This window comes from Micrasema longulum, unplaced genomic scaffold (assembly GCF_059751315.1).
Source record: "Micrasema longulum isolate JH-2025_06_02 unplaced genomic scaffold, ASM5975131v1 h1tg002763l, whole genome shotgun sequence".
Classification (NCBI taxonomy): Eukaryota; Metazoa; Arthropoda; class Insecta; order Trichoptera; family Brachycentridae; genus Micrasema; species Micrasema longulum.
The window spans coordinates 2,305-73,154 of NW_028279889.1; the positions used below are offsets into that span (position 1 = coordinate 2,305).

The window sequence follows — 70,850 nt, forward strand, 5'->3', positions numbered from 1 at the left end:
TTGAGTAATATAAAAATTAATTATATAACCTATTCCTAAAGTAGGAATATTTCTCTCGGAAGACATTGATTGTCTCTAAATCAATTTTTATATCTACGGTATAGCGGAAATGAATGATTTATTATTTTTTTTCTCATAATAAACATTACTAATAATTAAAATACTGCGTGTAATTCATTCGATTATTTAATTCATTCAAGTACTAACCATTCGATCGGTAAATTTAGTCGATCATTTTCATCAGAAGAGAAAATATCAAAATTTGAAATCAAATATAAGAAAAAAAATAAACACATATATAAATAGTGTGTGCTCATAAATGTAATCAAAACAAGATAAAAAATATAACAAAGTAAATTGAAAATTTAAATTCATACTTTAGAAAAGGTTATAAAAATAAATTATGTAAATAATTGCGCTTTTATATTGTAGAAAATTTGTTAAATCAAATAAATAAATGAAAATAATATTTTTATTCCAGATCAAGTAGCGCAATACCAAACTAGCTATATAACCAGTACCAGAATCGGGTTGTAGTCCTGTGGCTATAATCGTGGACTCACGGATCAGAGGTCCCGAGTTCGACCGCCACTCTACCCTAACTTAATTCCCCCTTCGTAATAGTTTATTATTTAAGTCGTTAAAAATGGCCCCGAAAATGGAAATGTTTCGATAAATTATAAGATCGAAAATATTTTTTTTTAAAAAGCAGTAATTAATTTAAATAAATAGAAAGATGATTCATTTAAAAATAATAAAACAAATAAAAATTATTTATTACATATAAAATCAAAAATTTTAATTGGTCAACTATTTTATGAAAATCCCTTTCCTCCACTACTCCACTCTATTTGCTCATTCCTTAACCTTCGAGCTCTTTTTTTTTTTTAATATATTATTTTTCTCTTTACCGTGTAACATGGTCTTTCATTATATTTGTGAAAAACTTTAACTGGATGTATATACTATTTTTTATATTTTGTATTCTTAAATAACAACTATTGTTTTTCCTTAATAAATAAAAAAAATAAAAAAAATCTGAATTAAGACGTATCAAGCTCCAGTGTTGGTTTCTGATTACCCATGTTCGACCAGTCAGGCTGATGATAGCATAAATAATTAAAATAAAGTTTTTTTTTTAAATCACACAGCATTGCATTACTCACAGATCTTACATTAAAAATCTTTTCAGAATAAACTACTGTCCGGAAGCTATGTTTGAACAGGTAGCAAACCGGAAACGGTTATTTTTTCAGAAGCTTATTTCTCCAACCAAGGCGACGCATCAGTTTTGAGCTTTTTGTGCCAAGAACCTTTTGGCAAACCCCGAAATGTCCCGAAACACCACAAAACCATTGAAGGCTGCGTGACGTGTTACTGAAACATCGGACATTTATTCTAAATTCGTTTTTTTTTCTGTATTCAAGAGACCGAATGTTTCCGGTTTACTAAAAGAAAATCGGTGTTTTTCTTATACCTTTTATTTATTTCTCAATGGTAGACATTTAAACTAAGATACGGAACATTTTTTATAAATATGGATGTCTAAGTACGGGTGAACTATTGCAGTGTTAAATCAACTTTTTAACTAATATTTCTCGACGATCCAGCTAAGAATTGAACGTAGTTATACAGAAAGCAGCCGGCCATAGAAAAGTGAAACTGAGATCATAGCACTTTTGTGAAAAGGGTGAATAATCGAATCTACACAACAGTTGGAATGTTTTCGGCTTTTGACAAATGATAAAAAATGAACACATTAGTTTTTTGATGTTACGAACAAGAATCTAATTACGTATTTGACCAGTTTTTCTGATTTTTAAAATACCGTAAGATTATTCTAGTGCAGTGGGTGCTTTCTGCAAATTGAAAAATGCTGATTTTGTGATCGACACTATTTTCAGATTATAGCAGTTTTTTGTACGAAAGCAACCTGGCAGTTTTTAGCAAAACATAAAATAGGCCTTACTGCATTTGAAATCACCAAAATATCATTTTTTTAAAGTCGTGGACTGGCTGCTTTCTGCATTTCTACGTTCAATTAAAGCTGGGACTTCAAGCATGGTAGACAAATGCGCCAACTACTACATAACGAAACCGACTTAATCTTACTCGAATTTGGTTTTTAGGATTATTACCTGAGGGTAGCCATCTAGTGAAAAACACTTGTCCAGGGTTCTGGTTCAATTTCAGTGAAATAAGTATATTCTTCATCTTCAATGGTTTATCAACAATATTTTGAGTTTGTCCAAATTTTTGTAGACAAAGACTGGATTGAACTCCTTGGGGAGCTGTTTATATTAACATATTACAACAGAGATAAAGTTCTTTATCTCTGTTCAATGGTTTAATTTGTAGATTTTAAACCAGTAAATACCGAAAACTATTAGAGACTTGAAATTTTTTTTGTAATTTTTTCATAAAAAAACGTTTAAAAAAAAAAAAAGTAAAGTACATGTTTAAGTTTGTAAGTGAAAATCCTTGATGTAGTTTCATTGTAATTTATTATGGAAATAAAGACGAGTGATACTTTTATCCACACATTTGGAATATCCAGTGACCGGTTTCATTGCTTTCGCGACGTCTTCGAGACTGGTATCTTTATAAAGGAGTTCAGTGTATTTATACAAAACCGAGGTAAGGATAGAGAATATAGAGGATAGAGAATTCAAAGTTATATGAAAGTAAATTAAATAAAATTATTTTTATCTTAAAGATCATTAATAATTTTTTTTCGGGTGAACCAATGAGTTGATATAATGCTATGTTAACGAGTTTAAGTATTGTAAATATAAGCGATGAAAACCATTTAAGACAATGATGTATTTTGTTTCTCCATAGTAAATGTTTTGGATAAAAATATCTGGTGAATAGTGTAAATAGATTTACCTTTGCGTTTTAAAAATAGATTTCATGATAGCAGACAATCAAATGAATTTCTGCAAACTGACAATATGAGCTGAAAATGGATAATGCAGCCAACAATTTATTAAAGATCTACTCGGACCAGAGATTACCAGCATGTAATAACACTGACTAATCTGGTGTTGAGACTTCCTTCTTGTCGGCAATCAGCTCACGCAATCAGGGACATCTATGATCAGGAACACTGCAGGCACATACATTTCGTCTGGAGGCTGTGGATGATGATGAACGGGGATGGATGATAAAATGTTTGCGGCGTTGTGCGAGTTTAGGCAAAATTATAATTACTTTCACGGCAAAAATAGCTAAATACTTTTGTCGATTCAAAAAAGCGTAGAGAACGGCGCGGGCCAAATTGAGCCAAACCAAAAATGTCCTGTCAGGCGTAGCAACTTCACAAAACCGAAATAGCTAGTATCTAGTTACACATAATTATTCTGACTTAAATATATAGAAACAAATTATCAGATCAACCAATATCAATAACATTTATTTCGTTAAGTTTTACTTTGCCAAATTCGACCAACAAGCGTTTTCGTCTAAGTAGGCATTTTCAGGACTACCTCAAAAGTAGCCATCGAGTCAAAAACACTCGTCCAGGGTTCTGGTTCTATTTCACTCATAAAACTGTATTTTTAATCCGCAAAGATACAGATAATTTTTGTATTTGAATCTGTTTTACTTATATGAACACTTTACATTGGGTTATAATTTAAATGCGTGTTTTTTTGTTTGTTTCAGAAACGTCTTGTTGAAGAAAAGGCTGTCAAAAGGACCAAATAAGATAGTTCTCACTGCGACCGACTTTGTTTTCCCTCAAGTACCTGATAGCAGAAGGGTAACACCTGTTTTTATTTACACCATAGATATATCTTTTGAAACACCTAAGTTTTCATAAATATTTATTTTAGTATCCAACTCCTATTTCGCCTTTCCAAGCCTTTAACAATTTGTATCAGAGATTTCCAAAAACGACCGAACACGCTTACCAAATATAAGTTCAACACAGGTATGTGGAAATATGAGCATTTACAGGGCAATATTTTTACATAATGTGAAAAATACACTATTCTGCCTGATGTTTGTGATTTCTCGTTTCCATAAAATAGCAATAGGAAAAAAGTGTGAATAAAAGGAAAGATTCCAAAAAAATTGCCATAATCAAGGTAAAAGATTCCATGAAAGTAATTCAACAACAATGTTTTGAGTATGTCCAAATGCTTGCAGACTAGCAGGATTTTCTCTATTTGCTGGACAAATTAAAATATGAATAACTCCCTGCCAGTTTGCAAGCATTTGGACGTACACAAAACAATGTTGAATTAACTACCAGGTAAAAGAAGTATAGAAAAAAAATTGTTGCGGCGTTGACTATCACCATAAGAAGAATGGTATTCCTATCCGTATTCTACGGCTATGCCTAAGCGTAACTTTATACCAAGTTTATGAATAAGGACCTCTGTGTAGCTGAAATCCAGCAAGTCTACAAACATTTGAACGCACTCAAACATTGTTGGATTAACTAACCGGTAAAAGAAGTATACAATTTTTAAAAAAATCAGGCGTTTCGTAGTAGGTGATTTGATTCAGCCGGATGAATCTCACCCAAATGATAAAGATTTCAGCTCTTCTACTTCGCAAAAGTCGACATTGAGGGGAGATTTTTAAGCCCACCATCCACCTGCAGCTGTTGTAGAGTCCTGGGGGACTCTCTGTCAGCTGCGCATAGAGGAAAGTTATTATTAATATTCCTAAGGAATACAAACTTCATGCAGATTAGGAAGGGGGGAGGAGGACGTATGGACAGAGGTCAACACGTCGTCTCCACCCCTCAGAATCCCCTCAATGCCTCTTTTTCTTTTTATTAAAAAAAATATGTATGTACACACACAATTTACATAAATAACCGTATCCAAATATGCAAAAACATTTTCTTAAAACTATAGTAACATAACAAACATAACTTACACAACAAACATAAGTAAAAACACGGATATTTATAATAAGAGAACGGCTTTGAATAAAGAAGGACTCCCTGGGTGGTCAGAGGCAGATGATCCAAATACCACCCCCGTAGGAGGAGGATAAAACAAAAGAACGCGTGCGTTCCGCTCACAAAAGTCAACAGATGGATGAGTTGGAAATGAGGGTATTCTAACATAAGCAGAATGTTGAATATTACCCAGTGTGTAAAGTGGCCACTTAAACCAGCCAATGACAGGTCGTAAGGCTTGTAAATGCCTAGACCTCCATATCCTTCTCAAAAATATTTTCCCTCACTGTTGTCACAAATTTAAAAATAAAAAAGTATGTTATATTGCTTGAAAATGAAGGCAATTTGAATACATCCCTGTGTCTGATACCCGTATGCAGAGACAAAACTTAAGGTGAGGAATGTACATTCTAATCTCATATGAAGAGAATAACCCCAAGGTGAAGACAATAGAATGTACTTTCCTCACCTTAAGATTTGTCTCTGCATACGGGTATGAGTGTTCTAAATACAGCATTTATTTATTTATATTTTATTGAAGAGTAGGTATCTACTTTCTAGTTTATTATTTTGTTGAGAAATTAAATAAAAAGCTCATAGTATTAGTTAAGGTATTTTTTTTAATGGGGCAATCGAATTTTAGGACGATCCCCCTTTTTTATAAAAAAAATTTCATTGAGGTTGGATCTTTATTATTAATCTATGAATATCTAATTATTTGTTATTTGAGATGGATTTATTTGTTATTATTTCGACGGCTTACACCTTTAACAAAATATAAAATTATATTAAAAACAATTATAATAAAACAAAACACCTGAACACAGTATTAAAAATATAGATTCATGAAATAAAAACAGCAGAAAATAAGGAAATAATAAAGAAAATTTTAATAAGAAATTATAACAGAGGTATGCAGCAAATTTACAATATATAAAGGGTTTAAATAAAATGTATTGAATTAACGGAGGCGATGTATCATAGCATAAACAGTAAAACAAATATAACACTTAGTACATTTGGTGACGCGAGAGAGAGGCGCAAAAGTTAATTCCTCGATAGCTTAGAGAGCGCATGAACTGAGATGGTCCAACAAGGTCAGCCAACACACACGTTACTAAGGACGTTTGCTGCCACTTAATATGCGTGTTGTTGAAGTGTTCCCTTTCGCTCCACCGGATAATAACACGCGGGAATGATGCGGATGTTAGGTCCTTTCTTTATTCTGCTTTGTGCATCTGTATTTTTAGATATTGGATGCGGTGTTGATAATAATGCTGACACTTTAGCGGTAACTTTATATAGCAAGATAGCGATACGAACATTATTTGTTGTTAGCTTTTCATGCGGATCACAGAAGACTTCATTTGTTTGAAGAAAAAATACGGATGTCATTCTTATTTGAATATGGAATTCGTGAATTGTTGCAATGCAATAGATACTGCCAGGCTGCTCAGGTTCCTACTTCTAAAGGAAAAGCCAACAACCAAAACATATAAATAGCAGTAAACATTCACGCGTAACCAACATTTTTATAATTAAGAAAATAAGTGATTAAAAAGTAATGATTTTAATTGGTACAAAGATAAATTAAATAAATCTAAGTTTCCATGTTTGTTTGCTATTTGCTAACAACATAAAAATGATGAACCTCAGAGTAATAATTCGCTACAGAACATTTAAGCTCTATTGCATATAATGAAATCGATCAAAACTTTTGGTTTGCACTTGCGATTCTCAAAGTGAGTACCAACTTCAAGATAGATAATCTTATAATAGTTTTTGTTCGTATGGACGAATCTATTAGCCAGTGGGGTGTCATTGTTCTGCGTTATGAACGAACGAACTTACGAAACGAAAATGCGACGGAAGCTTTTCGTCTTTCCTCTTTCTTTTTGTACATATTTTAATACTTTTCGGATTGATTAATTATTTGAATATACGCTTCTGTTATTTTTTGGCATTCATGTTCTCCTTATATTATACGTGAATAAATCCACCCCTTTTGCTGCAAATTCTCATTTACATAAACAAAATAGATCGTCGGTTTTCCGTACTAAAAATAAGAAGAAGCGCGTATTTTCTGAAATGAGGCGTAGTCTGGGTTTGACGTTTCACAGCACATTGGCTTCTAAGCGTTGGGTCGTGAGTCGTGAGCCGTGATTACAAAGGGTTCGAAAATTAAACTAAAGAGTATCTGAACTTTGAACATTTATTTAAAAAGGGGTGAGCTGCCTAGGATTCTTAAAAAATACTTTACGCAAAGTGAGAAATAATAGAGAGCGGAAAAATTCGGAAAAAAATAAGAATTAAAACGTTGGCATCTGCTTTGTAATCAAAGGATTTAAACGTTTTCATCTTTGTTATTCGTTTTTTAAAAATCTAATCGGGTTTCTTTTAGATTAATGCGAAATTTCTGAATTGTTTAAAAAAAACAAAAAAAAACTGTTTACTTTTGCATGGTTGTGATGTAACACGAGTCTACATAAGATACAAGACTTAATACATATATTTTTTAAATTTAAACGACAAAGTTGGACTTTTTGTAATCTTCAGATGAGCATTTTTTTTGGCTCAGTTAAATAGCGTGTTTACAAATAATAAAAAACTGAACGATTCTTTGGTGCAACGCAATTCCCGCTTAATTATTTTTTTTTACTTACAAACTATAATTGATAATAAAAATAATGTGACCTCACTGGGGTTTCCCGTGCCGAGGACACTTAACAATAAACTTTTTTTTAAATTACATTTGAGAATAAACAAAGAAGACTAACTTAAAAAAAACGAATATAATTAACAAATATTCAGAAAGTTTTAAAAACAAGGTATTTATGTACATCTATATTATTTATACTACAAAACACACAATGAAAATAACAAAAACCTAACATAAGCTATACACTTGTGGAGCAGTTGATTCAATATTTGAGATAACGTGACAATTTAATACATTTTGATCTGTTTTCAGGCGGATGAGGAATTTATTATAAGCATGTTTGTGTGTGAAACAGTCAGCTTCGTGGTGTAATGGTCAGCGCATTTGACGGCCATGGCCATGCAAGAGGTCTCGGGTTCAATTCCCGACATGGTTGATATGAAATATTGATTTAAAAGGGTGTTTTTACACTACAATATTTCGTAGTTCCTGGACTGGTACCTGAAGCGTAAGACTGATCATTTTAGATACCTTGTAATTGAACGTAGTTATGCGGAAAGCAGACAGCCATAGAAAAGTGAAACTGAGACAATAGCACCTTTGTGAAAAGAGTGAATAATCAAATCCACATGACAGTTGCAATGTTTTTGACTTTGACAAATGATAAACAATGAAAACATTCGTTTTTTTATTGTGTATATTACAAACAAGAATTTAATAATGTATTTGACCAGTTTTAAGGTTTTTTTAAGTACCGTAAGATTTTTCTAGTCCTGTGGGTGTTTTCTGCAAATTGAAAAACGCCGTTGTGATCGTTACAATTTTCAGAAGGTGATAATTATAGTTTTTTGTATGAAAGCGGTCTGGTTGTTTATTAGCAAAACATAGAATTGATCTTACTGCACCCGATAACAACAATATATATTTTTTTCAAAATTGCGAACTTGCTGCTTTCTCCATAGCTACGTTCAATTGGTGTACCAATGCAGTACCCTATGCATCATAAGGTGCGGAAAGATAGTGATGTTGATAATGATGTGTGAAATAGAACCAGAAATCTTCACGAAAGGATATTAATCCGCTTAGTTGTGAAGTAGATAACGTTTGCGCCTACCATTTTTGAGGTCCTGGGTTCGATTTCTCACAGGGCGGAGGTTACATATTAAAGGTTTTTAAACTCTTGTGTGGCTGTGATGTCACTCTACTCGACATAGGATACAAGACTTGATATATTTTGATGTATGTACTATATGTAAGATTAGTTTTTATATATTTTTATTTTCTTTTTCTTATTACTTTATTTTCAATTTTTGCTTATTTTGTGTAAAATATATGTCTGTTCTTTATATATAAATATATGTAAAACATGTAAAAGCCTACAAGGCGTTTAAATAAATAAAAATAAGTCTCACTTTTTTTTTTTTTTTTAAATAATCAATATTAATAAGTATTTTTTGTAATCTTCAAATGGAGATTTTTATACTTGATTTGGGAAGTAAAATTTGTACAACTATGCTAAATGTTAATATAAACAAATATTTATCCTTGATACGTGGAGAATAAATGTCCGCTAATTCAGCAACACATCTATACAAATACCTTATACAAGAGAGAGTACGAAGATAAAAGTCATAACAAAAAAGACAAAGACGCTGTTCTGCGGCGGGTGTTGTCCAAAACAGATTGAGGATTCAGTCGGTTGATGACAGTAATAGGGAACGCACGCGTGTAACGTGAGCGGCGTATTCGTGATTTTTAATTTATTTTGGTAAAACAGGGCTAAATTATAAGTTTACTAGCATAAGTTATGGAAAATGATTTATTAAACAGTATATCTCCATGTTATTTTTTCAAATATCTGAACTTTAGAATATTCCGTCTTTTACTAATGGTAACACAATGTTACACCACCACGCACAAAGGAATTATTTACCACAGTCTTTTTAGAGTAAAACTCCAATATTTTATTATTTTCGAACTGGCACCGTAAGTATAAGATCGATCAGCTTTTATTCATATAACAGGTGGTCGAACTACGCTGCTTTTGGTTCAGCTATGCAGTACGCTAAGCACCAATGGGCATTTAAAGCTTATTAAAAATCACTGATTGCTTTTTTGTTACTTGTTTAAGGTTGATGAGGGGATCGAAGCCATGCTTTGCTGCTGGCTTCAGCAGTTACAGGAGTTCGGGGGGCCTGAGGTGGACAAGCCTGACTTGCTGAAGGGCTCCGTAGGGTCGCTGGGGGTGGTTGGGGCTCCCGGGACACACAAAGGACCCTCCTCCAACGGAAGCCTGGCCAAGAATAACTACATCATGGACCACAGGATACGATACAATGTAAGTTTATTTCAAATGATATAATTTATTTTATAAATAAAACACGAGTGATACTTTAATCCACAAATTTGGAATATCCAGTGACCGGTTTCATCGCTTTCGCGACATCTTCGATACTGGTATCTTTATTAAAAAGTTAAATGTATTTATACAGAACAGAGGTTAGGATAGATAATTCAAAGTTATATGTAAGTAAATTAAATAAAGTTATTTTTATCATAAGGATCATTATCAACAATTTTTTTTTGGGTTAACTAATGAATTGATATAATGCTATTTTAATGAGTTTAAGTATTTTATTTTATTTTTGGTGTCCCATCCTTCGTGAGTGTAGTTTTGTAAATAATGATTTCTGAAAAACAAAGGGTAAAAAGTCATTAGTAAAATTATATTACAATGGGTAAAGTAATGGAGAATGCACATGTGTTATCTGTTCATTAAGTAATTCTACGTCGGGTTTATTTATTAATCTATTAATTTCAAGAATTTCTAATTTGTCAAGTTTATGGCTTATTTTTAATATTTTTAATATGAATTATTTTTACATTATTTTTTAATTTGAAGGAATGTTTATTTTCTATTAAATGATTGGCAAAATTTGAATTATCTAAATGATATAGTTTACCGTTTTAAATAAATTCCTTTGATGGAGTTTAAAATGCTGTAAATGCTATAAAAAATGTAGAGAATCAGCCAAAAGGGAAAATTTAAAGATCTTGTTTCTTGTTTTTGTTAATCTTTAAATTTATTATGTACGTTTTATGTCACCAAACTCCTCCTAAACGGCTTAACCAATTTACGAGCGTTTTTTTTTGCATAATAATGAGCTTTGCGCTGCGGATGTTTAAATTTTTTAATCTTATCTGTATAAAAAAGTTAGGAGCATAAATGTTTTATTCATCGAACCCCCAGGTTTGCATTTGACAGGAATGAATCTACCAAAAAAATGGAAGCATGTTGTTTATTTAAAAATAAAAAAAAAAATTTTTGAATGATTACAAACAACATTAGATTTTTATAGATTTCAACGAGATTCTTTCCTTAAATTCCTTATAATTTCTACCAATTTATGTCTTTTTAATGATTTTCAGTAATTATAAAATAATGTTAACTGACATTTAACACATTTAAAAAAATCACATTTGTACATAAAGTACACCTTTTATGGCAGAAAATTAAAGTTTGATATTTGCAAAAAGAATTCTTTTTTTAAAACTGAATTATTTTATGTTTTGGAATTCAACCATATAAAAGTACCTGGGTACCTACTAAAATTAAAAATATAATTTTTAGTTTTTGAATTGAATCACAAACAAGTACCTGGGTACCTACTTTTTAGGGTAAATCTTTTTTCTTTTATCCGAACAGTTTTTGCACGTTTTCACGACACTCAGGCATTTTTTTCCCACGCCCACTTTCAAAGCCCACGTCGAAACCCGGCTGGCGGTTAAAAAATGATAAAATTCATGTTGAGCATGAGATGAGCGTTATAATTTTAGAGAGCTCATGCGATTATTTTTCATTACCACGTATTCTCGTATTTTATCCTTGGATTACGGCACTGGAGCAGTGATTTTTGCATAATTTTGATTTGAGTATGACGAGAATTCTTAGCCAATCACAAGAGGAGATACAACGAAAAACGAATAAATAATAATGAATAACGTACGTCCTTGTTTCCTTAATAATCTGGTCATTTATATAATTTTTCTGTACGTGTGTATGTCACTGAATTCTTCCTAAACTGCTGGACTGATTTTAATGAAATTATTTGTGCGTGTTTGAGTGAGTCCCTGGATGGTTTAGATTTACAATTGGATCCAGCAGGTGACGCTGCAATTTGTAATGAACGATCAACTCAACGCACGATAGCGACGAAGACTCTTAACCAATCACACAAGGAGATAAAACGAAAAACTTACCCTATTACGAATGTTTAAATAGCTAAAAAAAGGCAAAAATAAATAACGTGTGTCCTTATTTCTGGCAAAAATAAATAACGCGTAAACAAGCAAATAGCAGGCAAGCCAACGTTCGGGCAGGGCAACACCTGTCGGGTCCGCTAGCATCATGTAGATATCTTTTTTTTTATATATGTATTTTGGAACCCTGTATTTAGTAGCCTTACGTGTCATGTACAAGGCTAAGGTACTCGGGAAAAATCGGTTTTGTTTGTCTTGGAAATGGTATGTTTGATCACTGATTTTGGTTTATTACCTTTATGAGTCCAATCACCATTGTTGCAAAGTTCAAGAACAATGGCGCGTAATAACTACTGTTAACTACAGTGTGGATATTTGTTAAGAATATTCCATCTTTCCTGCATTCTGCTTCAAGATTATGGCGTTGTAAACTGAAAAATGGGCACTGAAATAACTGATGTTCGATACTCTGTGAAGAAATATCATCGCATGGACAATAGTCAGGTTTATAGATAACTTCTCATAGCTCCGTGTCTGGTAAAAATTTAAGTTGTTTCGAAAGTACTTTGGTGATGATGACGGAAGTTTGCTGCATCAGCCAGCGTTGGGAAAAACATTTTAGTGATTTTACCTGCAGAAGAAGCGCGGTAATGATCCTCCGAACGCTGCTGCGTATTTTGTTTTATACAGCGTTTAGCAAAGCTAAGGAGAAATTCTGAGAAGAAAGGTGCCGTTCTTTTACAAGGTGCGGTTCTTGCTTATTCATCCGCTCTCTCATTTCCTACGATATCAGCATGTCCTCTTATCCAGCATATTTGAATGATCATCCCTCTTAATTTTAGATGCTTAATTTTACTCTGAATATCTATTATTTTTTGGGAAAAAGTTCAAAATATGTGTTAATTTATTCATTCAGAGAAAGGTTTAGTACTGGATTTTCCTTAAGGAGGGGGGATAAAGTTTCTAACTCCCCGATGATTAAATTATTTGAGTTGGTTGTTTCAAGTAAATAAAATGTTTGTATTTGTTTGTTCTTTCTATTATATATTGATGCGCCATGTGTTATTTTTTATCGGTATTCCCTTTATACGAGTACTTTAATATTATTTTTGTAGGTACTACAAGTATATTCTTGTATTATATTATTCGTCCTAACCTTAAACATAACAAGCCTCATGGGGTTGGGAGTTGTGTCTCAATAAATGTAAATGCATAAATTATTTGTGAATCAATAAATTAATAATTACAATAGTTCTAGCTGCAAACTGAGCAAGGTAGTCAAGTGCTTAAAAAAATGCAGGTACCTGACGCTTTATCTACCGAGATACCTTAATGAAAATGAGAATGTTTATGTTGAGTGACGTTAGCAGGCACAACTCAGGGACAAATTTGTGACGTTATTTTTTCATGGAAATTGTTCATTTATACAATTTATAGAGGTAACGATTACAATATGAGTTCATTAAAACATATTTTTTAAAATAGAAAAAAAGCATTGATACATATAAGGGATATCAAGACAAGATCTGCACTATTTATTTAGTGCTCGTTTGAATCATTGTAAACTCAAACCAAAAAGTCCAGATCTTGTCTTGAGTTAACAATATGACATAGAAGGGTCATTGGAGTATTAAGGCCATAGTTTGTTTTATGCTGATCGATGAACAGTATTTCATTGTTCCTCAACCTACGAATCGAAATATAGAATTTTATTTGTCCCGGTAATGATGCCACATCGATTATACCATATGCCGAACATATTAATATATAGAGTCAATATTCGTTCTACGTTTTTGTAGACTAGAAATATTTAACATTGATTCTATATCAGTATATAAATAGTTACCTCTCTCTCGTCCGATCATCAAGGCTACTTTTTGAAGCAAGCGATGTTGGACTGATTCAGTGTGATTTATTCGATTCACTTAGAATGGAGACCAGACCACGGAGGCATATTCTAGAAGAGAGAGGGAACAGTTGAGATATAAAAAGGTTTGATAGTGCGGACATCGGTTGAATCAGAGGATATTTTGTAAATGAAGCCAGTTACGAGACGTATTTAAAACTGATGTAGAAGCATCCCGAATGAATAACGCGTCGGGTATTTATAAATATGTTATCCGGATAAGGAGTCGTAGGTTAAATGCCGTTTACACGTGGACAAAACAATATGGTTTCGTCCATGAACTCGACCATTGTCCACGTGTAAACAGCAATTTGTAGGACAAAGTTTGTTCCTGGATATTGTCACGAAGATAGACGGGCAGGCTATTTCCGCGGAACAATGATTATCCCGACCACCGCGCGCAGCCGCATTGTCCTCGTGTGAACACGCACGAAAAGAACCTTGTGACAAAAACAATTCGCTCGACTATTATTTCTGCCGAAAATGGAGGCAGAAAAAAAAAAAATGTTTAGTTCGTTTTTTAACACCTCTTGGTATAAAATAAATAGTTTTTTTTTCTAAATTGTTCTTAATAAACGCCGTCGTGTATTCATTTTCGCAGCGCTCACGTGTGAACTGCGGCCGAATTTTCGGATTATCCCAGCGTTGTCCCCCGCGGTCGAGGCTGTTTACAGAGCTGGGACAAGACAATATTGTCAAATTTATTATATTGTCCACATGTAAACGATGCTTTGGCGTGTGTATAAATAAATTTATAAATGGAGTATGAAGTTCGCAATGCCTAATTGGTGTTGATGTATGATATATATTTTTTTATTATAAACGATTAATTTTGATCCTCAAAGGATTAAAAGCATACGAGATGAGTACAAGATTTAAGAAAGCCGACCAGAAAAGGATCTCACGGAATCATCATTATATTTAATCGCTAGTCATATGTCTCAAAGGATCTGATTTAAACTATTTACCTCTGCTCAAAACATAAATGAATTTCGAAATTTAAGTCGGATTACCTTTAAGGGTCGATATCGTTATGTCTAAGCTGACAAAGAAGACCTTTAAGGGACTTTATTTAGACCCGAGAAATGTCAGAGATACCTTAATAAAATGAATAAATGCTTATTTGAAAACTGAAGAATGAAATTTTAAATATGTAAAGGAGGGTAGGTGTGTGTCGTACAATTTATGTAGAATAAATTTTCCTAAAAATTCCCAATATGTAAAACATGGAAATTAATATACTTGCCTGGCACTCCTGAGGTCCGGGTTCGATTCCAACTGGATCTACGTAAAATATTTGTATGATTCAACATCGTTATCAGTCGCGCTACAGTCCGTTATAGGGGGGGCGCTTTCAGTCTCGAGAAGACGACACTCGGAAACCAAGTCTCAAAATTCAGAGACTTTTCGAGACTTGGAGACTATTTGGTACAAACGATTCTTTTAAAAATAGTGCATGGAGTAAATGAATCACATCGTAGCATACTTTTTATTAAAATTGTTATTCAAATGAATACAAAACATGGCAACCAACAATTCCCATATCTGATCATTTATTGAGGAAATCGCACAGTCTTTATATAAATACATCTGTTTGGTGATATTAAACTTAATAATTTTAATTCTTAATTTTAACTTTTACTTTTGAACAATATTTTGAGTTTGTCCAAATTTTTGGAGACAAGGACTGGATCCAACTCCCTGGGGAGCTGATAACATTAACATATAACAACAGAGATGAAGAACATTTCAAAAAAGGTAATATATAAGTCTAGGCATCTACAGGGCTTATGACCTGTCATTGGCTGGTTAAAGTGGCCATTTTACACACTGTGTGACACGCACCATTCTGCCCATATTTGAACATCTTTATTCCTTCAATTATTTCATCTGTTGGTGTTTGTAAAGTTAAAGAGCTCAATTATTAACTTCACAATCATCAACAGATGAACGAATTGAAGGAATAAAGATGTTCAAATATGGGCAGAATGGTGAATGTTACACAGTGTGTAAAGTGGCCACTTAAGCTAGCCAATGAGATGTCATAATCTCTGTAGATGCCTAGACTTCTATATTACCTTTTCTGAAATGTTCTTTATCTCTGTTGTAAAATGTTAATTTTACTTTTGATGTTAATTTTAACACTTAATTTCAACTCTTAATTTATACTTATTCATACCGGTGGTGTCACTTAAGCTGGCGCGTTCAGATCACTCATACTAACGCATTTAAAATCTACAGGGTGTTGATTTAAAAAAAAGTTGTATTAATCTTTAATATAATGTGCTAATTTTAATATATAAAATTCGGTGTTGGATAAGAGGGTTGTGTTTATGAAACAAAATACAATGGGTTAAGAAAATGTAATATTAATTTACTAAAAAACTTTGTTTCATTATTTAATACTTTTCAAATCATTTTTCAGAATGTTGTTTTTTACTAATTATAGTCCTTCCAAGAACAGGCGGCAATTTAAATTTGAAAAAAAAAACTATTTTACCGTCAATTACTCTAGAACTCGTCAAATTATATATCTGGCCGAAGAACCCAGTTGAAACAAATAAGGTAAGCGACTAGGTAAGCAGAGGCAGACAGTATAATATGACCGCACAGGGTGAAAGCCAAGGCGTGCCCTAGTATTGAAAAGTTCCAAACAAGGAAAACAGGCTGGTCAAGCTAGAGGAGCCCTGAGTAGGTATCTTAACCAGAGAGAACCAAGAAGATATGAAAGCAAAATAGTAGAAGACGGCCAGGATTACTTCTATTACTTCTAGAAATAGGAATATGCCTTATAAAGGTTAAAATTAAGGGGGGTTGATAAATTTAGGGGTCACGCAGGGCTTGGGGTAAGCGCGGGTGGCTGACGCAATGTCAGAAGAGTATCGCCGTTAGAATGCGATAGAATATGTAAACCTACTGCACATGTTAGAGTAGTCGCTAATACGAAACTATGTTGTCAGAGTATGGTAGCAATATGCGAATAAATGTATGGGGATTAAGGCGGGTGCTATAAATATAAATATTGATATTTTGAAATCAAAATCTTCTTTTAAAATTAATTTTATCTCCAAAGCCTTTGGGACATTCAAATACTATATTTCATTTCACGAGTTCAAGCGCTATTTTATTACCAACATTGCTGCTCAGATAATTGAATTTCAAATAAAGTTTACCATTTCAAATAAAGTTTACCATTTCAATCCACACAAAATTATACTGGGGTTAATTTGATTAATTGGACAGCACACAAAATCACGTCACTTGGATGTCAAATTATATTAGGATTCAAGCAAACAAAACTCGACTTCTGACATAAGATACTTTGAGGTAAATTAATAAATACGAGGACAGATAAATAATAGGGATCAAGTTAGGTTCACACGAAGACAAAACAATAGATATGACAATATTGTCCTGTCTTAGTTTTGCGAATAGCCTAGATCACCCAGAACAGAATGATTGGCAATATAACAATTTTTCTGTAGTTCACACGCGGAATGCTGAGAATGAATACATGACGACGTGGATTTTGAGCGGATTGATGTATTGGAATTGTTAGAGTTTCATAGCAGCTACAATCGCCTCCGCCGCGTTTTCTCTGCACTGTTAACCCCCATAAGTCGGGCAATTAATGCGCCATAAATTGTAATATGTGCCGTCTTGTAAATTTTAAATATCAATGTATATGTTCCTTATCAAATAGAACTTAATATTCTGTTCATATTGTATTTTATAACATTATTTACCTAGCTGCTTTAAACCTTTAACTGTATTTCTTTAGCTTATTAAAAAAAAGAATTTTAAAAAAAAAATATATATTTATATTGTTATAATTTATTTTTATTTTTAAAACCAACTTAACTTTTAAACACAGTTCTATATTTTATTACTTTATATTGTATTTTTAAAAAAGTTATGTTGTTAATACACTCATCTTTTTATTTATATTTTTATACCAACTATACTTCTTAACACTGTTCCTATATTTTATTTCTTTATATTGTGTTTTTAAAAAAAATATATGTTGTTCATATACTCATCTTCTTTTTTTATATACCAACTTTACTTCTAAACACTGTTCTATCTTTTGTTGCTTTATATATATTTTTTAAATTTAATGTTGTTTATATACTTATATTTTGTATAACTTTCATGTATGTAAAAGCGTGAAAAAATAATAAAATAAATAAAATAAGCAGTCGTATTCACTATATTATCTATAATAGTTAGTTAGTAGTTACCTGTATATTTATTTTTATACTTATAAGTATATGAAAATGTATTTATTTTTTTGTTTGAATTCTGTACAAGTTACTTACAATTTGCTTTTTAATTTAATTACTTTTATTATATCCATATAAAATTATTTTTTTCTTTTTTACTATGTAAAGTTTCACTTTTTATTTTGCATGGCAGTATGCTTCTTATTGTTTCTAAATGTATTGTTATCTTTTAAATTTTTACGCACTATGTTTGTACTTAACTGTATATTTTTTGTAAATGCCCCTTGGGCGTATTGTAAAATTAAATAAATAAATAAATAAAATAATATTAATTGGTTGCGTCTGTCCTTTATATTTGCACGCATAAATTTAAGTCTTATAATCGTGGTATTAATACTAAATCAGGGTCATTTACGTCTGTTAACACTTTGTATCTCGGAGCCGTGTAAACACGTGATTATATAAGCATGCGTTGTGTCCCGGTCCCGTGTTTTTACGTGGTTTACCAGCTGTCTAAAAAAGTGCATTTTATTGACATCGAGTTACTTTCATTAGTACTTTTTTGCTGCTGGTAAACTACGAGAAAACACGGGACCGGGACACAACGCATGTTTATTATAATCACGTGTTTACACGGATCCGGGATACAAAGCACAAAAAAAGGAGTGAGGCCCTGTATATGTGCGAACATTGCAATGCGCAATGTGGCTCTCCAAAAGTATCATACTAAAATAACTTATTTAATTATTCACATAAAACTGAGAAATTTCAATTGATTTAACCCAGTATTTTCATAATTATGACACTTTTAAGAAACCCTTCACAAAGAATGAAATTTCACAAAAATGGGCCGGGCACGGGGTAAATTCTATGTGTATCTGGCCTGTACTCAAAGTGTTAAAATTAAATATTTAAACGGAATAATAAATTATATGTCTTTATTTGCACTACAGAATAATTAAAAGGTAGGGTAAATAAAATGTATAATTAATGCTTCATATAATAGATTGCAGAATATTTGTATTCGTTATATCTTTAATCTTCGCAAATTCGATCACATAACCGAGTATCGCACGCAACTACACTGGCTCAATATCAGGCATAGAAGAAACATTCACATTCTATCACTTCATCACAATATTTTAAATAATCCCACTTCGCCTGTTTATCTGAGAGAGCTCATCCAACCTTTTTCACAACACGGACTATCTCTTCGTTCTAGTAACGAGAGAACCCTTTTAATACCCTGTCATCGCTCTAATTTTTTTGCCTTCTCTTTCACAGTAGTAGCCGCTCGATTGCTCCTTCTTTATTTACATTTAAGTCAAGATTGAAATGTCACTATCTAAATATTTAAATTGTTCCTTTATCCTTCTTCTTTCCTTCCCATCCCCCCTCCTCTCTTCATAGTATAGTTTTATTTATATATATATATATATATATATATTTATTTTTGTTAATCTTTGCTTTAAATTTTTGTATGAAATTGTAAGATTCAATATGTCCATGTATTTATAATTTTCTCAAACTGAACGGTTTGGGTAGGTAGGAAGAAATTGCCTTAAGGCAATATGCCCACCCTTATATGTATATTTATTGTATATGTATATAAAGTGTAAAATAAAATAAATAAATAGAAAGATTGTTAGAAATTATGTTCCGAAAAATGAGCGATGTCGCGTGAACATTGCCGTGGAAAACGCGTAGTAAAGTAAAAATGGCTATCTGTCTATGCCGGTTTACCGTAAATTCAAAACTGCGTGTCGCGCCTTTTTACGCTGCTTCACGTTAACTGACTAGTGTGTATTCTTCGTTCGTTTGGACACAAATAACTAAAAAAAAAACTAAACAACACACACATCTACAATCTACACTTCAAATAAACGAAAACACATCATTACAATGGAATTCCATCAAGAATTGTCAATTAATAGTTTAAATAAAAAAACACTTAAAATTACTCTTCATAGTGTTAATGGGAATTTTATTTACCTTCACCTTGACGGTATAGTTGAAGATAAATTCTCTCGAGTGATTACGAAGATACACTAGCGACCCCCACCTTCAAGTTTTACATAGCGTATGAAACAACGGGAAGCGTACGTCACAGTACACATATCTACGCACTAAAATGACGTAGCTTCAGTATGACGTCATAGTTAAAGATAAAAGTCTCCCGACTGACTACTAAGATACATTACCGATCCCTCCACCATTAAGTTTTGATTTAAGTAAATCGGTTTGTATCGACGCCGACGGGTCTAGTACCCATCGCATATACATATAGAAACATAAAAAGAAACATTTAAAGAGCGTTTTTTTGACTGTCTAACTAGGCTTGTTAACACCGTTCTTGGGTAGTCAAAATATTAAAACAGTTATCAATACACAGAATAAAAATAAATTTTAAAAACAATATATCTTGAAAAGGGTAGTAAACATTGTGATAATTTAGAAAAAATCTTTTAAATAACAACTGTATTTCTATATAAATTACCGTAAATCAATACTATAACTCAATGAGAATAAATATAAAAGAGGAAAGAGGATAGATTAAGGAAGAGAAAGGAGACGTATCTTTAGACGTGATTTAAACAGAGATACTATCGAAACATTTCTGATATTCAATGGGAGATTATCAATCACATCGATCTCAGATTTGGACTCTCGCCTGATTTCATCATTCGTAACCCTGTCATGTATTGATTTCTCACACATTCGTCTGAGTGACAATATTTTGACCCCATTCACTATGTTTTCGTCCTTCTTTTGCCAATGAGGAAGTTCAGTGGTTTTTTTAAATTTTTTATTTGTTAATAGACTGTTAAACTAAGTCAAAATTTTTAATTTTTTTTTTATATATCGTATTATCGGCGCTATGATTTTTCAAAGTTTTGTATTTCTGAAATAACTCCGCGTGTAACGTCAGAGGTTCATTTCCGCTTATTCTCGAATGAGACCAATGGGAAGAACTGAATAGTTCTTCCCATTGGTCCAGAAGCGACAAGCAGACCGGAAATCTTCCATAGCTCTCAGATCATAGGTTGATTCACATGAACCAGTGACGTCATTTAAAGTAGTGCGTTTTTATCAAAATATTTCTTTTTATTTTTTCTGTACATTTTCAAGAAACTTTGCACTACAATTTAATGCTCTAATTTTTATCCCGCGTAAGAAAACATTTTTTGTATCCAATTTCCTGTAGGGCTGAAGTTCCTCATTCCATGTTTCACGTTTATATGAGTGTTGAGTGCTAGGACTGTAATCCTTAGTTGGTTCTAGAATTAGCAAAATGAAAAAGAAGATCTATGGCGGGTATATTGACCGGGTACACAAATACACACCAACTCCAGTAAATCTGGACAGTTAATAAATGAGTTCATTACTTTATAACAATAAAAGGTCTGTTGGAATAATAAGTCCAGCAGAAAGTTTCGAAAAATTTGACAAGGATAATAATTGATTATAATTAAATAAAGCGCCGGGAATATGAAGTTAAAAATCAATACTTAAAAGTCTTTTGCATGTGGATAAATTCAGTTATTTATTTTAATTAACGTCGAAGACATAACAGAGTATCTAATTTATTTTAAATACATTAAAAAATATACATAACGGGAATAGTTTAGAAAAATAAAAATTGCATGTCAATAAAAATGGTTTTCGTTTAGATAATTTAGAACGATTAGAAATTAGTAAAGCCATTAATCAAAAACTTCAAATAATAAATAATCAAATAAATTAAATTCGAGTCCTCTTTTGAAACTATTCCCGTTATGATTTATTTTATCTTCTTTCTCTCTCTTTCTTTCAATTTTCTGTCTCTTTCATACAATATTTTATTATATAAATAGCAACGCGTGTAATTATAAGTTAGTTAAATTCCTGACGATGAGGTAGTTACCTCGAAACCGGTCGAAGTGTAATTAAAAAAATTAAAGTGGTTTATACAAATTTACAAACAAATAAGTGTAAAATATCATACCACAAAGTGAAAAATGTTTTTGATAACAATAATAGAATACATATTCTTAAAAACTATATTGAAAAGTAATAAAACATAAAAAGGCATTAAAAATACAGTGTTGGGACACTTTTATTTAGTTATGGGCCAGTTAAAATCACAGTGATCGGCCACTGGGCGAGAATTGTTTTAATTTAAGCAAATAGCTAAATAACAATATTTAAAAAAATAAAAACAACAACGAACAACAATTTCGTCACTACAACGATATTAAATCGTAATAAACATGGATATAATACAAGAATATCAAAACAATATCACATTCAACATTTCAAAATGAGACAAGGACTATCGAGACTAATAAATCAGGGACTGAACAATAAACTACCAGACAAAACTAAACAAGAGACTCAGACAAACTTTTTAAAAGATGTAAAAAATATTGTTATTGACAAAAGAGTATGAATAAAAAAGATATTGTAAAGTGAATGTAATGTAATGTATTAATCCGCAAGGGTTAAAAAAAAAATTAATTAACAATAAAAATTCCACGGTCATGAAATGTATCGATATCCGAGGCAATGCGATTGAATAACACGATTGCCTACCTACTTTATTTTTATTTTTTCTAAGTGAGTTGCATTATTTTTTTTCTTTGCTTGTAATGTACAAGGCTTATAATTACTTCAAAGAGATAGTTATTTGTTGGATACTTCAAAAAAAAAAATCTATTAAATTTACTTCAATGAAAATTTTTGTTTAGTTATTTAGTTATTTTTTGTAAGGATAGGTGGGATGTTTCGGCTGTGACCTGTTTCAGGAGCTTCTCCGCATTTTCTCTAGTGACGAGGAAACCACAGAAAACTCGTCAAGAGAAGGCATTGCCTACCTACTGGTATAACCACTGGTAGGTTGGTTCTGTATTGTGGTAGATAGAACAACCGGTGTTGCCTAAATCAAAGATAAGTATCTGGAATAATTATCATGAATCATTAGAAACAAATAGACCGAACTCATTCGGAATATCTGAATTATGTATGCGACCAACAATAAGTAGAAAAAAGTTAAATCCTTCATGAATATCCGTTCTCCTCGATGATGATTGGTGGCCCAGCATTCCTAGTAAGCAGCTGATCGGAAAAAGCTACGGATAATATCCATATTGCCTGAGATACAGATAACGCAGACATTTTTTATGTACCCTTATTATCATTAAAACATATGTGGGTTCATTCGGCGACTAAATGATGGAACAAAATTTCAAACAATTTTTTGCCATGGAATATTTGAAAAAAATCTTAGCATTCCCAAGAAAAAATCCAAACATTTAAAGGAGTTACTGAATGATGATATTGTATGTAGATTAAATGATAACTTCGCGTTAACAGAGTGCCGAGATCCCTGGACGTCGACGCTCGTTCAAGCTTTATTTTGTCCATGATATAATGGAAATAAATTGTTTTGAACGCGCTTGTGTTGAAAAACCATTCGTTTCGTTTACTCCATTGTATAATAATTACAACAGTCATATTACAACGGAGTTCGTATTTCACAGAAAACGTTCAAGTCGTCAGAAAATAATAAAAATTCGGATTTTTTTTATTATTGCTTATGTCATTTATGAATATTGCGAATAACATTGTTCCGACGTAAGATTCCTTGGGCACTTCCAAGGAGGTGTGAAAAACTGCAGATTGATAGAGTCAACCTTTAATGACGCTACAAAAAGTATGATGATAGTTAATAACTGGCTTGAAACAAATTTACTTAGTTTCATCAAGAATCAAGAAAAAAACATGTATTTGACTTTTCAAATTTCAAACAAAAGTGGCCCTTCACAGAATTAGTCAATAAAATCCATGATTTAAAATGTCATGTTGATATTTTTAATAAGTGCTACAAAATAAATTAAGGGGAAAGCTATAAATATTTAGGTATATACACAGATTATAGACTAAAATGGGGAAAACATAAAGCTAAACTAACATATAAACTCAGATTTTTATTTTATGTTTTACAAAGAATAATTAAAAATTGTATATTACGCTTTAATTCAGTCATCGATAACATATGGTATAATAGAGTGGGGAGGAGTCTTGGACGCGCATAGTCGCTCAATAGAAATTGCACAGAAAAATATAATTAAAATAATTTACAAAAAACATAGACTATTTCCTAGTAATAAGTTATACGTAGAGAGTGGACTCCTTAGTTTTAGAAAATTATATATATTTCAGTGCATAAAATATGTTTACTTTGATTTTTTTAGTAATAATTTAATCGTATTAGTAATAGATCCGATAGTGTACTGTCAGTTCCAGGATGCAGAACTAAGTTCGCACCGAGGCACTCCTCACATGTTGGTCTAACATCCTTCAATTTTCTAACCAATGAACTACAAAACATCAAATCACTGATACATTTCAAAGTAGGTTTGAGGTCTTGGATCAGCATCGAAGGAACAGATAGACATTCTTTAGAAAAAAAAAAAAAATTAAAAATAAATGCATTCTGCAAATGAATCATGTTTTCGTAATATCAGCATATGTTAATTTAGTTTTTCTTTTTTTTTCATGTTCATGTCATACCATATATATAAGTCCATATGACACATACTGCTTTCGATTTAAAAGATGGCTTGAGAAAAATCTCGGAAGAATGACACCGAAGCCAATCTTATGAAGTTTCTGAAGTAAAAGCTGGCTATTTACTTTATCAAACACTTTTGACAAGTCATTGCACGAGCAATCTATTTGGCAAGTGATTTTGTGACGAAATTCATAAATACCACCAAATTTGTAATGGTTGAGCGTACCGACCGAAATCCATGCTGTTTGATGAAATGGTGTATTAACCACTCAAAAACCTTCGCAGGAGTAGATAACATTACCACAGGTCTATAATTACAATATAAAGGACAATATTGTCTTGTCCCAGCTCCATGAACAGCCTCCACGGCGCAGGACAGAACGCTGGAACAATACTAAAATTTATCGGCAGTTCACACTGAAATGAATAAACGACGGCGTTTGTTAGGTATTAGCGAATTCACGAAAAGTATTGAAAATTTTAAATCAAAATCTAATGAAATTGTTAAAGAACAAACTAAATAAAAAATGAAAAAATTCTGCCGCCAATTTAGGCGGAATTTACGTTTCGGGTGTGTGACGTTCACGTTAAGCAAACCGCTATTGTCACAAGGTGTTTTCCATACGAGTTCACGGCCGCGTTTCGCGACGAAAGCCTGCCTATTTTTTTCCGTGGCGATGTTTCGAGACAATTTTTTACCTTACGAATTGCTGTTTATACGTGGACAATGTTCGAGTCTTAGGACAAAACAATATTGTACTGTTTACGTGTAAACGGCATTTTAAGCCAATTAGTATAAAATATATTTTATGAAGTAACATTAATAAATAAAATAATTATGTATCTACTGGACGAGTATAATATATAAAATAGAATCAATAATACATAAAACGATTAAATGTCTACCTGCCACACACTCGACGAGTAGCATGGGAAGTATCGAGGAAAGGAGGCAAAGACGCAGTGTGGCAACATTACTCGTCATGCCGCACGTCATGCCTCTCGTCGTGCCCACCGCTATCTATTTTGTCGGTTTTTTGAGCGTGAGTCAAAGGACCGGCAATATGAGCGCGAGTGACTGGCCACATAATCGCGCGGTCGCAGTACGCATCGAGCGCTCGCACAAGACACACGCGTCATTTTTTAATTCTGTATATTTCTTTGTATGACATTGATATAATAAGCTATACTAAAAATGCATAGTGCGCACGCTGCCATAGTTTCATCGTCCATTGTATAGCAAAGACAAATGACAAGTGCGGAGCGTCGCGATTAATTGCGCGAGTAGAGCAGTGTGTGGGCGGAGAGGGCAACATCGGGCGAGAGGGCGGCAGCGCGAGGAGCATAGTTTAATGGACCTGGTTCTCCCACCAGTTTTCACATTAAAAAATTATGAAGCAAATATATATTTTTTTTTTTTAACAAAATACCCTTTTTCGAATCTGTTTGTTATTTTGTAAAACACTCGCTCCCAGACTTTTCGCGCTGTTAGATCATTTATTGGTAGCTCGTACCGTCGGCGTCGCCCCGTGATTGTTATCGAACGGTATACTTTAATAAACGTCAGACGATGTTCGGCCTTACGGCGGAGGAGAATTATGCCCTGTGATTGTGGCAGAATTGATATTTTTCTAAAGCAAGCCGCTCGACTTGTTACCGAGTAACGTGGGCTTCATTGTTATTAGACGAAAGACATTTTAATTAAATTGTTGTTTGAGATCAAAGGGTTTTTTGAACAAAGAAAGTAAGTTTTCGGTAAATATCTATTAATTTAATCATTTGATTAGAAAATCTGTTTTAGGCACTAAAGCATACCCACAAACAAGAAAATGAATGCTTTTGTGTAACATTTATTTAAACAGTTATTCTAATTATTGCTGGAAGCAGGTCCTAAAAATTTAATATTGCCTTGAAGGATTTTTTTGTGTTATTAACTTATTCTCCTTCATTTTATTTTCAATTTTATTCTTTAAATTTCAATCTCTAATTATTCTTCTTTCAATCCTAATTAAATTTTTTAAATTTTAATTGAAATATGTATTCTTTATATGAATATTTTTATTTTTAATTACGGGTTTTTTTTTGTTTCTAATTTTAAGTTATCGGAATTTATATTTAAAAAATAAAAAAACTTAATAAATGTACAAAATTTGTTGCGACAAAGGGGACAAAACATTTTTGAGAAAGGAATACGGAAGCCTAGGTATTTACAAGGCTAATGAGCTGTCATTGGCTGGTTTAAGTGGCCACATTATACACTATGTAACAATTACCGTTCTGCCTATGTTTAAACATTCACATTTTCTCAATTTTTCCATATAAATGATCACGTTCCATTGTGATCGGTAAAGTTGCTTAAGGACTTTTTAATCACGTCGATAAGCGTCTATGATTAAGCAGCAAGTGGGTGGGCGATATTGCTATGAAGTGACTGACTACCTTTTTACTTAAAAATAACATATGTACCAAGGACAGAATAAAAATAAAAATTTTATGATCCTTATTCAAAACGAATAATAACAACAGAGTGGGAAAACATTTTTGAGAAGGGATTATGGAAGCCTAGGCATTTACACGGCTTGTAACTTGTAATTAGCTGGTTTAAGTGGCTTCTTTACACACTGTAACATTCATCATCCTACCTTTATCGTGCATTTTTCCTCAACTCTTATATTTGTTGACTTTAGTGAAGTAAAAGAGCTCAAAACATTTATTGATGTGGGTGAGATTCATCTGGTTGAATTATTTCACGTACAAGGCAACGCCTGGAGACACTTTTCAATTTTTATACTTCTTTTATACCTGTTGGTCAAATCAACAATGTTTTTGGAATCTCCAAATGTTTTTAGATAGGCTGAATTTTATTCCCCATAAATTAAGATCTCAATTTCTCCCAAAGGAATGATCCAGCATGTTTACAAACATTTGAACATATTTAAAACATTGGGGAATGATTTTTGAATGTACTGGAAAAAATATTATAGTTTAAAATGTTCAGATTGTTTTTTTTTGTCTTCATTTTAGAAAATAAAAACAGATTTAAATGAACGATACAAGATGTATAGGTTCAAATAGGATAATTAGGAATCTTTTTATTTGCGTCATTGACATAAGTGCATTAAGCTTCGAAACGCTCCCGATTTTTGGAAATATCCAACCCTCTTGTCAGGATGAGGGTATATAAAAGCGGAATGATCCAGATTATAGTGCGTCGTAAACTTTCCTCTTAAATCTGTGTAATTTTGGGTAAGGGAGCTAACTGGCGGGTTATGCCGGGTTAAGACTCATTAATTCAACGTGTCAGAGAATCGTTTCTTACAGAGATTTATATGCACTAACAAAATGCTAACAAAATTTCATTGTTATCTTTCTTTTATCGTTACTTTATTACCAAGGATCGCGAACAACAACTCCTGTTCCAACACTGTCGGTCATAGTTGGCTAGACGGATAGCTGCAGTCCTGTTTTGAAGCTCAATCACAAAGTCGGTTAAAAGTCCTTAAGCAACTTGATCGATCACAATAGAAGCGGACTGCGATAATAAACTCGCCACTTAGCTAAAAGCCAAATGTTAAATTGACAAAGTCAATGCAAGTCGAGTTTCTGTTTTTTATTTTTTTATATATTGGGGATATCAACAGTAATATATGTAACAAAAATACAACAAATAAAATATACAGAGAATCAAACCAATGACAGATATCCACAGAAATACATTAAATACACGTACAATACATACTAGTGTGTTTGTGTGAGTGTAAGTGAGTGAGAGGGTGGGTGAGTGGGTGTTATATTGGAATGAGAGTGGACATGTGTGTAAATATTGCACAAGTGTCAAGTGTCGAAAATACAAATATATTTAAAATATTAAGAATTAGAGATAAAATATAATAAAATAAAATAAAATAAAATAAGATAAGATAAAATAAGACTTTATTATTGAAACTAAGTATAATACAAAAAAGTATGTTTTAAGACGCGCATTTTAAATGTTATTTTTTTACAATCAAATGGATCAATAAGTGGAAAGTTCAAATTATATTCACTAACAAAACGTATAAGTGGAGAGTTCTGGGCATAGTTCGTACAAACTGCTGGCAGATGAAATAGAGAGCTCGACGTGTGACGGGTGCGGTAGCCGGGGACATTTAATGATAACTCCGACAAAAGAGCCGGACTATCAAGGCGTCCACTAAGTATGTCATGAAGCACCCCCATGTCCAACAGTAGACGGCGATCTTCTAAAGTAAGCAAGTGGTGTTTTTTGCAGGAAGACATATAATTGAGATCGGTATACCTGCATCTCCAGTTAAGATGTCTAAAAAATGTCCATTGAATTTTCTCGAACTTTTCTTTATGTGTGACATATTGTGGAGACCAAACAGAGGAGGCATACTCGAGCAAACTGCGAACATGAGCAAAGTAGACCATTTTTATACACGCGATATCTTTAAATACCTGACATGTACGAAATACAAAACCAAGGTTTATATGTGCACGGGTCAGTATGTCATCGAAGTGATTCTCAAATGTAAGTTTGCTATCAAGAATAACACCCAGATCGCGTACGGTATCAACTCTCTGAACAGGTTGGTTTTCTAATATATAATGATATGGGATGGGATGTCGACCTCGCGAAAAAGAAATAAGCAAACACTTTGATACATTGACGTTAATACGATTTTTCAAATAGTATTCTGTCACACGGTTTAGATCATCTAATTTAGGTTTGTTCGTTTTATATTTGTTTTGCAAGTTGAAAGATGTCCTGCATTGCAGCTTGCATCGCCCAAAGCTCTCCGAGATCGACAACTGTCCATGCGACGATGTAACTCCTCAAGATATCCCTCACCTGTTGATGCATTGCCCTTTTTTCACTTTTCATAGACAACAGCTGGAGGCGCGATGCACAAGCCTGGGTGAAGATCCATGCGACATTCCATCGGTGATGGTTCCTTAAGAACTTACACGAAAGGTAGTATGGTCAAAATAGAGCAGACAATTGGTAAAATAAACCAAAGTAGGGAACAAAATGCCGAGCACTCTTATAGTGGAACGGAGAACTTGTTGACTACTGCCAATAGGCCGGCTTCGCCTGAAGAGTTTTAAGTGGTTTCCTTTCCACACGAGCAAACGCCAAGAATTTCCTGATTGGTCCACTCTAGAATATCGTTTCAGTTCTCAACATTTTCAGCTAAATTTAAAGTAATATAATTCCGGAAAAATCCATTTGTTAAAATATTTACATTGTTTATCATAAACAAGGTAAAAATTAACGCAACTCCCATTTAAAAAAATAAAAATAAAAAGATTTCCTTTCTTTGAAGTGTGCCAATATTAAAATATTTAATAATTAACGGACGATAAATAAAATGATTTATTATTAATATTTAAGGCATTAACTTTGTGGTCAAACATTTTACTAAATGTTATTAAATATTTGTATATAACAACTTGCCGACTTTTCTATGTCTACCGGTTTCGAGACGTACCCGTCTCTTCGTCAGGACACCAATTAAACCAACATGTAAACCAACCTATTAAGCTTATCCCCTCCCTCCATCCCCTCTACTTTTTTCATTAATTCTCAAACTAGATAATATTTTCATGATTTAATCAGTGCATGTTTGTCCTAATGTGCTTATTAAAATGCATGTCGTGTTGTTTTATATTTTTGTGCAACAACTATGGTGAAGGTGTATAGTGGGTTTTGCATGTTGGTTTGCATGTTGGTTCAATTGGTGTCCTGACGAAGAGACGGGTACTTATCGAAACCGGTAGACATAGAAAAGTCGGTAAGTGGTTATATACAAATATTTAATAATATTTAGTAAAACGATTTAGTACTAATATGCTTGTTGTTATTTGGATCTCCTCTAGGGTTGATTTAATTACGTATTTATAAAAAAAAGTATCTATAAAAATAAATATTAGTACTTCAATAACGGCTTCATGGCTGCTCTCAGGTAAATATCTCCAATATGGAAATCGAGTGGAGATAAGTTCACCACGTTGTATAGTGAGTGCCGCATTTGCCTGCCATTCTTGAGGTTCTGGGTTAGATTTCTGGCAGGAACGTAAAATATTGATTTCAAAGGTTTTTTGAACTGACATATTTCATTATTTCTGAATTGGCTGACAGGCACCAGAAGCGTAAGATTGATTACTCTAATGTCATGTAACAGATGATTTAACTACGTTGCTTTTGGTTTCTAAGATTTTTTATTAATCACCAAAGCATAAGTCAATATTAGTAAAAAATAACCGCAGACGTGAGGTGTGAAATAAATGGAATATTCTAAGAAACACCGTGAGATATGAAAGGAATTATTTTAGAAGTTAAATCTGTGGGCTTTATTGTCCACGATCGATGACACACACGTGCTATTTTTTTTTCTGAAATATATTGTCATGACTCTAAGAAGCAAGTCAGCGTTTTCTATTGAATTTAATTGATTACATTCTGCGAAACACGAGATTAACGTCCTGCAGTACATCAACATCGCCCCTTCCATGGAGATATGAAGAACAAAAGAACGCATGGTATAAAAATACCACTGGGCGCAGTCAACGCTTAGTCCAGACCAGTCCAGTAAAGTCCAGTTCAATCAGTCAGTCAGTTCCAGCATGCAGTTCTAGTGCAGTTACTTAAACTACTCATCGCCATAACACGCACGCGTCACAATAAATTATTTATTCGTACATGGCGACTTTATTAAAAAAAAAAAAGCATTTAGCAGGAACCTCGTGTCTCCCGTCAATCTTAAACTGGGGTAGGAGCTCCACCAACCCTCAACCATCAAATCCTACAAATCAAACATCTTCAACATCTTACTTTAAAAACCACTTTCGTTATAACTGTGTTATACATTTGGTATTCATCGATCTGATGATTCCAGTTTCCACAAAAAAATAATCCAAATCTCTTCTTGTTGTTTCAGGGAGATTTGGTACAAGTTAAAAACCTTCCATCAGTTGGCACGTTCGAACTAAAAGGAAAGGCCATGGACTGTTTGGTCCTAACGCATGGTCTTCGCCACGAAAACTTAAACCCCTTGATAGGTAAGCATTACTGAAACGAAAACCATAGAAATAACACTGTAAATAAATATCATAATGTTATGCATAATATATTTTTTACTGACATGTTTTTTACAGGATGTCTAACTGAGCCGACCAGACCAGCTCTAGTCCACGAACACTGTAGTCGAGGGTCTTTAGAAGACGTTTTGATGATGGATGAGATTAAGTTAGATTGGAGCTTTCGACTGAGTCTGTTGACTGATCTTGTTCGGGTGAGTAAACTGATTATATTTTGGTGTGGGTATTGTGCCTTTCTGTTTCTAACTATAAGGCTCTGTATTTTTTTTTTAATTGACTTAACCTAAACAATCTTAGAATCTATTTAAATGTACAATAGGTATAGTCATTGCATGATCTAGACTTCTAGACGGACATTGCAAGTGCGTCATCTCAAATCAGGAGTGATAACACCGGTTGCTTCTTAAATGCTTGTCTTTGCTGTAGAAACAAATCAACAGTACTATATAGTGAAATTTTGTTGCCTTACTTTACACGATAGTAGGTCGGCTGACAGGAGGCATTCATTGCCAGCGGTGCTATTCTGAACCACTCTCGTGGCCGTAGAAAACACTTTTATCTAATGTATTTACATACGAAATACACGAGATAAAAGTGTGTTCTGCGGCCGCAAGAGCGTTTGGAATATCACCTCAGGTGAACTTGAATTCAGATAAATAAAAAAAATAGATGCACCAGGGTAAAGTTGATGTTAAATGAATTACGAATAATTGCATATTGACAAATACAATATAATTAAATCAGGGAATTTCAGAAAAAAACATATCAAAGTCAAAAAGAACATTATCATGTTCCCAAAGAAAAAGGTTCAAATCAGACACCCTTTGAGAAAATTATTAAGTCACAAAATTATATGTTTTATTCATTTTATTTATTCATAAAAATTCATCCATATTACAAAAAAAAACAATACTATCGTATCTCAAACTCCATGAGGCCAAGGGCCCTGTGTTGAGTTGGGATACAACATAATGGAAAGTGGAAGCACGTACATAATTGAATAATAGCAAAAATAAAAATAAAATATTATGACATAAATATACATATATTTCAAAAAGAATCTGGACAACACGCCTAACAAATAATCTATGCAATACCTCGCAGCAGTCTCAGGTAGACATAGAAAAGTCGGTAAGTGGTTAAATACAAATATTTAATAAAACTTAGTAAACAGTTATCCATCTCTATTTTTTGTTCCAGGGGATGCGATACCTTCACTCGACACCCCTTAAGGTCCATGGTAATCTGACCTCCAGGAACTGCGTCATCGACGCCAGATGGGTGCTGAAGATCACAGATTACGGCCTTCCGTCGTTTTACGAGGCGCAGGGAATCCCCGCCCCGGCCAAGAATGCACGCGGTCGGTAGCACCCCATGAACCCTAAATCGTAAATTCGAAATTTAATCAGCGGCACCTTTAAAAGGAATATTAAATTGGCTCGAGCATAAAATTAGATCGTAAATTGTGAAACACTTGCTCATTGCTCAATGTCTTGAAATTTCCCTTTAAGTTTGGGCCAAGGGTTTCACGATAAATAGTATTAAACTAGAATATAAGTCTATTTTCTGCATATGATATTTAAAAAAACAATTGAAAAAGTTTTTTACTTTTCACGATTTTGTATAAATAATATGTATTTAACTATTTAAGTAATGTTTACTTAACAACGTGTGGCCAAAGGACGGACATTATGTATTATTATTATACATATATGATTATATTTTACAAAGTGGCTACGCTTACGCTTTTAATTTTTTTTGCGTTGTATTTACGTATAATATACAAGAAAACTATAATTGGCCAATCATTTTATTTATTTTTGAGTATATATTTTTTTTGCAAATAATAAATAATACTTAAAAAAAAAACAAAAAGAATGAATAATAAATGATAAATAAAAAATAACAAATAATAAATAATTAATAACGAAAAATAAGTAATCATATGCTCTTCCAAAAAATGTACGCGATTTACATATTTCATTATTATTTTGTCAATTCTCCAATCATCAGACTACATAGGCTCGGAAACGAGTATGTTAAAATTTATATGTTCTGATTTCCATCATCAGTTTTTAGAGTAAAAATTCTCACAACGATAAAATTTAAATTACCTCAATTATTCGAATGCACTAAAAATCACTTCGACTTAATCTATTTCGCTTGCCAACACTCAAATAAAATCTACTGTAAACTAATAATTTTTCAAACATGTTTGCAGAATTTTATCTTTACATATGCTCGCTAAATACGGATTTTCTTATTTTTCTGTACATATCAGCAGTTTAGAAGTTATCTGCTTTCTATTAATTAACTTCTAACTTATATTTATAGCCCGCATTACGTAATGAATTAAACAGTTCGTAAAGTAATGCAGATTCAAATTTAAAATAAATATATATTGTCTTGAAAAAAAAAATGTTGTTTAAGAAACACTAAACTTTCTCATTACATTTATAATAATTAAAATACATTTTGAATAGTTTCATATTTGCTTCATAAAAAAAAATTGTTACTATTTAGATTAACGTAAGCATTCTTTGTAAATACTTCAAGTTTCAGAGATGCAGACTTTCTGCAACCATTTACACGGCCCTTTTTATTTTCTTTAGATCTTCTTTGGACCGCACCAGAGCTGTTACGACACTGTGGTCTTCGGAGACGTGGCACACAACCGGGAGACGTTTATTCCTTCGGTATCATCATGCAAGAAGTAGTGGTACGAGGAGAGCCATTTTGTATGCTGGCCTTATCAGCCGAAGGTAACAATATACAGAATTTACATTGTCATATTTATCAGGTACCTGACATATGCCTCCGAAACCTAAGTTAACTACGGCAACGAATATTGAGGAAACCATTGCAGCTTTCGAAAGAAGAATCTTAAAAGTTGTCCATTGCCCTGTAAGAGGAAACAACCATTGGCGTCGTCAAAAGGATGCTTTATGAAATTTACGGAGCGTCCTATGTAATCATCTCCAGCAAGGTGGGGTGCTTGATGTGGGCTGGCTATATAATTAGAATGGCAACGATAACGCCATAAAACGCCTAACTCTCTCTGTGCCACAAGAACATGGAAAAATGCGACGGATGGACTGAAGTGAGGAACTGGAGAAGAAGGGCAGCAGACCGGCATGAGTGCAGGATACTCCTGGATACAGCTAATTCCTACCCAGGGCTGTTGAGCTTATGATGACGATGATAATAATTTATTAGATGGTTCTGTGTCGAACACTATGCAAAATGAACACTTATTTGCGAAAACCTGAATTAAACTTATTTTTAATATGACGATAAGCGCTCAAGATCATAAACTTAGTACGATTGTTTCATTTCGCACTTTACTTACCGGGGGGCACTAACTTTAGACAGTTCACTTTATGAACAATATTTTGAGTATGTCCATTTTTTTCTAGACCAGACTGGATTTTACTCCGTATGAGTTATTAAGAAGGAACTTGGCTGGTTAAAGTGACCACTTTACACCCTGTTTAACATGTATCATTATGTATATGCTGAAACATCCACATTTTTTCAACTTTTTCATCTGCAAAAATGAAAAGTACTTACGGGCATTGCCTAGTAGGTGAAATAGTTCAGCCAGATGAGTCTTACCTACATCGAATAAGGTCTTTTTCGTTACAAAAGTCAACGGATGGAATAGTTAAGGAAATGGGGATGTTTAAGCATAATCAGAATGGTAAATGTTGCACAGTGTTTAAAGTGGTCATTTGACCAAGCTAATGACAGGTCGTAAGCCCAGTAAATGCTTAGACTACCACATTTGTTTCTCAAAATAATTTCCTTCTCTCAATAATACATCTTCCAACGCTAGCCAGTCAGTTGGAGAAAAACTCTAAAAAATATAGATAGATATATGTAATCACACAAGTGAAACGAAAAAAGGCGTTTTTGAATTTTTAAGATAGTCAAATGAGGTTATGTAAGAAACAAAACTCAGGATGCTTATAAAAGTTTAAAATAAATTTATAACTGGAACGTATTCAGTGGTATGTCATTCTACGAATCAAGGTGATAATTTTTTGTAAGATTTCTTCAAAGATGAGTGTCGAAATACGTTCAATAAAACAGGCAAAAACAAATTGCAAAAAAAAAATAAGTATGGATCATCAAAAAGAAAAATGATATGTCAATATGTGAAGTAAATGAAAGAGAATATCACTTTGTGATGAAAGTAATTGACAGTATCACGCCTACCAAAAAAATAAAATTCTAGAAACCTAACCAACAATAATTAACAACAACCCTTGTGTGAACTTCAGAAACAGAGACAACGAATGGGAAATAAGAAAAAATAAATAAATTAGAAAACATGCGTCTGAATTAAACAACTTGTAATATGGTACTGAAATTAATTTTGTCCATCATAATAATTAGATTATATGGAAAGGCAGATGCTCGGTGTATGCCTAAAAGACAGAGTAAGAAATGAAGAAATAAGGCGCCGAACCGGAGTCATGGATATCATGGATCGTTCAGCGAAATTGAAATGGCAGTTGGCAGGATACTTGGCGAGACAAAATGATGGCAGGTGGACACGCAGAATAATAAAATGGAGACCATGGGCAAACAAAAGAAGTGTTGGAAGGCCACAGAAAAGATGGATCGACGACATTGCCTCTGTTGCCGGTAAAACGTGAATGATGAAAGCGGGTGATGGGCAGGAATGGAGACATTTGGAAGAGGCGTTTAATAAGAATACGAAATAGAAGGCTACAGAAAAGATGGGTCGACGACATTGCCCCTATTGCCGGTAAAACGTGAATGATGAAAGCGGGTGATAGGAAGGAATGGAGACGTTTGGAAAAGGCCTTTATCCAGCGGTAGAGAGAACAAAGCTGAAGAAGAAGAAGAAGAAGATTACAGTGATAACTAGTTTTTTAAGAACTGTGGTGTTCATCGTCCATAATCAATGGCACTAAATAATTTCACCTGAAATATAGTGTGACGACCGGTGAAGCAAGTTATAAATATTGTATACGATACTTACAGTGTTGCACACAACGACGAGATTAACCTAACCTAGTCCTAAAGTACGTTAACATCGTTTCTACTAAAAAAACAATTACCAGTAAGGAACTCGGTCTATAAAAAGACCACAAAAGGTTGTAACGCTCAGTCAGTCAGTCAGCTCAGTTAGCCCGAACAGTCAGCTCAACGCAGTCACTCTGTTCCAGCATGTATTTCAAGTGCAGCCAGTTCAAATCCTCGTCGCCGTAAAACTCGCGTGACATAATTATTTATTATTTATTCGCCATGTTATAAATACGCATTAAACAGCAATATCGTGTCTTCTGTCAATGTCTAACTGGGATAGGACTACTGGAAGATGCTTAAATCCTACATTACTATCTAAATGACATTAATTTATTTGAAAAGGAGTTGTATAAGTTATTAATTTTGTTTGTTCCAGAAATAATCGAGAAAGTGAAAAAGCCGCCGCCCCTGATCCGGCCTTCGGTGTCCAAGGGAGCTGCGCCCCCCGACGCCATCCACATCATGAGGCAGTGCTGGACCGAGCAGCCGGACATGCGGCCTGACTTCACGCAAGTGCATGACCTCTTCAGGAAGCTGAACCACGGGAGGTCAGAGCAAACCGTCTCTTATTTTATTTCACAAAATGCTTAAGCGTATATGCTGTGAAGAGCGATTTGACGAATAGGTGTTTGAATTAAACGTTGTTATGCAAAAAGCAGCCAGCCATAGACAAATGAAACTAAGACTTTATACTTCTTCTTAGAACAGTTGGTTTTATTACAATATGTTGAGTTTTTTCAAATGTTTGTAGACAAAAAACTGGATTTCATCCCCCAGGGAGTCATTAGAATTACAAAATTACGATCGCCCTCTTCAGAGTTAACATAAATAAGTAATTAATTAACCCGGAAGAGGGAAAAGTGTGGTTGCCGAAACAAGTTAGTTGTGTAAAAAAAAGTGGTTCATAAAACAAAGTTATTTTATTTATCTCTCAAAAACATAATTATCCACAGTGAGTGCTTCAAATATCCAAAATATCAATATTTTTATTGTATTTTATTGGAAAGCCAACAAACAATTAAAATTTTCTACTTTTTTATTTTATTCACAATATTTCAATTAAATATATGATATATTCTAAATAAGTTCCATAAAGTTTAATTAGAGGCCTGCTCGCAATTGTCAACATAGATAAAATGTGTAATTTAAAATAAGAAATGGTACACGACTTATTATATCATAAATACAACTCATAATTTATTATAGGGTTAAAGCAACAATGAATGACCGTTTAAGGTTCAGCTTGTAGTGAAATCCACATTAAAGGCATACATTTTATTATTTAAGCGTTCAAAATAAAAGAAAATAATAAAAAACACATTCATTTTTCTAAGTACCATAACCTTTTCATTGAAATACGAGTATTACAATTATAAATAATATTACTCTAAAGAAATAGAAGAATCACCAGTGAATGACCACTACTACCCCAGTAAAAATAATACCCAGATTTAGTTACATCATAACATTATAAAACACTTGCCACACCTTTCCTTATAAAAACACTATCAATCTCAGAACAATAACAGGAAGACGCACTATTACCTTTTGACGACTCAGTTCAAAACTGATAGATTTGTTTCTTACCAAAAGATGTATCCGCATATAGCTTTGGTCATAGTTTCTAGTGTTAAAATTTTTTTGACTGTCACATGTAGCAATTTTATTAAAATATGTTTTATTAACCAATGGTCATTTGACCCTAATAAATATTAAAATAAATTTATCCTTGAATACAGAACTCCAATGTCGGTCGCACAGTTTTACACTATAATATTTATTTATACGAGAATAGCCGATTTCGCACTACAGTAAAATTCCACACGGCACGATATTTATAATACAGACCAGATCTTGTCTTGAGGTAGTAATTATGATTTATTTTAATGTCTTACTTAATTTTTTTATCGATGTATTTGATTTGAATTGTACCTGCATGTATTATAAGGAAACGTGTTATTCATTGTTGAATGGACTAAATAAGTCCGTAAATAAATTTAAAAAAATCAAATTAAAATTAAATATTAAAAGCAAAGAAAGGAAGAAAAAGAAAGTTTTTGCTAAATTGTAGAAAACGTTTCTTTTTTGTTACAGGAAGGTCAATTTTGTAGACACGATGTTCCAGATGTTGGAAAAATACAGCAATAATTTAGAAGAACTCATCAGGGAGAGGACTGAGCAGTTAGACATGGAGAAAAAGAAGACTGAACAGTTGTTGAACAGAATGCTGCCAAGGTAAGAAATTATATTTTTTAGGGTCTTTAAAAACATAAGATTAAATTATTGATGAAATGTGTACATTTAAACAATTGTACACATGCAAGTTTGTCGTTTGGCTAAAGGAAATTAGAATTTTAAGGTCTCGAAATGTTCAATAATATTTGGATGCCCAATTTCGAAAAATGTGTAAGTCCATTTTAATCGCTTTTGAGTTGGCAATACTGCCTTGTAGAGAATTTTGTGAACTATACATTTACCAAATTATGTTTTCAATAAGAATACCCAAATCGAATTTTGTATTTGAAAAATTATTTTTAAAATATCAATTTCGAAAAATCCCTAAGTCCTAAAAATCTCTTATTCCAAGAGTTTTTTCCCTGAAAAAAAAACTCTTAGACCTTTGAATACTTTTGAAAAACCCCTAAGTCCTGACATTAGGCTTAAGTCCATTATTTTACAAGCAATAATTTTGTAACTAAACATCTAACAATTTTATATTTTTTTATCTTTAAATAAAGGAGAAGAAAAACTTTACAATGCGTGTTTTCAATTTTCCGAAATTCTGACATTTAGCATTTCAGAAACAAAATAAACACTTCAACTGAAGTTTTTTTTTTTTTTTTTTACCAATAAGCGCTTTCACCCTCTAAAGGACATCTACACATTTTAAAATTAATAGCTTATATTTAAATTAATAACTTATATGTATTTATAAGTAATTATATCATTACAATGAAATTCCATCAAGAATTGTCAGTAAATAATTTAAATAAAAAAACTTAATACAAAAAGACTTGATTTATTGGGTCCACATGTAGTATTTAGTGAACATGATTAAAATAAAATAGGTATGAATTTATTAGTTACGTAAACCTTGACGAAGAAGCTTGCTTGCTTTGAAACCGGTTGGTGGGAAAAAAAAATAGGTGGTTAAAAACAAAGAAGTTTTATTTATTTTATTAAAAAAACTTAAACTCGATATATCTCAGAACTACAAAAATGGACTTAGGCATGTTTTGAAATTGGGCATCTATTTATTTATGCTTAATTAAGTTAGTTTATTAAGAACTAATATAAACTTTTAGTTTAATTACAATTTTCTGTGTGTGTAAAGGTACATTAGGAAAATAAAAAATCGATCTAAAAACATAAGAACCGTATATAATCCCTTAAAAAAGTTTAACGTTTGAAAGTAATTGTCAATAAAAATATTTGTCAATACAAATATAGTCAATGTTCTTATTTACTTCCTTAAACTTTATTTTGTGTCCGTGTCTGGTTTATTACTGTCCAATGTCTGGCAAGGCATAGTGTCCACAAACCTACACTACGTGTACAATAGAACTAACGTTTAGAATTATTTTGTAATGCCTGAGGACACGCGTCTTAGTACGCGGTCCTTTTCGTCTGCTAAGAACAGCCGGAGGGAAATGTTTGGTTCTATTTTCCTATGTAAATACAAAAAACCTTTCTACTTTCACTAGATCAGCGTTTTCCAACCTTTCAACGAAAGTGCGAAATCTATACGAGTAAAAAAAAAGTCTTGTGACCCCCAGGACCTGAATAAGAAACCCAGGCTGATCTTTCTTCATAAAAAAGTATTCCTATATTTTTCCCTTGATTTTAGCATTAGAGAAGTGTATTTTTTTTACGCTATAGATATTTATTAATGCCAATTTTGTGATGAATTGTTTTTTATGGGAGCTAGGATCACCCAAAAACCCACGAAAGCGCCTAGTTTAATCTGTCGTCTGCTGACGTACAGTACACAAATATGATGAATCTTTGCTTTTAATTTTTGTATAAAATTGTAAGATTCAATATGTCCATGTATTTATAATTTTCTCAAACTGAACGGTTTGGGTAGGTAGGAAGAAATTGCCTTAAGGCAATATGCCCGCCCTTATATGTATATTTATTGTATGTGTATATAAAGTGTCAAATAAAATAAATGAATAATTTTGGAAAACGGAAAATCTAGCGACACAGACAATTTTATTCTGATTCTCTTTTTTAAAAACTAACCAGACAGTTTCAACAATATTTTGAGTTTGTCCAAATATTTGTAGACAAGGGCTGGATTTAATTCCCTGGGGAGCTGTTAACACTAATATATTACAACAGAGATGAAGAACATTTTAAATAAGGAAATATAGAAGTCTAGGCATCTACAGAACTTATGACCTGTCATTGGCTGGTATAAGTGGCCACTTTACACACTGTGTAACATTTACCATTCTGCCCATATTTGACCATATATATTACTTCAATTCTTTCATCTGTTGATGTTTGTGAAGTTAAAGAGCAGAAACCTTTATTTATGCGAATGAGATTCATCTAATTGAATTATTTCAGCTACATACTAGGCAACCCCTTTTTTTTTCAATTTCTATACTTCTTCGTGGACCACGTGGAATTTAAACAATATTTTGAGTTTTTCCTGATCGCTGATTTTGGTTTATTACCTTTATGAGTCCTATTACCATTGTTGCAAAGTCCAAGAACAATGTCGCGTGATAACTACTTTTTACGACAATGTGAATATCTGTTAAGGATATTCCATCTTTCCTGCATTATGTATTAAAGATAACAGCATCGCTGTATTTAATTGTCTTTATGTTCTGACCATATCAATAGAAAAATCTCGCACAAAGTAGGACGGGCGTAACTGGCCATCACCAAAAAGGTCAATAAGTCTTTCAGATTTTGCTGCTCAGGGTGAGCTTAAAATCAAACTCAAATATCATAAAAATTACGTCTTCTGGACGAAGATGCAGTTAGAATTATCCAGAGCTGGTAAGGGGAGCTTTGAAATATGAGGGGTTATTTGCCACATCCTACCTGTGTAAAACGAAGTTCTCTTCAACTGTGAACATAAAATATAAAAAAATAGCATTTAATATAATAATAAATTAATTTTATTTTCAAAATCAAAACGGATATTATGAAAAAATGTTTTCATTTCTAATTTTTAAACATAAAATTGTTAAATAATACGTCTTAACAAAAACGCAACATGTTTGGCCTTAAAAATTGTGAAGTCGAAATTTGAGATGAATTGAATGAATTGACAATGAAAACGAATTAATTTAAACAGACACGTCCTATGTTGCCTTATACGTTATTTTGCTGTTTAAATGTTCTAAAAAAAAATTAAAACACATGCGAACAAAAGCCAATATGTATTTACGAGTTTGGAAACAGGGTGTTCATTTTATTTGAATAATACATTCAGACATTTAGGATATTTCATCCCTTAGAGAAAGTACCCCTGACGTTGTTTGGTTTACAGCGGGGGTCTTCAAGCGACACCCCGCGGCTTAAATTTTACTCACGCTGGACTTAATATTATAATGTAATTACTAAATATTTTAACTGATTGTAAAAAAAATACAACCACAGATTTGCGCGTCATGATTTTGCTCTAGGGACCGGTTGCACGAAAAAAAGTTTAGTTAAAAAAAAGTTAGCAATTAAATAATGTAAATGTCCGTCTCGCGGCCCATTGGTTAGCGCGTTTTTCTATCATGCATGTGGTCTCCGGGCGAACCTGTTGAATCGAAATTCACTACATGGTTGTCACGAAATATTTATTTTTAAAAAAAGGTACCGACTTTAACAATAGAATATTTCATAGTCCATGGACTGACACGAAATGTGGATGTTTTGTGTCAAAGATTCGGTAAGAATTTTACTACTATTTTACGACGCCTTTAAATTATTTTCCAACTTCAGGTAAGCAGCAATAAGTTTCTATGGATTTACTTTAGCAGAGTTTTGTTTTAGAAAATAGAAATTGAAAGAAGGGATATTTTCTTAGCATATCTAGTAGAAATTGATTTGTTCATCTGCTAACTTAACGTTCAAGCATGGGCAGAATGGTGAATGTTACACAGTGTATAAAATGGCCACTAAAACCAGCCAATGACAGGTCGTAAGCCCTGTAAATGCCTAGACTTTCATACCCCTCTTTAAAAAAGTTTACATTTTAATATTGATTGTAACGCTTTCGTCAAAATGAACATATTAAAACAGCATTTGGAAGAAAACGCAACTGGTATTATTTTTTTTTGTTTTGCAACTGACACAACTATTACTATATTTAAATAAACTAAACTCGGTTTTAATTCGTGAACAGTATATTCTTATATTGCTTTTTTTGAATCGACAATAACACTTCATTTTCTTTTTTTTATTTTATTTATTTTTTTGCACCACAACAGGCCAGGAGGCCCAATTACAGTGGTGAATTACATTACAGAACAACCAGGCTTGAGAAAAATAACAATTTTTATTTTTGTGTTCTCACCGGGAATCGAACCCGGAACCTTCCGTGCGTGAGTCAAGCGTCTTGACCACTACACCACGGAGGCCGCCACTTCTCAAGTGACTGATATTTTTAACATAATATATGTATTATCTGTATTTTAATTACTTGTATTTCTAAGATGGTGAAGGGTTACTCACATTTGTTAGCTAATTGTTGTACAATTTTAAATATTTACATTTTTGTTTTGCTTTCTATGTTTACTCTTTTTTTACTTTCTGTGAATACAGTATATTTTTTTTAGTAGTTAATTTTTACCCTTAAAAAACTCTATCCTTTGGTCTATATGTGTCATTTTTTTGTTCAATCTACCCACGTATGCTTGTTTAAAGAGATACTTTCCATTTTTGAAAAAAAATCTAACTAGGTATTTAAAGTGTAAAAATAAAAACTTATAGTAGGGCCAATTTAATAGGTCACATTTGACACTTCATCAAAATTCAACAATATAACCTTGTAAGGGCGGTAATAAAATATTATTTATTTTTTCGACTTTAGAACTGCACAATTTCTTAACTTTTTTCAATTGCGATTACATATTTATTGTAATAACGACAAAAGAAGGTAATTTTACGATTTACTTTCACTAATAAACCATTCTAAACATAATAAACTTTTTCCGTTCTAAACGTCGTTACAATGTTGCATCAGTGAACCCTTTTTCTTTTTAAACACCAGGGATGTTACCCAGAATAAAAAAAAATGTTGATAATTTTGTTAAATTATGTACTTATCTTATTTTGTTCCTTAAATTTACGATCGAAAGTAATAATGGGACAGGGATTTGACTGATGGTTTTAAAAATAAAATTACAGTACCCATAAGTACTTTTTCATAGTAACTGAATTCAATTCACATATATTATGTTTGAAGTCCGAATCGATTCAATAACTTTAATCGATGTTTTTAAGCAGGTCACCTCACTATAAAGCTAAAACCGACAAATGTCAAATGTGACCTTTTAAATTGGCCCTACTATAAGGTATTATTATTTACTCGAATATTTAAATTTTTAGACCATTTTCTAGAAGTCGAAAATAACTTGTGCTGGAAAAATAAAAGTCGACAACTGAACTTTGGTCCCCGAGTCCACAATACTACCATGGGACCACAACCCGGGTTCAAATATTGATATTGATATGTATTTTTGTATAATAGGGTGCCTGAAAGAATGACTAGACAGGTGCCACCGTTTTGTAGCAACAATTCACGGACAGCGTATACTTATAATGCCGTATTAAACAGACTTCATGAACTCGGCAATAGTTATTCTCACGTATCTGATATTTTTAGTCTAGGGTATTGTTCCTATAGAACAAACCTTTTGAACTTTTTTGAAGATGGTGAATGGTAATTATATTTATTTATTCATGCATTTCATAATATATATACAGTATTTTGTTCACTTACCCAGCTGTATGAAACAGTACGTATAATTTTCTTGTTGTATTACTGTAGAATATTTTATTATTTAATTTTGTTTTTTACATTTATCCCTGAATTGTTTAAACTTTCTACTAAATATTCTGTTTAATTTTTAGATAATTTTTTAAATATAAATCTTGTATAATTTTTGGGTTTAATTTTTTTAATAAATCTTGGGTATAAGGAAATTCATGTTTTTTTTTTTATTAATATTACGCCAAATATGTTAGTATTATAAATTTTTGTAAAAGGTAGATTTGCCGTTTATGTTGATAAAATAAAATAAATAATATGTAAGCGTTTTCATTGCAAAAAATTGTTGTATTATAAAAAAGATTTGATAAACACATAAAAAAATTGTTCTTACGACTTATGTGACGAGTAATATGTGATGTTATTTTATCGACTTTACATAATATATTTTCCCCCCATACCAGCACATTTGCTGATAGGGAATATTTTGTACGAATAAAATATGTAATGTAATGTAAATTTAAACGATGTATTTTATCATTTTAGTTATAATATAATAGATACTTAATACTATTTATGAAGGTATTAGAAGCAAACTTTGAAATCTCCATTAAAGGAGTTACTGAGATATACGCGATAAATTTGGTAAAAGAATTGTGAGATTTCTAATTATGCTTTACTAACTCAATGAAGAATGCCAAGTTTGCGGTGTCAAGTAGAGTAATTGAAATCTGTTTTTGCAAGATTAAGAGACGGTTTTGAATTACGCTATTATTTAGGTAGGTAGGTTTTTATGTATAGTTTATTTTGGCATCAATAACAAATTATCCGTTTTTAGTGGAGATTTCCAAGATTGCTTCTAATACCCTGATACATAAATACATATTTATAAACAGGGTGTTCTTTAAACCCTGTCACATCGGAAACCACAATAATCAGTATGGGTAAAAAGACATATTAGCGTGTTAAAAAAAATGTTTAGAACACAGAAAATTTAAAAAAATAAAATATTTAAAAAAACAAATGGTTGCTTACTTCTGCAGGGGAGAAGTGAGGGGAGCGCGGCGTATTATCAGACTCCCCCCTACCTCCCTCGTTTCTCCTCTGCAGAAGTAACCAACTATTTGTTTTTTGTATTTTCTTTTTAAAATTTTTATTTGTTCTAAAAAAATATTTAATGTGCCAATGTGTCTTCTTGCTCATACTGATCATCATGGCTTCGGATGTGACAGGGTTTAATGAACACCCTGTATATATATATATATATAAATGTTTGAATTTTTTAATATGTTCTACGCATACTTTATATTTGAAGTGTTTATTTCAACTCGCTATGTATTTTTTAAAATTATTTTTTTTCTTTTTTATTTTTGCACTACAACAGGTCAGGAGGCCCAATTACAGTGGTGAATTACATCACAAAACACCCAGGCTTGAGAAAAATCTCATTTAATTTTTGTGTTCTCACCGGGAATCGAACCTGGAACCTTCCGTGAGTGAGTCAAGCGTCTTGACCACTACACCACGGAGGCCACCTAATATGGAAAATAAAAATATCGTTAATAAATAAAGCAAAAGTTTGGAAACCCCTGGTACAGTACAGTGTACATAGTAGGTATTGAACATCACTCGGAAATTTCAAAACACTTTGGGTTTTACTATTATTTGGTACGTACCGTGTTTTATGTATCACCGTTCACCGTGTTCAAAGCGCTTAGAAAGGAATCCCAATTGATATGTTTCGGGATTTATGTACAATGTTCGTACTTTAAGGTAAATTACTAATTATATGTACAATAATGCTTTGAATAGGTATGTCTAAAGCATTGAACAAGGGCTGGGTTTTAAGAGGATGCGCAGTTTGACCTTTCTTCATACAAACGTATTTCCATATTTTCTTCTTGGGTTATGGCACTAGAGCGATAATTTTTTTACACGCCTTTAATTATTAGCGTATCTCTATCATGATTTTAATATTTTTATAAATTATCTTTTATATTTTATTTTTATTTATTTTATTTATTTATTCATATTTTTTGCTTACAAACTACAATTAATTATAAAAATAATGTGACCTCACTGGGGTTTCCCGTGCCAAGGACACTTAACAATAAACACATTTTAATAACATTTGAGAATACACAAAGAAGACTAACTTAAAAAAACAAAGATAATTAACAAATATTCATACAGTTTTAAAAACAAGGTATTTATGTACATCTATATTATTTATATTACAAAACACACAATGAAGGTATTTATGTACATCTATATTATTTATATTACAAAACACACAATGAAAATAATGAAAACCTAACACAAGCTTTTCACTTGTGGAGCAGTTGATTCAATATTGGTATGGGCGAGTGAGACAATCTATTTTACGTCTACCTAGCTCCACTATCCATTTTTTATAACCTTTTTAAACGTTTTCTCTTTAATAATTGTTTAAATAGATAATGGAAGTAGGTTATAAGTTTTAATTGAATAATACTCAAAACCCCTTTGTCCGTAAGTAGTTTTAGTTAGTATTTGTTTAAGTTGTCTATGTGTTGAGGATCTAGTGATTGTATTATTTGTATGTGATGTATTGTGGGGTTTATGTCTTTCATTTGAGTAATAGTAGTTTTTGAATCTATAGGTGAGTATTGTTTTAGCGTATAATTGTTTTGGTGTCATAAGTTGTGATTTATGGAATATTTCTTCAGTTGATAATATAAGCTAGGACAATCAAAATACACTTAAAAGCGCGAAATTTTATCTGCCGTTTTCGGACGTAAGGTAAACAAATATGGTAGCTGTTTTTGGATAAAGCTAAATGTGTTGATGCAGAAAAAATATTTTAGAATTCCTTTAAAAAAAACGGTACAGTTTTGGGGTACGAAAATACGAGACTTTAATTTTGTAATTTTGACGCGCTGTTGTCTTTTTTGCTTAGCATTTGGGGAGGCATTTTCGAGAGAGTGACAGAAAAACTATATGCAAATATTTATTCATCAATTTGCCCTACGCCGCATATTCTCTTAACCTAGGTATTTGGGCGTATATATATGTATTATGTATATATTTACTATTCTGCATAGATACGAATAATTGTATGGCCATAGTGGCTAGCGTTTTGCGGTGTGGCACGGGCGCGGTACGCGGCGACTAACCGCGCCCGCGCGGTCACTGTGGATATTACACTTGTTACCATGTATTTTTATTATGAACAATGATAAATAATAAAAAAAATGTGACCTCACTGGGGTGGGGTGGTTACCCGTGCCGAGGATGCTAACAATATATTTTTTTTACAAAATAGTTCGTTTTTATTAAAATATTTTTTATTGTTTTTTTATATATATGTTCAAGAAGCTTAGTTTAGTACAATTTAATGTTCTAATTTTTCCCGCTGGTAAGAATACACTTTTTTTCAATTTCTCGTAGGGTTGAACTTCCTTATTGAAGAGATACAATTGTTTAAATACACGCCGACTGATAAATGCTACACAGTGTACAAAGTGACCAAACTAGCCAGTGACAGATCATTAGCCCTCTTAACGCCTAGACTTCTTTATTCCCTTTTCTAAAATGTTCTCCATCTCTGTTGAAATATGTGTCTCCACAATATATTTTAACGAGATTCTTCACCTTATTTGAAACAATTGTCTATCAGCTTGCTGATTAAAATATCGCGTTCAAACATTAAGTGATTATGGTTCCACCCATAACTACCCACATAATGTATTTATTAATTGATCAATTAATTAAGCAGCTGTAGATAAGGGTTGTATTTGGTCGAGAGATTAATGGCGGGATGAAGATCACCCTATTTATTATGACGTACAAAAATGACCTTACATAACATCCTTAACAAACCCATTTTACCACTAATAAATATTATTATTACTATCAATTTTAAGCGAACTGCCTTAAGTTGATATGCTTAAATCTATTTAAACGAAAGTTAATTGTTGTAACAAATCTAGTCCATTTTTGAACCCATTGAGAATACACGTTGAGATCAACTCTTGTGGCAGCTTATTCCAACCATCAACAACCCTATTGCTCAGGAAATGCTTCCGTTGATTAAGATTGAATCTCGTTTTCTCCAGCCTGAGGCTGTGGCCTCGAAGACGAGCATCTTGTTTAAACTTGAACATGGGATCCAAATTTGGGCAGCTATAGTGACTGTTGAGTATCTTGTATGTCTCTATCAGAGCACCCCTTTCTCGCCGTTCCTGCAGCGTTGTTAGACCGAGATTTTCCAGTCTTTCCACATATGGAAGCCGTTTTATGGTCGGCGACAACTTTGTAGCTCGTCTTTGGACTCTTTCCAACAAGTTGACATCCTCAACAAAATAGGGATTCCATATCTGAAACTCGAACTCGAAAGTAGGTCTGAATTAGATGCAGGTAGTAATGTACATATGAATAAATAAAAATTAAGAGTTGAAATTAAAAGTTAAAATTAAAATTAAAAGTTAAAATTAAAAGTTTAACTCAAAAATTAAAAGTGAAAAGTAAATAAAATAAATGAAAAAAAAGTTAAAACTAAAAGATAAAATTAAAAGTCAAAATTGAAAGTTAAAAGTTAGGCAGAAGATCAATTTTAAATGTCTTTAACAGATCTGATAAAAGTACAGTATTTACAATGTAATATGTCGATGTCACTAAAACTGTCATTATAGGTAATCTGTATTCTTCGAAGAGTGCTATTTTTCATATGATTAGTCACTGAGAGAGGAATGTCGAAAAGTACAGATTGACGAGTTCTACGGACAGGGACTTGATATGAAAGGCTTTTTTGTAAACGGTGAAACTGCCCGTCATCTGTCATGGCGTCGAAAACATCGACGTGCTGCGCATAAACATGCGTAAACACTCGCAATTTTCAATCTCAACGACTGCCCCGTGTAAAACAGTAAAAATCGCGCAAGAAAGTGATATAAGGTCGTGTGCCATTTTTGAGCCATTTAATACGAGCTTAAGCCGTGGTTGTACACAATGTTGCGTTGGCGCTGTACTGCTAGTGACACGAGAGATTTAGTACAAAGGATGTTTGCTGAAAGCGCCTTTCATGTATTCTTTCTTTTGTTCTTTATTCAATACTTTCCGTATATTTCTCGAGCGGATAAAGTAAGCCTGCTTATGGCAGAAAACGGATCAAAGACGTCGAAAGCTACAATATTAGGAACTGAGCGTTAAGATCTAACATATGTCGACGCCGATGGTGGATAGGCAAGAGTCCCCAAGCGGCATGTAGCCAACATCACAGAAGAGCTTATTACAGTTTTTTTTTATTAATAAAAAATCACACATTTTAAAACATGTTGGAATTTCGCCAAAATAACAAGTGTACGTGAGATTTTTTTATTAATTAAACAAAAAAGAACTTTAATTAGCTAGCACAACGTGAAAGCTTGTCAGTACCGAGGTATGTCGACAAGTATAGACAAAGAACACTTCATTATACAATTAATAAAAAATTTAATAAAATTCCTAAGCAAATCTTTAAAAAAAATGTTGAGAAAACTTTTACGGAAAACATAATTAAATGGCTCATATGTGACAAGGCTTTATATTTTTTTTTTTTTTTGTAAAAAGAAATATTTGCGTTCTTATGATTTACCCAAATATTTAATTTTGAGGGCCATTTTCAACGAGTTGTAAATAACTCACTATTAGAAAATGGAATCGAGTTGGGGTAGAGTAGGATTCGAACCACGGACCTTTGGTCCGTGAGTCCAAGACACTAGCCACAGGACAACAACCCGACCGATATATTGATTATTATTTTATGTTAACAATCATTTATTTTATTTTTTGTATATAAATTAGTTATAAATAATGTTTAAATTACTTTTTGAAATTATAAAATTTCTCTAACGTTTTTTTTTGTGAAGGAAAAATAAGAAACCTGCTGACAAGGCGGTTTAGTGGGTTTCATTATTTTTCCTTTTATATTTTTCTGTTAGTGTTTACCTTCAATAAAAATAAAAATAAAAATATATTTTTTAAATGTCTCTTCTGTAAAACTGCTACATGTCGTTTAGGAACTTTTACATTTCCACCGTCGGCGTCGATGTTTTACTAGTTGTATAAAAATACGCGTCTATTTCTGCACCAGTTAACTGTAAAATTGGCGTCGCGGGTTCGATTCCGTGGCAAGAAAGAAATCCAAGATTTTTAAAATTGGTCTTGGTGTTGTGGTGTATTTTTAATATATTCCTTCCATATCCTCTCTTTCCCACCTCTGACAAGCTTCTTAAATAAAAAGTTAGCGAGTTATTCATTTTTAAAAATAAAATTGAAAAAATAACAATTTCATCAGGAAACTAACATGCGAATACCACCTTTACCATATGAGTTGCACAAAAATATAAAACAACCGTGCTACTTTTAGAACACATTTCGCCTGTTATGTAATGGTCACCGTATACCTATTAAACTCACGCCCCTCCTTTCATTTTCTCCCTCTTTTTTAAACTATTTCTCCCACAAGGTAAAACATTTTCATAACCTAATCAGTGTATGCAAGGGTTTCTTATTAAAATGCACGTGGTTATGGTTTTATATTTTTGTTCAAGAAGAGTAAAGGTGCATATTGGGTTTTGCATTTGAGTTTAATTGGTGTCCCAACGAAGAGACGGGTATGTCTCGAAACCGGTAGACATTGAAAAATCGGTAAATGGACATATACTTATGTTTTATAATAGACCGGTGAAGGTTCAGAAGAAATCCCTTAACTGGCTTTGGCCAAGGGTGTTATTTAATGGAAAGCTATAACACTAGGAATTCGTTCAAGAATAACACTGAGATTTGAATCAGAATTTTAAGCTCGAATAGGTGTTCCAGAAGAGTGACCATTATAATGAAATATTGTATAATGGGTTTTATTACAAGGTTATTTAATTATTGATTAAATGGATATTATTTTTCAAAGCCTTCCCAATGTTATCACTAATTTTAATTTGTTTTTTGAAAAAATTCTACAATAGTTTCGCCTTATTAGGGCATTTAAAACAAACGTTACTGAGAAAAACTTTTGTTTTATGTATTTTGAAAATATACGTACACTATTTTTTTTTTACTAAGATCCTTACTTAAATGAAGAGCAGTCTAGAATCGAGACTTGCTTTAGAATGGTACGATCTACAGATTATCAACTCAGATTGTTAGTTCTTGGGTTAAAAATGGTAAACTCTCAGAGGTACCCTTATAAAAAGAAATCGTCACTTGTAGAACGGAAAATTAAATGAACATTTTTTTTACTCGATTTTTGTCAATTTTTTTTTTTGTGTGAGCGAAACCGTTAGAACAATCTATGGTCTTTAAAACGGCTTTTGGGTATGTGGAGGGAATGTTTTCACTACGTTTGGAGATTTACTGAATAAACGCCAATTTAAGTCATTGTAAGAACATGTTCACATGAACTTGTGACGTTTTGAAGCAGTTAATTTTTTTTAAAACCATTTTTATTTTTAAAAAAATTATCGAGAAATTTTGCCGTAAAATTGAATGCTTTTATTTTTTACTGCGTGTAAAAAAACATTTTGATATCCAATTTCCTGTAGCACTAAACTTCCTTATTATAAACAGTGGCCTTTTTCTTCAGTTTATGTATCTATAGTTATAGATTGATTTATAAAATTTATTTTCAGGTCAAAAATTGAAACGTGTTAGCTGTGCATGTGCAATGAATTATTTTGATCGAACGATTCAAAATCAGTATGCGGATATTGCTGTGATTGACAGCTTAATGCATCTTGTTGAGAGATGCAGCTTGCAGTCTGTTTCTATTTTGATGGATGCAATTCAGATATTGCTGTTTCCGAGTTTAAATTTTTATGGTTAAATTCAGTACCTGCCTAATAAATTTGTCTTATTTGATTTACATTATTTATTGACAATCGTTGATGGGATTCCATTGTAATTAATCAATCATTAATCAATATCAATTAATTTTATAAAGGTTACATGTTTTTTTTATTCTATCCAAATCTACTTTTATTCATCTAGTGAATGTTATAACTGTAACTCTCCAAAAAAGTGACCTGCTCTTGTGCTTGGAGAGTGACTTACACTGTTATAGTTATTTATTTATTAGAATTTATATAATTTTGAATATACGAGTACATGACAAAAAAAACCTATTGGATATTAAAAAAAAACAGAAAATTATAAAACATACATACTAATTAAAATTGAATGCAGTTTTTACACTTGTTCGAAAAAATTATTTAAAATTACTTTAAATTTATTTATTGATATATCAGTTTTAATAGATTTTACTTCATTAGGGAGATTATTGTAATATTTGACACCTTTGAAGACAAACCAATTTTGACCATGATTTGTGTGGAATTTAGGTATTTTCATATTATTTTGGTATCTGAGTGACTTATTCATCTCAAATACTTTTATTTTTTCTTCTTCATAAATTTGTATAATGGAATTTAATTTTAAAATAGTGTCTACTGTATGAACTTTAAATAATTTATATTGAATTTCCGTATTGAATAATGATGTTTAATATATATAATATTTAATATCATATATCCTTACACTGTATAATGTTTACCGGTCTAAAGATGCCCATTAGAGGGTGAAAACGCTTATTGGTCAAAAAAATAAGTAGAAGTGTACTAAATATTTTTAATCAGTAACTTATGTGTAAATATAAGTTATTACATCATAAATATTTCTGTTGTCCAAAACATTATTAATATGTTAGTCAAAGGAAAACAAAATGGATGAACAATGATTGAATTCAAATTAATATCCAAAATTAATGTCCAGGTGGCTGAAGAATTTAGTAATGTATGTGAAATAGTACCAGAACCCCGGACGAGTGTTTTTGAGTTGATGGCTGCCCTCGGGTAAGAAATCCCGAGTAACAAAATCGAGTAGAGATAAGTCCGCCTCGTTTGGTAGGTGTTGACGCGTTTGTCTACCATTCTTGAGGTCCTGGGTTCGATTCCTGGCTGGACTGAAAATTTTGAGGTAAATATGTTTTTCTTTACGCGTTTAAAGATTCAAACTAATATAAGTTGAACACGTATATATTTTTTTTAAATCTCTGGTATACGTAAGCACTGTATCATTTTTGTCTTTTTAGTCTTATCTAATGAAAACAAAGATTGATAGACTCATTCAAATAAAACCGTTTTTTTTAAATCACGTTAATAATCAAATGGAATGAGATGAGTTATAAGAGTAAATAAGTTATAAAAGTAAATAAGTTATTAGAGTATAATGGAAATTCAAACTTAAAATAATGACGATGAAAAGTAGATTTATATATAAGAATGTTTTACTTTTTTACCTTCTCAGTTGCATTGTTATTTTTAATTCCTTAAAAAAAATATTATTTACTTAGGGATAAATAATTTATTTTTTTAAATGTATCAACAATATTTTGAGTTTGTCCAAATTTTTGTAGACAAGGACTGGATTCAACTCCCTGGGGAGCTGTTTACATTAAAATATTACAACAGAGATGAAGAACATTTAAGAGAAGGTAATATGGAAGTCTAGGCATCTACAGGGCTTATGACCTGTCAATGGCTGGTTTAAGTGGCCACTTTACACACTGTGTAACATTCACCATTCTGCCTATATTTGAACATCCATATTCCTTCAATTCTTTCATCTGTTGATGTTTGTGAAGTTAAATAAAGGTTTCAGCTCTTTAACTTCACAAACATCAACAGATGAAAGAATTTAAGGAATATGGATGTTCAAATATAGGCAGAATAGTGAATGTTACACAGTGTGTAAAGTGGCCACTTAAACCAGCCATTGACAGGTCATAAGCCCTGTAGATGCCTAGACTTCCATATTACCTTCTCTTAAATGTTCTTCATCTCTGTTGTAATATTTTAATTTTAAATGTATCCCCAATTCTATGAAGCCAAGAGCCCAATCTTCCAAACACAAGATTTTTTTCGTTTTGTATTAAAACATAATTTGTTTCTTAAAATAATTGTCATTTTTACGTTTGCTTTCAATGAAAATTTTACAAAACTTAGTATGCGGAACTTTTACACTGTATTGATTGTAACAAATACCATAACAATATAATCTAGGTCCTTTTCACAAAATGGTGTACAAAATAACAAAAAAAAATAGTTTAGAAGCCGTTCTAAAAGTAATTAAAAGTAGTTCAAAAATATTAAAACATGCCGAGTGCAGTAGAAAAAAAAAAATAGCAGTATTTCAAGTCATCTTTAAAATTTAAAAAAGCAATATTGAGATAAATTTTTAAACAAAAGTAATATCTAACATCATCAAAAATTTTAATGAAGAAATAAGAAAAATAACAATATCAAAGAATGTCATGTTATGTAAGAAAAAAAGGACTTATTATAATAAAATCAACACGGGTTTTATTTAAAGGTTTTCAAAACCCTCTTTTTAAATAATTGTAATACTGTATGATAGATATCAATATGATTCAAAGAGCTGTTAAAAGTTGAACAAGATCTTTGTAAAAACAAGTCTTTATACAAAATACATAATAAAAAACTATACATATAAAAACAAAATACAGATAAGTTATTTAAAAGTTAATGAATATTAAATTTTAATTTAATTCTTTAATAGTTAAATAATTCACTTTAGTAATGACCTTTTATAGTAGAAATAAAAATAAAATAGTTCAATAAAACAATATTAGTAATGTATTTATATTGTACAATACGATATTAAGTGAAGAGATTAATAAATAATTTTATGTTTGAATTGGCAATAGTTAAAATGCGTGTTTGCATATTATTAGGCGTCACTATTAATATATTGAGTTTTTCTACTGACATTTCTTGGTGGAACTGCATTTTAAGTATAATAATAAAAATACTTTATAGTTTTATTCCACTTTTATTTATATATTTATTTTTTTTAATATTTTTTTTTACCAGTGACCGGGTTTCGTCGTGACCGACATCGTCAGACTGGTGATGGTCAGACGATGTCGGTCACGACGAAACCCGGGCACTGGTAAAAATTATAAAAAAAAAATTAAAAAAAATAAAAGTGGAATAAAACTATATACATATTTGTATTATTATAATCATCACTATTAAGTTTATTAAAAGATAATATATGTACGATGACAAAATCGATGCTCTAAATTTAGTCCCCGAGCAATGTTTTACGATGGTTATTGTTATAATTTTGTAAAAGGTTCGTGGAACCGCATATAAATAAATGTAAATTTGCGTAACCATCGCGTTTCTTTTTTCCCAGCTATGTGGCGGACAAGTTGAAGCTCGGAATGCCCGTGGACCCCGAGGAGTTCTCCGAAGTCAGCATCTACTTCTCCGACATAGTCGGCTTCACGGCAATCTCCGCCAACTCCACTCCGTTCCAAGTTGTTGATCTGCTCAACGATCTGTATACGTGCTTCGACGCCACTATCAACGCGTATAATGTATATAAGGTGAGTTAGCCGTTTTTCAATCTAAATCCGAATCCTTAAATCTAAATCCATATTAACAAAGTTTAATTAACAGTTACTGGAACATTGTCACTATACATTCATTGTCTAGCACTGCAAGGAAACAATAAACTGTCTAATAAACAGAACAGTCGGCCTCGTGGTGTAGTAATCATCGCATTTACCATACACGAGGTCGTGGGTTTGAATCCTGAAATAATTGCAGTGAAATAATGATTTAAAAAAGTGTTTTTAGCCATAATATTTCATAGTCGCTGGACTTGCACCGAAAGCGTAAAACTGATCATCTTACCTTCATGTAACAAAAAACTTTCAAGATCAGCTGCGATTGGTGTACCAAAGCAGTGCCTTATGCCATTAGGTGCGTAAAGGGGAATAATAGAGATCAAATTCCAAAACTCTAACATTTTTACATATAACTAGCGGACCCGTCAGACGTTGTCTTGCCCGAACGTTGGCTTTCCTGCTATTAGCTTGGAAAAATACTTTTCATTGATAAGTAGGTACCTAACTACTTTTTTGTGACTAAATTCCAAAACTTTGATTGATAATATTATAATAATATTAAAATATTTAATTTAAGTAGGTACCTAGGTACTTGTTTATGGTTGAATTCCAAAACAAAAAATAAATGTTTTTTCAAATATAGCTTTCTTTTTGCAAACGTCAAACTCTGGTCGTCTCACCAACAAAGGGGTGTACTTATGAAGAAATACGATTTTTTTTTAATGTATTGAATTTAATTTTATTTTAGTGTTACCAAAAATCCAATAAAAAGAAACAAATGGATAGAAATTACAAGGAATTTAAGGAAAGAATCTGATTGAGATCCACAAAAACCAAATGCTGTTTGTAAACATTCAAAAACAAACTTTTTTTATAAGCAAAAAAACAACATCTTTCCATTTTTTTGCAAATCCATTCTCCTCGAATGCAGCCCTGGTAAATCGATGAATAAAACCTTTATGCTACTAACTTCTTTTTTTACATATTCGATCAAAGATTTTAATATCTGCGAACACGCACAGTGCAAAGATCTATATTTCTCTGAAAACCGCACGTAAATCGGCTAAGCCGTTTAGAAGGAGTACGGTGACATCACACGTACAGAGTAATTATATATTTAAAGATAATATATTTGGTGTTTAAACAATTTGAACTTGATGATAATGTTGAAGAATCTAACCAGTCCGACGGGCAGAAACTTGTTATTACATTTCATTTTGTCAAATAAGTTTTTGAGACATTTGTATTTGATCATTTTCTTTGTACTTTGAAAATCCTCACCACTTATCTGGATTCATTTAAGGCGCTTTGTAGCTGTTTTCAGATCTGCACTTAAGTAAAGTTAATTCAAAATTAATTTTAAAAATATAAATATCATTTTACGATCTCGTTTATGTCACATTTAATTATTCATCATTGGATGGTTTATTCATGTAAAACGAATTAATATATATGGCGAAAGTGAATGGTAACGTAAGACAAGGACAACCAAGAACGACGTGGTATAATCAGATAAACCAAAGTCCCAGGCCTGGTCATTTCAAAAGTGGACACGACTGAAGGGCATGTATGACAAGATGTGTGAATGTGGAAGAAGGTAGGGATGTATGTCAGGATAGACGTGTATGTCAGTCCATTCTCTTATGCCTACCCCTAAGGAGAAACAGCGTGATGGTAGTAGTAGTAGTAGTAGAAGAAGAAATTAATTCATGCTTTCAATACTCCTATCACTGTAAACTGTTAGCACAATCCAGTCAGTGAAATACGTTTATGTATCGCCATTTATCCAAGCTTTTTTTCCAGGTGGAAACCATTGGCGATGCCTATATGGTGGTTGGTGGTCTTCCAGTGAGGGTGGCTGACCACGCGGAGCAGATTGCCACAATGGCCTTGGATCTTCTCCATCAGAGTGGAAGGTTCAAGATCAGACACTTGCCGAGGACTCCTCTACATCTGAGGATAGGACTGCACACAGGTAAGCAATTAAGAGTTCAATTTAAAGTGTAAGTGAAACCGACAGGAAAACCCTCAGTATTTCGGGTTTCCGGTATGTGGAAGGACTGCTTTTACTCCAGGTAAGATATTTAGACCTATTAGAATGTTTTTTATGTTAGGTCATGTGTGGAAATTGCTTAGAAAACAAAAAAACATTCAAACTGTAAAAGGTCATCTTGGACATTTCAGTGGCCTTCATGGTGTAATGACATTTGATTTAGGCACGAAAGTCTCTGAATTTGAGGATGATGATGGTCTGGAAAGGATTTGTTCCAAATGATCTGTGTCTTTTTTGTATTAATATTAAGACCCAGATGAACGGAATATTTCTGCAGTCAGCCGAAAATTTAGTAAAGATCACTAATTGATTTTTAAGAAATAACCGCATAGTCAGCGTAATCCAAGTTGTACAACTTTAGGCAAAGTTTACTTTTGTTCCTCGGTCAAGTGGTATCGATTTATATAAAATAAAACAATGTAATGAATAATAACGGTACGAAGAAGCAGCCTTGCCTCACTTCAATGAATACCCAGAACCAATCAGTCGAAGAGCTACTGATTCTCACACGCCAATTGCTATGTACGTAGAACATCCTTGTAACACCAATGATCTTGAAAGGAATTACGTACGCACCAAGAATTATCCAGAGTGACGATGATGCGGACTGTCAAATGCTTTCTCGAAGTCAATGAAGGAACACGTATACATAATAATACGGACGTATTCATTTGATTGTTTTCGGAGAGTACGTCTGATATTTGGATATGGTCGGCAAAAACATCTATTTATTTCTAAGGAGTCGGTATCTAAATATTTTAAACTAAAATGTTAATTATTTTTAACTGTATTTTGCTTTTTTGAGTTACACCATTAAATTTAAAAATGAAAACTGAATTCTGAATATATTCAAAAGTTGTTTCGCAATGAAAAATATATAGCTTATGAGATAGTTATTTGATTTCAAGCAAAATCTTAAATTTATATTATAAATACTTAGATACAACTTGAAAACAAATAAGTTACTTGAAAATGTATTAAGAAACTCTTGTATTTATTTAATGTTGATTATCTGAGGTGAAACATTGAAATGATTGATTACGAAATTCATTAACAGCTTTGTTATCATTAATTACTGCGCGTGCAGTGGCTATTTAAATTAATTAATGGGTAATTCAAATACTTAAAATATTTTGGTGTAAATTATTGTGAATAAAAACGAAATTCGTTTAAAAATATTACAAGCCAAACATTAGGACGGAGGATATAAACGACAATTTCATTAAATAAATTGTCATTAACAAATAACAACAGAATGCAGAACATTTTAAAGAATTAAATATAGAAGTCTGGGCATTTACAGGGCTTATGACTTGTCATTGTCTGGTTTAAGTGGCCATTTTACACACTATGTAGCATTCATCATTCTACTTATCAATATTTCTTCAATTATTTATTCTGTTGTTTTTATCTTTGATTAAAATTAACTCCCAAGGGAATTGAATTCAGTTCTTGTCTACGAAAATTTGCCTTGACTTCCATATTCCCTTCTACAAAAAATGTTCTCCATCCCTGTTATAATTTGTTAATCTTAATAATTCCCTAGGGGGAGAAATCCAGTATTTTGTCAACAAACATTTGGATAAACTCAAAATATTAAAACAATTTATTGTTTTATTACATGTTTTAGTATCATACACCAAAGAATTTGAGTTTCAAACGCTTATTGACTCAAATACTTGTGCCTTCTTCCAAGTCGGTCTCTCAATGCTGAGGATCGTGATCACCATAAACACTTCTGATTTGTCTGTTCTACCTCTATCTGTCCTCAGCCCGACGAACCGACTCATCAAACTTTGGCCCGAAGCCACCTTTATTTGGTCAGTTCATCTATATGGGATTCTACCCCGGCTTTTCCTACCTTCAACTCGGCCAGACATTATTGCCTTTTCTAGATTGTCTGGCTCATATCTAGCAATATGTCCAAAGAAAGACAATATCCTTCTCAAACACACCACTGATAGACGAGTTGTAATATGGAGCTCTTCCAGTATCGATGCATTCGTCCTTCTGACTGTGCCTTGGCACACGCAGCAGCCTTCTCCAACACCACATCTCAAATGCATCGATCTTCTTCCTCTCGTATGCACGCGTTGTCCACGTTTCCGCCCCATATAGAAAAACGGAGAATACCTGGGCTTCTATCAACTGCTTTTTTGTGCTTATTGATATACCTCGATCTCGCCAAATCTTCTCCAAACGGTTCATTGCTTCTTTAGCCATTTGAATCCTGCGACTAATCTCAGGTCTACAACTGCCGTTATTGGAGATAAGCGAACCGAGGTACACAAAGTCTACGTAATCGGTTGAAAATATGCAAACGCTTATTGGCTCAGATCATTTTCCAAAATTCGCTGAAGAGATTGGTAATAAACATGCAAGTGCTCATTGGATTAAATAAATTTGCCATAACGTGTTTGTGCTTAATACCCATGTAATTGGTTCGAACCATGCAATACCTTGTGTGGTTGATATGCAACGGTTTCCAATCTGTAGCTAAATCACAAATAACTCAAATATTGGCCAGTATCGGAACAGCAACTGACGGTTCCACGACGGAAGAACTACTATGAAGATTAAACAATGGGGAGTGTAGTACCAAAACTGTTTTATTTAATACCTGTTAAAAATTTTAAGGAAAAAACCTAATTACAAAAAAAAAAATAGTCAAAAATATATTAAAAACAGCAAGTGAAACTTAAGTGTGCACATAAATATATTATACTCTTTATCTTTTAATAAACTATGTAGGTACTTTCCATTTATAAATAAAAAAAATATGTAACGTAACCCGCAAACAAGCCTCAGCTTTGCGGTAACAAAAATAAAATTATGTATGTTATTTTATTTGTTAAAAAAAATATTTTTAAAAAATGTTTAGCATATTTTTAAAGAACGTTGATAGTTATTTGTGATTAAGCTGCTGAGTGGTATTCTGAATGGAATTGCGCGCAAAGAGATCGCATTGTTAGCGTGTATTTAGTACATAAATACGCGTTGAAAATGCGTTTTTTTCGCACGCCTTTGTGTTTAGAGTATCACTCCTAGGAGGCGCGCCTCCAAGGAGAGGCGGGGACTATGCCAGGGGAGGCGCCATTAAAAAAAAGAAAATTGTTTAATTATATAATTTTGAATAAATCTTGGCCGAGAGTATGGATCTTTGTAGGTATTGCAAATAAATGCGGGTACTTCTACCGTTTGTAACGTCTTATTTATGTAAAACGGGCTATCCGGCATTGGCTGCAATGAAAACCAAATATGGAGCCAGGTTAGTAGTCAAAAAGGAGATACGAGTGGCACTCTTCACATTGCTCCCAAGATTTGATAAACTTTGTGCCAATGAACAACAACAACAGAAGGATTTTAGCTGGTTTGATATTCTTGCACAAATATATATCTAACTGTATACTGGTAGTTTAACTTAAGCTGGCGCGTTTAGAAAACTCACACTAACGCATTTAAAATCTACAGGATGTTAATTGAAAAAAAAGTTGTATTAAATTTTAACAAAATGTGCTATCTTTTTTTTAAATTCGGTGTTGCATCAGAGAGTTGTGTACCTATATGAAAAAAAAAATTGGTAAAGAAAATGTAACATTAGTTTACTATAATACTTTGTTTCATAATTTAATATTTTTAAAATATTTTTTTTTAATTTTGTGATTTACTAATTAAAGTCCTTCCAAGAACAAGGGGCAATTTAAATTTGAAAAAATATATTTTTTATATTAAATTACTCTAGAACTAGAATGCGAAATTGTGTAGATTGTTTTAAGTATATAAATAACAAGATTTATTGTCTATTTTTAAGCGTGTATACATATTTTCTCCGATATAATTTTTACTGTGCATTTTAATTACATTTTATTAATTATTATTATGATGAACACAAAATATTAAATTAAAATCATGCTTGTTTAAAATAAATACTCGTAAATATATGACATTTTCTTAAGTAATTGCCTTTTTTCGCTCTAATCCAAAAAAGATTTTTAAAAACATTTAATATGACAACAAGATTTTTAAAATAAGTATTCTGTACATTAAACATATTTTGTGTAAGTTTTGCGAAAGCGCCATCACTACATAATCGATCTATTTATGATTTAATTAAATGAAAATACCTACATAACTACGTAACTTAATACTCGTACATATTATTATATTTTTACTATTAAGAATCGCAGCAAAATTCAGACGAACGCAGAAGCACCCTGCGTATATTGTATTACCATATCATTAGCAACTAATGAAGCAATAGTTGTCTATGTCACGCTCATAAGCGTGTCTGAGCGCGAGAGAGACAGATATTATTTTCATAATGCGTATGCCGTGAGATGTCATACCATGGGCTAATTCACTGATACTACACAATGCGTATGTGTAAGTATAGCGCACGCGCCAGCTTATAAAAATGCACAAGTAGATGCCCACGATATCCTTGCTCAGGTAAACTTTAATCTACCTCGCCGTAACTTGCGTACCAATCCTCTTTTGCGTACCAATCCAATATTTGCTGTGTGAAATTAAAAAACTAACATCGGATTCTTTTCCCCTCTGCCAAAGATCCTCAGAACAGTGAACAAAATTTCATTAACAGGTTATGTCGATGTGTTCCTACAGCAAGGGCAAGCATTCAAGAAGCAAGCGGTGTTGTCACTCCTGACTGACGATGACACACTTGCCATGTCCGCCTAGATTATGCCATATTTATACCTTTGGTTAATTATACCTTTTGTAAATTTAAATAAATTTTAAGACTGTTAAGATTAAGTATTACTCATTAATGCCAATCTGTTAGGACTAACTTAAGCCTGTTGATTGGTTTAAAAAAAAAACAACCCTCACATTCAATTCAACCTCTAAAATAAATATACATAAACGTATATGTAATAGCATAAACCTTGTTATTATTCTGTTAATAAGGAACTTTAGCCCTACGAAAAATTGGATACAATAAATGTTTTATTGTGCGCGGTAAAAATTTAAGTATTAAATTGTACTGCAAAGCTTCCTAAAAATGAACGAAAAAATAATTAATTTTTTTAAAACGGACTACTTTGAATGACGTCACAGGTTCATATAAATCAACCTATGATATGAGAGCTATGGAAGATTTCCGGTTTGCTAGTCATGGATAGACCAATGAGAAGAACTGAATGAGAATAAATAAAAAAGGTGTTTTTATATTGGTATGGAAAATTAATACCAGTTGAAAACACTAACTAAAATCCGTTTTATTAAATAAAAAATAACAATTCGGATGAACATATTCATAAAAAATACATCAATTAAATCAAATAAGGTCACAGACTAGTTGGAATTTGACCTTAAATAATGCAAATAACAACGGAAGGAATCAGGTACTCTAACGAGAGTCAAACTGTCAAAATGTGAATTCCATTTAGGCGAAATTGCGGATTGCAATCTAACGGACAAAAATAAACGCCATAAAGAAGATTATCAGCCATTGGGAAACAAAAACATGACTTTTTTATTTAATTTATTATGATAAAAGTTAGTCTTTGTTTGAAAATACGGTCTCAAATGGTTAAGACCCACACATTTGGTTAAACACATGCAAATGCTAATTTTCGCAAACCGTTTTGCCAGAATGTGTTTAAGACCCAGTAAATTAGTTAAAAATTAGACATAAATATTGTTTTTAAATTCATCCTGATATCAAAATATTTTGAGTTTGTTTATATTAACATATTACAACAGAGATGCAGAACATTTAATAAAAGGAAATATAGAAGTCTAGGCATCTACAGGGCTTATGAACTGTCAATGGCTGGTTTGAGTGGCCGCTTTACACACTGTGTAACATTCACCATTCTGCCTAAATTTGAACATCTATATTCCTTCAATTCTTTCATCTGTTGATGTTTGTGAAGTCATATTTTTGTAGTTTGTGAAGCCTTATCTTAAATGATACCTTATCTTAAATGTTCTTCATCTCTGTTGTAATATGTCATCCTGATATTTTACCGTACACATTTATGGCAAATTAAGTTCGACGACAATGCTGCCTACCAACATACAGTAACCATTAAAAAAAAAAATTAAAGCTGTTTTATACGTAAGCTTTTCCATTCCGGATTGATGCTGTTATACAGTTTAGGGCCCAAGAATATATAACACCTCTGAAAGAATGCTGTCCTAGTTTTTGGTGTTACTACATAATTGTTTATCGCAGCCGTGTACTATATTCATGAACGTAACATCTTTATATGTATAAACTTAATGTATTTATTTAATATGTAATATATTTTCTTTACTAACTTTGTATACTTTGTGGAAATCTGTTATTTGTTCTGAGTTTATACACTATATCCGTTTGTTTACTATAAACATGTATGTAGTACTGTTGGTTTCCCAAATGAAATAAAATAAATTAATTAATTAATGACGAGTAAGGTTTGCATTCCCAATAGATGACGCTCGTCAACCCGAATATTATCAGCACATTAATTTTCACCATCCGAATGAATATGTACATCTGCAAAGCCTTAAACCACCTAGTTTGCACGATAAAACCGTCTACTGTCACTATCACACCAATGAGCACCTACTGAAAACTGGATGTGACAGAAGTCATTTTTTCTTTTTCAAAGAAATATTAGCGCCCTTATAATTTTCCCAGATATTTCAATTTAAGTTGCCATTTTCAACGAGTTGTAAATAACTTACTATTAGAAAATGGAAATCAAATTGGGGTAGAGTGGGGCTCGAACCTTGGACCTCCGAGGGTCCGTGAGTCCGCAACGCTAGCCACGGGACCACAACCCGACTCGAAATATAGGGTGATAATTTTATTATTTATTTAAAACAACAAGCACTAATAAGTACTTTGGCGGACTGATTGCTAAAAAACAATATTTTTTAGCCAACCAAAAAACAGACTGGTCCAAGAAGAGATAGTCAAAAATTTGTACCAAAAAACCATAAATATTTATCAAAAGAAATAAACATAACTACTACTACCATCACGCCATTTCCCCGTAAGGGTAGGCAGAGAAAATAGACCGCCACACACGTCTATCCTGGCATACATTCCTAGTTTCTTCCACATTCATAAATCTTGTCATACATGCCTTTCGGTTCTGTCTTCTTTTGACATGATCAGACTTAAGATTTTGGTTTATCTGATTATGCCACGTCTTCTTTGGTTGTCCTTGTCTCACGTTGCCGTTTAATTTCACCACATATACTTGTTCCACCATTCTTTTGTCGTCCATTCGTTCCACATGACCAAACCATCTCAGAGACCCATTCTTAATCTTATAAGTTATACTTGACTCAGATTTACACTCTCGCCCGATTTCATCAAACTCGTATATACATAAAAAAAACGATTTACAAAAAATAATACCTGTTTTGAATTGGGGAGATAAAACTTGCACATATAAACTTTTTTTAAAAGTACATTATGTTAAACATATTAAATGATGAGGAATGTGGGATCAGATAATAATTTTAGAAGGAGAGAGAAAGAAGAACCCAGGAAAAAAAGGCATACAAATATGTACTCTAAAAAAAAAACAGTAAGTTTCTAGGAGTTCGGGATTCTGAGGATATTATAATAATGTTTCAAACGTTTTATGGAGGTGGCTAGAGAGCCATAAACAATTGACCAAATAGATGCTGCTAGTTCAGATCTGGGACTCAATGAATATGAGCAAAACTAAGCTTATGATTATTGATCGAGCTAATAAAGTAGCACCATTATCCTTACTGCGCAACTTAGAAAGAGTCAACAATTTCATTTATTTAGGTTCTCGCATCAGCGATGGCGGTGGGTGTGAAGGTGAAATACGGCGACGTGTTGGTATTGCCAAAGGTGCTATGAGTCGGCTGGTGAAGATCTGGAAGAATCGCAGTATAACCATTAACACCAAAAAGAGACTGGTGGAAGGCTTGGTTTTATCAGTGTTCATGTACGGTGTGGAGTGATGGACACTGAGGGAATCTGAAATGAAAAAAATCGAAGTTTTCGAGATGTGGTGTTGGCGGCAAGTGCTGCGGATTCCGCGGACGGCCAGACGTACCAATGCATCTATTCTCCAAGAACTGGACATAGAAGAAAGACTGATATCCATGTGCGAGAAAAAAATCCTGCAGTTTTTTGGGCATATTTCCAGGGGAGACTATTATAGTTTGGAGAAAACTATTCTCCTGGGAAGTTTCAAAGGGACAAGGTCGCGTGGACGTCAACCGACAAGATGGAGCGGCACAGTCACTAAGTTATCAGAATCATCACTGACGAATGCCTATAGAAGAGCACAAGACCGTTCCAGATGGAGGGAGACTGTCCACAGACGAGCCATGCCTGGAGTCAGGCGTAATCACCATCCTCAGACATGAGGCACGGATTGAAGAGAGAAAGAGGGTGAATTTTTTTATTTGAAGAGGTAGCTCATTCCAAAGTCTAACAGCTTGAACGGAAAAGGAAAGCTAAAAAATGATGTGCTCTGTCGAGGAATGGAAAGACTTTTTTCCTGAGAAAAATGAAGCAAAAGACCATGATCAGAAAGTTAAATGAATTTCTCAGCAAGATATGTGGAGCGCAAAAGTTGTGAAGAATATTATAAAGAAGTGAGAAATATTTCAAGTTTATGCGCTGATAAAAATGAAGCCACTTGAGTTCGGAACGAAAGGTAATACATGGTTATACTTTTTGAGATTAAAAATAAAGCGGATGCAACGTTTCAGACGGTCAATAAGTTCCAAAGTAAATTTCATCGGTTTTAAAAAATATATATATTTGTCAATAGGTCATCAAACAAATTAAATAAAAATATGTTTGTTTATGATTTTTTAAAGTTTTGTAACTTAGAAATTACTCCTATCGAGAAGTCGCGTGCCGTCGTCGGCGAGTTATGCTGCTATTGGAAGAATAACCACGTAGCTGGCGAAATACACTAAACTTTGTAAAAAATGGTTACCCGGATACCGGATATTGGAAATCTAACACAACATATATCAACGCTATACTTGATTGTTTATTGTTCAAATGAGCCTGTGACATTTCAAAGTACTTTATTTTAAATATTTAAGACTAAATATTTTAAAAGAAAAACTCCGCTGTGCAATTAAATGCTCTAATTTTTACTAAGTGTGAGAAAACATTTTAATATCTAATTTCCCGTAGCACTGAAATGCGTTACTGCAATCACCAGATAAAAACTTACGTCTTTCTAGAGCGTTTTTCAAAAACATTTTTACTTATAAAATAAACATGTTTGAAACGCTTCTTTAATGCTGTACTCAGGAAAAACGCACAAAAAATGAGAAAATCATACGATTTCGCCATTTGAAAACGAATGTTTTTCAAAAAAAGCACAAACATAAATTAGATAAAAACAATAATTTTTAAAGCTATTTTCTATTAAAAAAATAAGCTTTAAAGATTTATGTAACTAAAATATAATTTTTTTTGACCGGCAGATTACGCCGTTTCAAATTTAGACTTAACTTTGGTATCTCGATTCTCATATAAAGACTAAGTTTTTTTAAAAGAATTTACCCGCTAAACTTCTATTTGGAGGCTTGTCTGGAGGTGGTAAAATGTGGATATGGAAGGAGATTATGAAAAATATATCACAACACCTAGACCAATAGAGAAAAAATATTTCTTTATTTTTTTCCTTGCAACTGGCGGGAATCGAACCCACGACGCCAGTTTCAAAGTTAGCCGTCTAACCAACTGCGCCACGGCGCTTGCCAAGTATTAAACTAAAAAAAATCAAATGATTTAAAGATAATAGATTCAAAATTAAAAAATCCGGAAGCTTAATTTTATTTTATTGTTTTTGAAAAAAAATACAAGCATTTTAAATCACATTAATTTTTGTAAAATTTTCCTTTATTTCTACGTAAAATTATGCCTTGGATTATATTTGTTAAAAAAGTTAAGCTTTTAAAATATTCGCCTTTTTTTAAGGAGATAATTCTGATTTTAATATTGAATTGCTAACAATATCTTATTTAAGTTTTATGACCAGTACCGGTAAAGGCCACAAGAAACAATTTTTTGTTTTTTTAATATATTTTTTTCTATTTTTTTATTTATTCAGATAACAAATAAATATACAATATTACAACTAAATATTTTTTTTACATTAATTAAATACATATAATATTTGCATTAACATTTCCCAATGCGTAAAAGAAATAAACAATTCTTGCGTACACAATTGGGGAGTGACGGCTTACAATAGTTTGTTTATTTTATTTTTAAATATTAATATTTTTAGAATAACATATTTGAATTACAAAAAAATCTTATAAATGGTGTTTTGAATCAGTGCTACATAAAAATAATGTTTTTTATTTATTCACTTTTTTATTTACACCTTTTATTAAAAATACAATTTTACGTTCACTTAGCCCAGCTAACAAGGGTACATACCCAGTTCCAAGCAAGGCAATTACATTATAATATATGATAATAGTTAACAAATTGATAGAGAACACAGACTAATAAAATATAAACTTACTCGTATACATATTTTGATACATTTACATACACACATACACATATGTACACATATATATACACATTACACATATACACATGTAGATACACACACACTTACATTCACCCATGCGCATACACATACATACATTCATAAACATAGACAATTTATTTATAATGCGAAACTTCATGGTTACCATCTCTTTATATATTTTTTAAAATTATTCTTTATTTTCATATTTTATTTTCGACATCCAGTAAGAATCTCCGATCCGTGGCATGCATCTACCTTTCTGACTCCCTACGACCAATGTCATGAAAGAACGAGGTCAACACCTTCTGCAACTTGACAACACTCGCGTCTTTCCACGATTCTGGCAAAAGATTATGGACCTTTTTGCCTCCGTAATAGTGTTGTCTCGATGCCAGAACAATGTTGACCCCTTCACTTAGTATCAGATCCCAATTAGAGTATCTTGTATTATGGTTGTGGTTGACGCTTGGGTAAATGTCTCTATTTATGTGTGTAACCACTACCGTTCTCAATATATACTGTTGAATAATATTCAGTACTCTAAATTCTTTGAAGAGCAAGTCACTTGGATAACGAAATGTTTTTTTTTAATTACTCTGATTAAAGATTTCTGTGCAATTGCTACAGGTATTATAAATGTAACTTTTCACTTCTTCCTTAAATATTTCGTATTCAATACTTAGTCTTTATATAAGAATCCAGATGCCAAAGTTTAGTTTAAATTTGAAATGTCGTAACCTGCCGGTCGAAAAGTAATTACATTTAAGTTATATAAAACGTTAAAGTACATTTTTTAAAAGAAATACCTTTAGAAAATATTGTTTCTATCTAATATGAGTTTTTTTTATAAATTTTATTATTATCTACCCTTGCGGGGAAACGGTGCGACATTTTTTTAATTTTTTTAAAGTTTAAATGTTAATGCTTTCAATATTAATAATAAAACACCTTATTTTTCCACCCTCCTTGTACTAATACTGTAGCGAAATTGAGCAAACTCTATCAGAAAACACAGTATTATTGACGGTGTATGGCTTCAATTTGGGCTCGTGTGATAGCTGTATCGCCCCAACTCGAGTGGGATGACGTCACGAGTTTAATGAGTTGGAAGCTTGTGGTTGGGAAACGTGTATCATGAATATGTGAGATGAATTCAGGTGAAAGCTCTCCCCAACTTTCAGGTGGATGGTTAATTATAATCGAAACTTATCGATGATAATCGAGTAGTCATTAATTATAAAGTTCATGTTTTCCTCGATTAACATTTCGCATCTAGAAAAAGGACAAACATTTGGACAAACTCAAATATTGTAATTAAACTAACTGGTCCGAGGAGAAGTTTAAAAATTGGAAAATTGTTTTAAGGCGTTGCGCATTGCCTAGTATGTGACATGATTCAGTCAGAAGAATCCCTTCGCAACAATAAAGGTTTCAGCTCTTTAACTTCACTAAAATCAACAGATGGAAGAATTGAAGAGATATGGATGTTCAAACATAGGCAAAATGGTGAATGTTACACAGTGTGTAAAGTGGCCACTTAAACCAGCCAATGACGGGTCATAAGCCCTGTAAATGCCTCGACTTCCATATCCCCTTATTAAAGGTATTCTCCATCCCTGTAGTTTTTTGTTATATGGATATGTTATTTTGTTAAGTTTACGTGATGTTATTTGTTTGTTCGCCCAAGATGTGTAATTTTTACGAATTATATGACAAAATGTTGAAATCGTGAATATTTTTCATCTCTTTCAATATTTTTATATTATCTACAAATACGAAAACATGTACATTATCAAACATTTTAATTTCCTTATTTGTAAATATCAAAAATAATAACGGACCAAGATGCGAGCTTTGAGGTACTCCACTAACTGGTTGAAATTAATATGATAATATATCATTGATTTACCCAGACAGATTTCTATGAAATAAGTGTGTGTATGTGAGCTCAGGTAATAATCCCTGTTAATACCTAGACTTTCATATTTCCTTGACTAAAATGTTCTCCAGCTTGGTTGTAATATGTCACTGTCTTTATTCCACATGGGATGAAATCGAAACAAAATGTTGTTGATTATGAGAGAGGAAAAGAGGAGAGATTAATCTCAAAGAATATAATGATTAAAACAGAGAAAATTTAGGCATGTTAGATAGTGGATAAGAGATGATTAAACACTCAAACCGCATAGACAATTGATAGATACTGTGTTA

The 70,850-nt window shown here is 32.5% G+C and overlaps 1 protein-coding gene across 1 annotated transcript; it reads left to right on the forward strand.

Annotated features, from left to right (window-relative positions):
* Positions 1–3,670: 3,670 nt before the first annotated feature.
* LOC148271625 (retinal guanylyl cyclase 2) lies at positions 3,671–59,945 on the forward strand (the record flags this gene model as incomplete). Its single annotated transcript, XM_088241140.1, has 11 exons — positions 3,671–3,763; positions 9,709–9,915; positions 31,461–31,581; positions 31,678–31,814; positions 32,821–32,980; positions 34,233–34,382; positions 37,055–37,226; positions 38,773–38,913; positions 55,856–56,048; positions 57,876–58,047; positions 59,756–59,945. Coding segments are annotated over exons 2-11 (1,622 nt in total), but the record flags the coding sequence as incomplete, so codon positions are not given.
* Between the last annotated feature and the right edge of the window lie 10,905 nt (positions 59,946–70,850).